Here is a 72,089-nt window from a genome sequence, read left to right on the forward strand (position 1 = left end):
ACCCACAAAGGGGTCTTCACCATGCATCCGTATATGACGACTTGGGAGTGAGAACGGGCTGGGCTGGTAGTATACAGCATTGTTGATATAAAATATTGATTGACACTGGCATGGATTCATGTTTTTCTGGTATATGATTGGTATCTTTAACAACCTTTCCTACGTTTTGGATGTAACTAATATCTGCATTACCACAAACATAAATAGGCTTTTCTAAAACCTAATTTATTATTAACAGCATCTTTCCCCGGAACCTTTATAAGTATGTACTGAAGCTTTTTTTTACACCAGGTTTCCACTAACTTCAAGTGCTGGCTACATTTACTAACACTGCACAACTTGGAGGTTTTATTTCTGGTGTTGGCCACTGTGCAGAAATGTACCTCTCATGGTAAGATGCTCCAAATAGTCAGTCGGAGGCATACATATAAATGTTCTGTCATTGAGAATTTGTATGCCTCCAAGCATGTAAAATGAAAAAAGCTCCACTGCCACAGGCCAGGTGAGGAGGTCTGTATGTCTAAAAAGATGAAGCTGTTGTCCTCACGCAAGGCAACTCTGCAACCGGAGGCAACGCTCTTTTTCACCTAAAAACAAGAGAGCTGTGGACTTGCTCATCCGGTTTTTCACACTGTTGGCTCTGTTGCGTGCATGCGAACAGCTTGTAAATGACAGAGGAAGCCAAGGTGTATAGAGACCAAGTGCCTCAGGGCAGGGGAGTTTACACAGAGTGTTGCCATTAATCCGCCCTCTCAGATATTTCTCTTCAATTCTGCCATAACAATGCCAATCAAGTGCGACTTTTCTGTGAAGCTAAGTGAAGCATTTGGCACCTCTTTGATATGCATTTTTGACAGATGTGATATTGTATCTATATAAAGTCCACCAAGAAGCACTATGCTGGAGAATCAAATCATGTGTGTCATTCACATGGTAAATAAATTAGACTTTTCTTACTCTGAGAAAATGTGGAAATCTAGTGCTTTTGCAGTCATGGCTATAGTAATGTTTACATTAAACCATTTTTTGTGTTTTAACCATTCATTTGTCACCTACACTGGGCTTATCTGAGCTTGCATGTGGGCCTCAGAGGGATCTGCACAGAAACATATTCTGAGACACACTAGAACCAATTACAGTGTGCACACAGCTTCCTCTGCAAGAATGTCAGATTCACTACTGTTGTAATGTCGGGTCTTGATTGAGGGATCAGTGCCTCTGAAATAGCCTCATGCAGTAGCTTCATAAACAAACACTTGAAGGACAACAGATAATACATACTGATCATGGGATAGGTAGCATGTTTTTCACATGGCTAATAGGTCCATTACTCATCAGACAAGCTTCAGTTCTCAGGCCTCTTAGCAGCTCCATTATGAACAGAATGACAGAAGTCGGCCTACAATCGGAAAAGGGTGTGCCCAGAGACAAGGACTGGAAGAGGAACAGGCTTCAGAGAGTAAACTAGGGTGCTTAGCACTCAGCCTCAGGCACGTAACTCAGATTTAAGAATGAGTTAGCGTGTCAAGATAGCGTGTCTTGCAGCAGACCACGCCTGCACCTGTCAGGTGTTCTGTGGCATGCCTGTGTTTCGTGCGGTAGATCATATGTGCGTGCATGGCTGCATGTTAGATAGTAAGACATGTCTATATGCGTGTGTGCTCCCTCTTCTTGTTGCACGCAGCTGCATACCCTAGCGATGATGGACACCTGTGATTTACCTTATGCCTGCAATGGCTACGGATCCCTGGAAACTAAATATTTTTCAAGAATTGCAGCGGTTCAGCTGTTGGACTACCTCGCCCTTTTGCTGACACATTAAATCTGGTTATATAAACGATAAGATTTCTATTCTCCAACTATTCCAATTACCTGTGCCTGTGGGTTTGACTCATGGACCTCTGACTGAGACCTGTGTTGTAATTGAGAAATGTTTTGGAGAAATTTCTTGAGGTCACAGTTTTCACATTACATACCGGTAATCCATGTTTAAAAACTCTCCTAGGACGTCTATCTCTTCGGGCCAACATTATTGCATTTCAGAGGCTGTAGCGGGCTCAAGGAAGATTGAAATATAGAGTGAAGATATGTGAAACTAGATAACCTAAGGAACCCAAAGCACGTCATGCTAGCTTGTCAGGAAGGGGGCTAAATAATGCTCCAAATTTAGGCAAATATTTGGCATGGGAAAAACTGGCATGGCCATTTTCAAAGGGGTCCCTTGATCTCTCACCTCAAGATATCTGAATGAAAATGTGTTCTATGTGTAGGCCTACCCATTTACATACATGCCCTTGTTATCCTAATCCAGTGCAGGTTTGGGCAAAACCATGTATTTTTTTGTATATGGTATAAATGTTTTTTCACCTATTTTAGAAATGTGTATTTGTATATTTCTGCATTCAGTGTTGGAACTGCGTACATTTGGTATGGCTGGAAAGCTGAGGCTCATGTGGATTCAATGAGCCCAACTATATTCATGTATGATGATGTCAGGCATTCACAATTTCTGTGGTGTTCTTTAAGGTCTTGGTGTCTTAATTTGGTATTTGGTAGGGATTTTGACCATTTCTATAAATTTTGTGAGTGGTCAAAATGGTAATATTTTGCACCAAATATGTACAACAAAAGTTCAACTTATGGGAAATCAACTTATGGGACACAACTGAGCATGGGAATGGCCATAATATACTTCCATCATAATGTTCCAACCCCTTTACATTCTAAACTGTCAAACTTTAAATCAGGACTTTGCCAAAACACAACATTTATTACAGCTATATGACTAGAGGGCTGCATCTCAAACCTATCTTAAGGTTCCTAGTTTTAAGATGATGCATACCACTTTTATGTGGCATATACTGTTGACCTGCTATCTCTCCCTAAATATCCCTTGCCCCCCCTCAAAAAATGTGTCTGTAGGGAGGGTTGGAAGGTAGTGCAGCTTTAAAGTTTTCATTCCATATCCCTTAATATACCAGAGGACTTTATGTTACATAGGTGACTCCAGCTTCCTCTCGTTGGAAGACTCGCTACTGTTTTTATTTCATTCTTTTAGGTTTTCGTGTCTTGCCAATGGATAAGATTTTCTGCCAGTCTCCAAAGCAAGCACCTGATTTTATCTTCGACATCTCTACATGCCTCTTTTTTTCCGTCACAAGGTAGATTGTTCATTGGTTACAAAGAAGAGATGAATGATAAACTTCAGCAGCTATGTTGACCTTGTACTGGAGCCCGTATTCATTCTGAAAACTATTTTTAGACCTTTGTGAAGGAAGCTTACTCCATTCAGGGAGAATGAGCTGTTTCTTGCCTTTATAACATGAAACTGTGGTGAAAAGTACAAAACAGCTTACTGGTTCCTTCTCATGTGGTGAATGCAGTTTCCATATGAAGAAACAAGAAGGGCAGGGAAGTTTCAGGAAACCCACACACAAATTCGCTAGAAGTCTCTGATGTCATTGTGAGAATTTAGATCAGGATCGAATACTTTCTGGGTAGAATAAAAAGATGGGGTCAGTTAGGGGCTGTTGATCGGAGGTGGTAAAGAACTAAACCTAATATTGAAGACTAATGTTTGTGACATGTGTTTGGATTTCCTGCAGGGGTTTTTCCCCAGAGGCTGATGGTTCTGGCTGTCCGTTGACCTCTGTTTTCCTTAGAGAACCTCATCCGACACTTAGCCTCCAAAAGCTGACGCGCTCTATGAATTCCCTGTTAACCATTGCATGCGTTGATGCCTGCTTGCTAAATCATGTCAGAAAAGATTCAGAAGCTTTATTAGCCATCAATACCATCATCATAAGTGTGGTTACAGTATCTGCTAACACATTATTTCATGTATAGTTTAGACATATCAGTGTTATGCATGTTTGAGCCCATTTACTACAAATGAAACACAGTTCACTTTACCATTAACATTTAACTTAGCACATTTTTAAGATTTATTTTTTAAATAACTCTTTTTGGGCATTTTGGTGCCTTTATTTCAGAACCGACAGAAGAGAGATGACAGGAAATGAGGGAAGATGGGGAATGACCTGCAACAAAGGTTCCTGGTTGGACAAAAACCGGGGATGTTGCAGTTCATGGTCGGCACCTCAGCCTCTAGTCCACAATGGCACCTCACACTTCCTACCTTCAAAGCTGAGAGTGAACAGTGAGAAAATCAACTTGCCGAGCACGTAGTCATTGCATTGGCCTGATTTGAAACGTCTGAAATAGATTGCCTTGCTATGACGGCGTAACTTTAAACGACATTCACTACAATGGTTTCTGTCTATAGACCTATTAAGCAAGTTTCTGCATGAGATTTTGTATTGACCGGAAGTCAGTGATTGCCTGGAATGTATGAAATCAATCTCAACATTTATGATATACACATATGATATGGTCCTTTAATAACAGTGGGGGCATAGTTAGTTGGAGACCTTTCTAACCTGTTGATTCATCCTTGAGCGAAAACAGTGACCTGCTCTGACGCTCTCCTGAAGTCACCCAAAAGAAAAGATGTCCGAACACAGATTAGAAGAGAACATAATAACTTAATTAACTGACCTGAATATACACTCAAATACACACGGGTCACTCTCATAAGCACCTTCGCACACGGAAACACACACACACATGCAGAGGCCCAGACTGTTTGAAGTGACAGCCCTGTCGTGCATGAGGTTTATTTATGAATGGCTACAGTGTGCCAGTACGGAAATTCCTCTCATACTAGGAAACATCTGGCCAAATTGTATCTGTTGTATCTTAATTCTCATCTAAAGATGCCAGCAAATGCTTACACAACTCTCTTCACAGTACAACATCGATGGAGTCTGGCATCCCAACATCCTGGATGAAAACACTTGAGAAATGTGTAATGTCAAAGATAGTCAGAGGGAAGATTTTATGGAGAGTTTTAAAAAGAGATGTGGTATTCTATTTTTTGAAAACCTGTTAAATGTTTTAAAGGGTTGTCATCCACGAGGTCAGAAAACAGAAAGTTTACTTTACTTAAGTATGTATATATATCAATTGTACATGCAGCCTAATATATTAAAAAGCAAGATAATTCAGTGTTGAGACCTACTTAACATAGGCAGTTTTTGCTTCAACTTCATTGTGCCCTGTGCTGTCCCCTACAGGCGGAGAGGAAAGCCTCCAATTGCATGACAAGTGGTGAAGAAAATTAGATAATCTCTTTCGCTCGCTCGCCTCTCTCTCACTGACATGGTTCTTAAATTGTTTCATGTTGTTTTTCCTGATCCTGGTTGCTCCAGCAACGGCTGTACTGTGAGCAGTGACCGCACGGCAGGGGGCGGAGCTGTTAGGTGAGAAGCCTGTCAAGTAACACACACACACACACACACACACATTGATATAGGTGTATGGATAACTACATAAATATATAAATTAGAGAATTAGATACAAACCAACATCACACACACAATCGATGTAATCTATCTTTCTACTTAGGCCTAGATTCATCAGTACAAAGATGCACACACAACAGTGATACACACATGCACACTTTCTCTCACACACAGAAGCAGAATTTAGTAGAATTTAGTGAGATCTGTTCATAAGGATCAAACGCAGCCAAAGGCCAGACAGTGTGAACTCCACCACAGCAGATCAAACATGCGGCGTGTCATGTTTCAACCATGTCTTGGTGGTGGGTAGGTACGAGCCCAGGCCTAGATTTATCAGTACAAAGATGCACACACAACAGTGATACACACATGCACACTTTCTCTCACACACAGAAGCAGAATTTAGTAGAATTTAGTGAGATCTGTTCATAAGGATCAAACGCAGCCAAAGGCCAGACAGTGTGAACTCCACCACAGCAGATCAAACATGCGGCGTGTCATGTTTCAACCATGTCTTGGTGGTGGGTAGGTACGAGCCCAGGCCTAGATTTATCAGTACAAAGATGCACACACAACAGTGATACACACATGCACACTTTCTCTCACACACAGAAGCAGAATTTAGTAGAATTTAGTGAGATCTGTTCATAAGGATCAAACGCAGCCAAAGGCCAGACAGTGTGAACTCCACCACAGCAGATCAAACATGCGGCGTGTCATGTTTCAACCATGTCTTGGTGGTGGGTAGGTACGAGCCCAGGCCTAGATTTATCAGTACAAAGATGCACACACAACAGTGATACACACATGCACACTTTCTCTCACACACAGAAGCAGAATTTAGTAGAATTTAGTGAGATCTGTTCATAAGGATCAAACGCAGCCAAAGGCCAGACAGTGTGAACTCCACCACAGCAGATCAAACATGCGGCGTGTCATGTTTCAACCATGTCTTGGTGGTGGGTAGGTACGAGCCCAGACAGGCCCCCTCTGACAGCCTTAGCTCTTTAATTATCCCTCCAGCTGTTTATACGCAGGCATTTGACCTCTGACCTCTGATAGTTACACCTTTCATAATGACACCCAGCCACGCTATAGTTCAACAGTGTGTGCTGAGGATAATGAGCGGAGGCATGTGCCTTGCACGTAAATGATATGATCATTTATTTATTTTCCACAAGTTGCATGTTTGGGAAATTAATATTTCTTGTTGATAATGATAGGAGCATGTACTGCTGTGAAAACTTTGGCACCCTCTGCTGGTGCAGAGGCTTCACTTCAGGTAGCAGGTGTAGATTTAGGTAATATTTAGTAGCAGGAAAAGGCCTCCAGGGTAGTCAGAAAAATGTGCTTCTGTAGACCTTACAACCCAATTGGCAGCAAACCTTAAATCCCTGCTCTTTCTGGGATTTCGATGGATGACCTTCGATCTCTGGGGATCTGTTGCCTGCTTATTGTATTCATGGTTTAAATTCTCTGAGTGCTTTAAAAAAATGACAGAGAAAGATAAGCACATGTCTCATGTCTCCCTTTTTTTGCCAAAATTCCCTTGATCAATACATTCGAGCCCCAACTAGTCTAACTGAGCTGTCCACCATATTAACAGGTACATTACACATGTTATCTGTGCTGTAGAACCAGAAACATCAGTGCCCTTACAGTGAGGATGCAGAATCCCAAAATAGTAACACATGCGTGCAGCTCTTTAATCACTTACAACAGCTCATTTAGGCCTAATGCAGGCCTAATGCAGCATTTAGATCATATTGTATAAACCATAATTATACGTAGTCACGTGGGAAAAATCAAATAAGCCCCTTAATTACGAGAAGATATGAAAAATGTTTGACGGCCATATGATTTCTCCAGCTTAGCTGAATGAACTGTATGGCTTTGCAGTCATTTTGGCATTAGTTTGTTGACACTTCGAAGTGACACTGCGCTTTTCAGTCAAGACTTAAATGAGAAGATTGATACCACTATAATATCTGTATGATAAAGATGAAGCTACCACCAGCAGCTGGTTCACTTAGCCTAACATTAGCATAAAGACTGAAAACAGTTAGCCTGTCTCTTTCCAAAGTCAACAAAATTCACTTATAAGCGCCTCCAAAGCTGACTACTTATCACAATATCTCATTTGTTAAATCTGTAAACTTTAGCTGTTTCCCTGTGTTTCCAGTCTTTATGCTAAGCTTGGCTGGTGGTAGCTTCATATTTAAGGGACAGACATGACAGTGGTATATTATCATCTTATCTTATTTCCCAAGATGTTGAAATATTCTTTTAATTGGTTAATTTATGACTCCATATTCATTATTTCATTGTTTTTTAACTAAACTAAACCTGAACTGCGTGACGCAAGGCATTAGGCCTACTGTATTTTTTTGATGGACTAATGTTGCCATGCTTTGTCAGAATATGTCTATATATATGTCTATTTCTTCGAAGTTTGATGATCCCTTAACAAAAAATAAACATGAAAAGATGGAAATCTAGATTTAGACAAATCTTTATTGAGCAACGAGTTAGCCCCTTGTTGGCAGCTGCTTCACTCTATGAAAATTTCAAGCAGCCTTACTTGTTCATGTCTCTTGTTTCTGGTCAACTCCCAAGTTAAAGTGTGTAGAATAAGTGTAACTCACTCCCATGAAGAAGTTCCCTTCACGCCATTTCTCTAATTAAGAATATGTTCACGGACATGTTTCCTGATCATAGGCTATATAGTTTATAAAAGTGATTGTATAAAGTAATTCTCTTCTTCCCAGTACAATTCATAAATCCATTTGCAGCTGATGCCATCAGATTTTACTTATTCAAATGTACAGTCAAAATATTTGATTATATTTAGATGAACATATTTCAGCATTGTTTCCATACTTGAACTTGTTGTTGTATGTACAATTTCAAAAATACATCAGGCATAATTGTCTTTGTTCCACAGTACAGGCCTGGGATTGTAATACTCAATATGTGAGTCTCAGGACTTTGTTTCTGAACATGCCTGAGAGTAGACTAGCTGCAGAGCTCAGACTTGAGGGCTGGTTGCTGCAAACAGGTGCAGAGGAGGCTCACAGAGGCGTCCTGGGTCTTTGTACCATCGCCCTGCAGGCAAACTGTCAGTGGCAGCATAGCTTCCATGGATGGTCTCAGGAACAGGAAGAGATTTGGACGATAAAGTTCATCGTTTGAAGTGGTTCAACTCAGAGGTACAGACATAAAGGCACATACTGCGTCTTTCTCACTCTCTGTGTGTCCTGCACACACATCCCTCACTCACACCACAGCTGAAATATTTCAGGCAGTGCTTGCAGTGGTTAAGAGAGTCTGTGGTCTAATTCCGTTGATATAAACCTTGTATCTCTCTATTTTACTGTCTGTGACAGTGTTGCGAAGATACCCAGATCGTCCCCGCTGTGAGGTTAGGAATTATTTACATGTTGGGACTTTGACCAGTAGCATCCTTTATCAAGAAAGAAACAAAGGGTTAAGTTTTTCTGTGTTTGAGAGACTGTTAGTGTGGGATGTCAAAGGTCAGGTATTGAGCATGAGATCTCCTTGTCCAGAGCCCCACTCAACAAATTCCACTTCCCCGCTGGAATGAGGAGGACTGTCCAAAGAGATGCCTCGCCGCTCCCCAAAAACCTTCTCCTGCAGTTCAATTATGTCGTTGCGAATGTCAGCCATCATTAGCAAAAGGAAGTCGAAGGAGCCGGGGGGTCCCTGGGAAGAGAGAACAAATTAAGGAATAAGAAGCCCTGCATCGTCATTTTCCATTTTCAGATTCATCATGTATATACAGAGCTGTTTTTGGCTTCAACAAAAAGGTGCCTTTAAATAGATTAAAAATGAAATTTGTAGATTGCAAAGTCAAAGTTCAATTTCACTTTTCAGTGAGAAAATACAAGGTACATTTCTGACTGTATATGTCTCTGTTTACAAAAAAGTACTTGTGCACATTTGTCATTTACATTTGTTTGTCAGAAAAGACTCAAAATAATACTAAAATAAATATAAGATAAATTAAGGAATTAGCATTTGGAAAAATGTGAATTTCTGTTTTGAGTAAATATCAACTTACAGGCGGACCTCTGGGACCTGCAGCTCCTCTATCACCCTGTAGACAAGAAACAGCCCAAATTAGACAGACACAGACAGACACCGCTTTCTAAAACAAACTGTATCGTGCCAGATTGAGTCAGAAAAAAAACCCCATTGTGTTCTATTTAGTAACAATTCGCCAAAGTGTCCTGAATACTATTCAGTTGAATGTCAAGCAGGTTAAAACTGTAATGATCATTAACACACTAATTTGTCGTGTGTAATATAATCATTGTCAACATACGTAATATAAGACACCAGAAATATAGCAAAGGTTATATATATAGTTTTTCAGAACTGCTTGTAGTTCGATTTTATAAATTGATAAAGCCTTTTTATTTTGCCACTGTATGTAACCCAGGCTTTAGTGGACATTCACTCGTTGACAGGTGTCTAAAGGCACTGTGGACACTAGATGGCAACAGTGCAGCTCCACTCATGCATACTGTACACACACGGGGCGGCTGTGGCTCAGGAGAGCGGGTTGGCCGTTAATCGGAAGGTCGGCGGTTCAATCCCTGGCTCCCCCTGGTTGTGTGTCGAAGTGTCCTTGGGCAAGATACTGAACCCCGAATTGCCCCTGGTGGCTATTCCGCCAGTGTATGAATGTGTGTGAATGTTAGTTTCCGTTTGAGCACTTGTGTGAATGTGTGTGACTGGTGAATGCAGATGTAGTGTAAAAGCGCTTTGAGTGGTCGAAAAGACTAGAAAGGCGCTATACAAGTACGGAGCATTTACATTTACACACACATAGAGACAAGAATTCAAAGCATATATGAGGAAAATACAGATATATAATAATGACCTTTTGTCCATCTCTTCCTGGTGCCCCAGTGGGTCCCTGAATGAATGAGAAGACACAGAGAAGCTTTATCAAGCTAATAAAATGAGGACAAAGGAATTAGTGATGCTGACCAATGGACACACTTCTTGTTCTGGTAAACACATTCATGTATGTTGTTACAGCTGCAGAGACGCAGGTTTCCTTTCAATCGTAGCAAGTGTCCTGCTTAAAGCTGATGATACACGGGGTGGAGTGGTGGGGTAAGGGGATTATGGTAGTAATCTTTACTCATTACTATTGACGGCAACGTTGCCCTGCACGATTGCTCTGGGTTTGTTTTATCAGAGATTAGCAAAACATAATTCCACCATGAACACTGGCCACCTGTTCTCCACCTTTAGTTCTTCCCTTCTTCATGGGAATTGAAAGTGGAGGTTGATGGCTGACTTCACAGTGGATACACACTTGCTCTCTTAAAACCAGTGGCACCAAGGACACGTATGACCTGCTCCAGGTTTGGAGAGGCTACAATAGGAACTACACTTTAAAACTTCTGAAGACACAACAGATGTGATAACCCCTACATTACGGAATAGTTGTTGTGTTTTGTTTTTTTTACCACTGGCCCCCTGCGGCCTCTTTTGATGTGCTTCAGGTCAGGCTCTGGACCCATGGGTCCCATGTCTCCCCGTGGACCCCGAGGGCCAGACGGACCCCTCTCCCCTGGGTCCCCTCTCTCTCCCGGTTCTCCTGGGTGTCCTGGTGAGGACAGATGAATACAGCGATAAAGAGAACTATTTAAAATTGGTTAGTCAGTAGCATCAGAGTGAGAAACTGCAACATTATAACAGAAATAGAGCAATGCTAAACTTCTCAGACAGGTCACCTTAAAGCATTGGTTTTGGAAATAATCAAACCAAAATTAAGCTTAAAGGTGACATAAACCCCACACTTTTCTCGTTTTTAAATTAGTGTAAAGCATCAAAAATAATCAAATAAAAGTGAAGTTCAGCACAGTTTACCTCTTTACGCTCTTCCTCTTTGTTATTCTACCAACTTTAAGCAACACTGTTGTTGCTGCAGATGCTGACTTCATTAACCGTAATTTACATCCATATTACCTGGGACCCCAGGTGCTCCTGGAGTGCCGGGTAGACCAGGAAGACAAGGGCTATCAGGACTTTTTCCTGCCCTCCCCAGAGATGGCTTGTCACTGCTGTTGGCCAAGCCTGGTACCTACAAACACAGAGAGGAACAAATTAGTAGGATGAACAGAGAAAATCAAGGTAAGGGGTGTAGATCCCCACATTTTGGTTTTTGCCAGACTGTTTTTTAAAGGAGTCAAATCTAAACATCTAATTTCCGGTCTGCTACATGCTGAAATGTTATAAACATTGGCTGTAGTAAGTTTAGAAACCAATGAATGAATGTTATCAATAATAAAATGTATATACAGTGGATAGAAAAAGTCTACACACCCCTGTTAAAAAGCCAGGTTCTTATGATGTAAAATAATGAGACAAAGATAAATCATGTCAGAACTTTTTTCCACCTTTAATGTGACCTATAATGTGAACAATTCAATAGAAAAACAAACTGAAATCTTCGAGGAGGAAAAATGAAACATAAAAACCTTACAATAACCTGGATGCATAAGTGTGCACATCCTCTTATAACTGGGGATGTGGCTGTGTTAAGAATTAACCAATCACATTCAAACTCAGGTAAACTAGAAGTCATTACACACCTGCCATCATTTAAAGTGACTCTGATTAATCACAAATAAAGTTCAGCTGTTCTAGGAGGATTTTGAAGGACATAAGTCAGGAGACGGGTACAAAAGAATTTTCAAAGCATTAGATATACCATGGAACACATTGAAGACAGTCATCATCAAGTGGAGAAAATATGGCACAACTGTGACTTTACCAAGAACCGGATGTCCCTCCAAAATTGATGAAAAGACGAAAAGAAAACTGGTCAGGGAGGCTTCCAAGAGGCCTACAGCAACATTAAAGGAACTGCAGGAATTTCTGGCAAGTACTGGCTGTGTGGTACATGTGACAACTATCTCCCGTATTCTTCAGGAAGACGGAAGCCTTTTCTTACAAAGAAAAACATCCAAGCACGGCAGAAGTTTGCAAAAACAAACATCAACTCCCCCAAAAGCATGTGGGAAAATGTGTTATGGTCTGATGAAACCAAGGTAGAACTTCTTGGCCATAATTCCAAAAGGTATGTTTGGAGCAAAAACAACACTGCACATCACCCAAGGAACAGCATACCCACAGTGAAGCATGGTGGTGGCAGCTTCAGCTGGAACCAGGGCCTTAGTCAGGGTGGAGGGAATTATGAACAGTTCCAAATACAAGGCAAAACCTTCAGGCGTTGAAGGCAGATGAAGAGGAAGTTCACCTTTCAGCACAACAACGACCCAAAGCACACATCCAAATCTACAAAAGCATGGCTTCACCAGAAGAAGATTAGTGTTATGGAATGGCCCAGCCAGAGCCCAGACCTGAATCCAATTGAACATCTGTAGGGTGATCTGAAGAGGGCTTTGCACAGGAGATCTCCTCGCAATCTGACAGATTTGGAGCGCTTTTGCAAAGAAGAGTGGACAAATATTGCCAAGTCAAGATGTGCCATGCTAAAAGACTCCTACCAAAAAGACTGACTGCTGTAATAAAATCAAAAGGTGTTTCAACAAAGTATTAGTCGGGGCTCAGGAGGTAGAGCGGGCTGGCCGTTATCGGAAGGTCAGCGGTTCAATCCCAGCTCCCCCAGGCTGCATGTTGAAGTGTCCTTGGGGTACTGAACTGAGATACTGACCCCCAAATTGGCCCTGGCGGCTGTTCCGCCAGTGTGTGAATGTTAGTTTCTGTTTGAGCACCTAGGCTCAATGAATGAATGTGTGTGAATGCAGATGTAGTGCAAAAGCGCTTTGAGTGGTCGAAAAGACTAGAAAGGCGCTATACAAATACGGAGCATTCACATTTAGTCTAAGGGTCTGTGCACACTTACACACAACCAGGCTATTTGAGGGTTTTTATTTTTCATTTTTCACCCACAAAGATTTCAATTTGTTTTTCAATTGAATAGTTCACATTATAGGTCACATTAAAGGTGGAAAAATTTCTGACATGATTTACCTTTGTCTCATTATTTTACATCAGAACCTGGCATTTTAACAGGGGTGTGTAGACCTTTTCTATCATGCATGTATGTATGTATGTATGTCCAACTTCTTCAGAACTGAAGAAGTCCTTTGGATGAGGGACGAAACGTCTTCCAGTATCTTCAACCAAGTCCAGTTGCCCTTGATTTTAACCTTCGTTGGATAACTATGACCTGGATGACTGAGAATCTTCATATATATATACACAAATAAAATTATAATTCCAAGTACATTGAAGTATTATGGGTACCAAAAGGTGGCAACCATTCCAGTTGGCATCTTGGTAAAAAAAAAAAAAGCTACTGGTAAATATTTTGTAGTTCAGTTTAAAGTGGACTTCGCTTTTCTAAAGTAGTTACCTGGTTGGTTGACGGTGTGTTGCCCAGCCTAAGTTTTAGCTGCAGCAGGTTGTTTTTCATGTTCATAAAATCCTGACAGGTGAACGAGCAGGTACCAGCACTCATCAAGGTGTCTGACTTCCCAGACGAACTCACTGCAAGACAAAACCTACATTTCAAATGTTTCTATCAGACATTCTCAGTGTGGGTGGCCACATTGGGAATCCAAGCCCTAACATTTACATTACTGGTGTCACGCTGCCGCAACACAGGCCAAATCAAACTGAATCACAACCATAATTCACTTCATTTACAGGGAGTAAAATATTAAAATAATTACTATACAAGCATTAAAACAACCATATTTCAGGCATCCTATCATGTACAGGAACCTGATGGGGCAATGAGCCCATGTACTGACGTACACAGAGTGTGACTTTGAAATTGAAAGAAATAAACTCACAGTTATGTACAGGGATGCAGGAGTGTTGGTCCGGTGCGAGTATGTAGCCGCTGCGACAGCGACACAGGAAACTGCCCACTGTGTTCACACAGTCATGGTCACACATGCTGCTGCCAGGGTGCTCACACTCATCAATGTCTGTGTGTGTGTGTGTGTGTGCGTGCGAAGGGGGCGAAAGAGACAAAAGAAAATGTACATGATCACAAACAAATAAAAAATCAAGTTTGATGGTTTGGAACTCTTTGTCCTAACTTCTCAGCATTGGATTGTTTTCAGCATTTTTGCATAATGTGACAGCTGTGAGACTGTGATTCGAACTATGTATCATAAACCTGTTGTGACTTCATTATAATATAATTGCATCCACATGGCATTTTACATTGTGTGCCACTGGTTTGCTTCATGGCAGAGGGAAACTGCTTTGCTATGCACAACAGGAAGAGGGCGCTGTTTTTCTAGTTTACAAAAATCCTGAAAAATCAGCAAAAGGATATTATTTGTTTGAAAACATGCATGTGGGTGACTGTAAGGAATAACAGACTGTGGTGTGATGAAATGAAATGGCAATCATAGACATGATAGTCAAAGTATTTAACAAGGGGATGAGAAGGTGGTGTACTGACCCAGACAGTAAGGAGATTTGTGGTTGCGGTGTCTTTCTCGGTCGAAGCGATAACCTGGATAACATGTGCAGACAACTTGTCCAAAGTTATCAGTGCACTGCTGCTCGCAGGGCGATGCTGCACACACATCCACGTCTGCAGATAGAGGGAGAGGAGGCAGAGAGTGTGCGTAGACTGAGCATATTCAGGATCACTGTCTGAATACCAACATCACTGTAATCACCCAGGAGCACTGTTCGTCTATATCACCACCTCCTTACACTCATAAAATTCTAAATCTACAACTAGGAACTGACCAGTACAATCACTAGCACTAAACACAGCACTATAGGCCCTTTCTCACAGAAGATATTTTAAGTTGTAACAGTAAGAGAAAACCAGAGGTGTGAATAATAAAATGAATAATGGCTGCTTCAATTTCAGGGTCCTGTCTCACTGTCACATTACTTACTTACTGGGACACTTGAAGAGAACAGAGCTGTTGCTACAGCTGGAGTAGGCAAATTATTTCAGAAGCATTTATTTTGTTATGTTTGTTTGTTTGTCAATTTCAAATGCTCTGAGACAAAAATGAAAAATAAAAGCCAGTAACGCCTGTGCTTCTCCTGCTATGACAAGTCAAAAGCTGTGTCCGAAATCTCTCCCCTGTTCACTCATTCATTATTCCCCAGTGAATAATCTGAGTAGTGTACTCTATAGTGAGCAGTAAATTAAGTTGTTGCACACTTATGAATCATCATTTGCATCATCACTGACCGATGTAGGGTCGTCATTTTGCATCAATAAAATACAACCCAATGGCAATGTGAGATTGTTAGCAGATAGCAATCTACACCCATGGACACTACTGTTTTTTCATTAGATGGGTCAACTACATTAGACTTGTAGTTCTTGTGTGTACTCAACCCATAAGAACTGTCACTAAGGTTATAGTGGTGCCTTTTCACCACTATTTAAATGAAATAATACTCTATATATTGTGCTCTGTGGGTTGACAGTGTTTATGTTGGGGCATGAAATCTAAGGCACACCTGCTGTAAATATCAAGTAAAAATGTCTAATTAAAAACAAGCATCAAATAATACATCGATCTGAAGACGTAGTGGAACATTAGATGGTGTAGGAAACTGGTCCACAATTGTGTAAATTTATGGAAGCCAGCTGGCAAATGGCCATTACATACATATAAATATATATATATATATATATACACATCATTTTTGCGCATATTTGCGCAATATATATATATATATATAATCCGAAAATATGATTTTCACAGACAGTTGCATCAGCTGAGTCTGCTTCTTGGACATCCATCCTTAAAAGGCTGTTATGATGATAGAGGAACAGTGTTCTCTAGTGGCCAGTGTGAATCACTGTTATTTTATGGAGTCTACACTACAGTCTTTGTTCCAAGTACTGACGCCATAGACACTTACCAGTGTTCCTGATCATGATTATGTCAAATTTTCACAATTATCGGATTTTTCATATGAAGGACCACAACAAAACGTGGCAGCTGTCTGTGCCAAAACTGCAGGCAGTTTCTTTTTTGGCTGTTATGTAGTTTGTTTCACCGCACTGCAAAGTGCTAGTTATCTGAAACGACTCCAAACCGACAAAAGTTGAGCATAATAGGTGCATTATCTTGACTTCTTTGGAGGTCTAAACAGACAAATGTGGTTTGCAGGCTGTGTTTGTGCAGCCTGTTTTAATATATAAACTGCTGTATTGGAGAAACTATGTCAGATTTGGAGCATGTGAGTCAGATCTGAGAGTTCATGAGCCAAGGAGAGTGTGTATGGTTTACCTACTTTCAGGTATGCACTGGCCCATCACAAACCTGAAGCCCTCACAGCATTTCCTCCTGAAAAAAAAGAGAAAAAAGTAATACCACCAGCCCTTCAGCCTATCATCATTGAAGGAATAATTTGACATTTTGGGAAAAATTGGCTGATTTGCTTTCTTGCCAAGAGTTAGATGGGAATATTGATACCTCTCTCATGTTTGTATGGTAAATATAAAGCTACAGCCAGTAACCAGTTTCTTAGCTTAGCATGAAATGGTTAGCTTGATGGACTGCCAAATAAAGACACCATCATATCCTGGATTAAAGACTTGTCTCTATCAACATGGCCTCATATACTGAAGCACTTCTGACAAACAGGATTTTGCACTACAGGTGGTGTTAAATTTTTTTGTTTTTTTGCCATTTCTGCATTGCAGCCAGTTTATATATTGTATAATTACTTGTAGTGTTGTCAAGACCGCCCAAACCGAGACCAAGTCAAGACCAAGACCAGAGTTTATCGAGACCAAGACAAGACCGAGACTTTTAGAGGCTGAGTGCAGTCGAGACCAAGACCGAGGGAGGGCAAGACTGAGTCATGACCAAGACCAGTTCCCTGCATTGCATGGCACGCAATAAAATGTGGAACGAGATCATAGGTACTTCTCAAAGTAATCTGAAAGATCCACATTCCCATTAAATCACCCACATACAAACACTAAGAGCTGAAATCAACGTAAGCATCGCGGGGAGGGGTGCAATAAGTTTTACTTCCAATCAAAGTCAGGATGTTAACAAGTCAGACAATGCAAAAGCAATTTATTGATATTCCCAAAGTTATGGTCTTGACTGGTCTTGAAATAAAATCCCAAGTCCTCAATGTCCGATACCGAGACAAGACCGAGTGGAAAGGCGGTTGAGTCCGAGACGAGACCAAGACCATCAAAAAGTGGTCTCAAGACCGGTCTCGAGTACTACAACACTAATTACTTGCAAACATTTCAGCAGCTCAGCATCACTCCAGCTGCCTGTGAACTTCTGGGCTGTTCTGTCATTTTCACGCCACAGTAAAAAAGTCCACTGATAAACACAAGTGAAAGAGTAGCAGCAGTTAATGCACGACTTATTCTGATTTGGCCTACTTCTCTTTTTGTTCCTGGGCCAGGACTTGAACTCTGACCAAATAAACAACTAAAATCTATTACTCAAACTCAGGTTTTTTAACTCCTTTACAGTCTCTGTATTTGTGATGTAAGCCCCTAACTGCTCACTGGATGCAGTGTTTCTGAAATGTGGCATTGTGCAATGAATATTGGGCAACTATTTCTCCCAAAATTGATTTATGGTGTTTGGCAGTGACACTTGTCCAGCCATCCCTCAACAATCCAACACATGTTACAGACATTACACTTTGAAAAACAGAGGAACTGGCTCAGAAACTGGAGCAGGGCAGCCACGCAACAAATATCACACTCACACACACACACACACACACACACACACACACATTTGAAGAAAATGGGGAAGAATGTCCGTCTCCTGTCCTAAAAACAGCATGCTGTTACCGGAGGGAATTTAGCATGCTGCCTCATTCACGTCCCCCTCAAGACAACAAGTTTCTTTTATTCTCCTCCAGCCTCCATGCAGTGTAACCCTAAATCACTCTGAGATTCCACCTCCTTCTCCTGAATGAAAAATAACCTATAAAACGGTGATGCCGGCATAAACTGATGAGATCCAGATGAGAACAGCTTTAAGCTGCAGCCTGTAGCTGGGAGTGTTGAGAGGGATGGATAAGGCTGGGTCTGGAGCTGAGGTGGAGAAGGAGACTGAATGCTGAGATGAACATTGTCACTCATTCTTTCAGTCAGTCAGTCAGTGATCTAAGTTGGGTTAATGCATCGCAGATGCGAGTCTGGGGAGGAACTCCAGAAGTTTATTCCTTTGCATAAAGGCCACTAAAAAGTTTATTTGACTTAAAAGATTCAAGTCAATCTGGTTCTGGTATGACAGTCACAATTTCTATTAAATGGAAGTCTTCTTTATTCAAGATGAGGACCCTCATTTCTCTTACCAACAATTCAGGATTACACAGAAAACTGATTCCTCCTGACCATCCTAAACTTTAGGATTGTTAACATGACAATATCAAAGTTCTTACTTTAAGGAGCACAGACTTTAGAAAGCCACACTGCTAAGATGATCACAACCAAGTAACTATGGTTCAGTTTAAGGTGGACTTAGCTTTTCTAAAGTAGACATCAGAAAACCAGGGATGCACCAATCAGATACTCAGGATCGGTATCATTGTCGACACGGACTAGCCATGATGTGACGGATCTGCATTAAAGTTTCTTTCATTTTGATTATTTTAGTGCCACAGCCATCTCTGGCCTCATGTTACCTTCATAGGCTGTATAGGTTACCTTACATGAAAAGGATTCCAATGAGATCACACTGTAACTGGATTAAGTGTTTCAAACAACTGAATATCTGTGTTTGACTGTTTTTGCTTCAGAACTCACCTCTTTAACTACACAGTCACTGCATTTGACAATTACACCAACGTCTTTCTCACAGTAGAAACATATACATAAACATATACACAGGAAAGATAAAGACACGAAAGCCAGAGACAGATCATCCAAGTAGAGAAACAAGATTAAGAGTCTACAGTTAGCAAAAAAACAACTCATATCAAAGATCCCCAGAGCAGCGAAAGCAAACTGATCTCACTACAACACTCTACGCATCCATGTACATCGACAAGCCGTCTGTCAGTCAGAAATGCAGCAACCTCAGCAGTCTCCCCTGTGTGTTTGTGATGGACAGAACAGGAAGGCTGGGGTGCAAGGACAAGCAGATGAGGGTGGAGGGAGAGGTGACCCGTGTGTTTTTGTTTTGGAATGTGAAAGTATGTTGGTCAGACTGGCAACAGGCCTGGTCAGCATGACACGACCTCTAAAACACAGACCATTACATTCAGTGGAATTGGAATCATATGTACATGTGTGTAAAAGTTTGTATGGTGGGAATACAAGAGTGTTTCTTTTATATATATATATATATATATATATGCTCTCAGCAGTCTTGATTAAAAATATCAGTAACCTACCTTTCAAAACCAAGAACAATCTGTGTGTGTGTTTATGTCTGCTAGAATACATCTGCACATACAACATGTATGTGTGTGTGTGTGTGTGTGTGTGTGAGTCTGTGTGAGGGCTGGGATACCATCCAGTAATTGGGTACGGCCTTTTAATGTCAGTCAGGGTATATTAGTGAGAGCGATCCGTGACGCTAGCAAGCTCTCTCTCACCCCCCTCTCCTTTTTCATGTTTTCATGTCCTCTCTGTGCATTTTACTTCAGTCGCCTTACATCCAGTCATTTGATTTGAAACATGTCGATTTATATTCCAGCCATTCTATCAGTCTCTTGTTTCTCAGTGCAATCCATTGGTTCACTAGTTGTTGACATCTCCATCTCTCTCTTTCTCTCTTCGAACTGACATGTTGTTGGCCTCATGCTGCCCCCTGTCCATGAAACCTGATGAGGTGTCTGTCTTTTCCATCTTTATTTCATTCAGATTAATATTTTTTGGTCCTTGCTGTGGACTTGCTGAGACCAGGAGGATTGCTCAAAGCCTTTAACAGCCACTACTGCATCAAACAGGACTATCTGTCTGCAGTTTTTTGTTGTTGTTTTTTTACTTCACGGCATCTGTCTCTACCGAGTTCCTTTTTCAGTTAATATCACATCGAAAATGAACAAATGTAACCAAAACACTTCATACACATCTCAGGAGCAATTCCTATACCATAAAGGCACTTTCAGATGGCGAGCGGTTGCCGTCTCCATTGTTTTCAATCTAAACAAGCCAGCAGCTGTGTTGCTGAGGTCGTCGCTGCATTCTGAGTTTATGATGGTTCAACTTTTTTTTAACTTGCCGCGGGGCTTGGCGTGTGACCAAGGCAACCACAGAAACCACTGTGAGGGAAACGATCAATGTAAGTATTCAGATACTTTACTTAAGTAAAAGTAGCAGTGCCTCAGTGTTAAAATACTCAAGAAAAAGTTTTGCATTCAAAATCTAACTTACATAAAAGTACAAAAGTATTAGCATCAAAATATACTTACAGAATAATGTATATTATAATACTGGATTATAATTAAGGTAGAAGGTTGCAATTTACAAAGTACAATCTCTAATTATTGATGCATTAACGTGTACATCATTTTAATGCTGCAGCTGGTAAATGTGGGGCAAATCTTTAAACTTAATATACTGCTGGGTAGCTTAACCTATAATAATATATCAGAATTCAGAAGTTGGTGTATATTTTGTATTAAAACAAAATCTGTGAAGTAACTAGTAACTAGTAAGTATAAAGCAGAATAAAATGGAAATACTCAAGTTAAATACAAGCACCTCAAAAATTGTACTTAAGTTGAGTTAAGTTTGAGTCCCCTGGATTATCCACCTCTTCACCAGCAGAGATAAGACAGATCAATGAAGAAAAGTGTTGGTATCATATAGGCTGTATCTCAATCTATGCATTTGTACTGTGAATGTGTACATGAATCTCTTTGTATTTAGATTTGTAAGTGTTCTTAGTGAGTGAATGTTTAAAAATGCAGCCATTTGAGAGTTGTATAACTCTGAAGTTTCTCTTTCACCTCTTAAAGCCTCAGTTTTTTGTACGTTTCATCCTAACAGCCAGACATGGTGGCATAAACAAGAAATCAACTAACAATTTGTATATGTTTCACAATTCATTATTTCTGCATTAAGAAGATGCATGGATATGATAGAAAGGTTTGGAGAGGATCTGTACAGCGTCTTTTGTCTTTTGTCGACACACTGTCAGTGTGGATCTCATTAACTGTGACCGCTGGCTGCTGTTTCTGACAACTTGTGTACACAGAGTGCAACAAAGAAATGGAAATGGACTGGACATTACATAGCTCTAATCAATCCATTAAAAAAAATGCCTTTATTTAGAGGGACAGACGTCTGACATGGCCCAGTGATGCTGTCTGAAGGCAACTTCCAGCATGTCATAACTATTCCATATTGAGTCTGCATGCCACACTGACCTGTTCCCATTCAAATCATCCTAAACTCCAACCCTATTCATCCTCCTCTCTGGACTTTGGGAATCTACTTTCTCCCACCAGTCCCCTGTGCTGGTGGAGGCTGACCCAGCAGCTACCTGCCCGGCGAGGAGCGCAGGCAGGTTCCTGTATGATCCCAGTCTGCTGCGGCAGCTGCTGCCAAAATCAGCACGGTGGCAAATGAAGAAACACCGAGACAGGATCCAGAGGCAGACCTAGGCCTGGATCACTTTACACTGAAGATAATGTACTTTAGCAAGGGGTCTCCTTCCAGGGGGGCAATGCTCACTGTTATGGTTTCCCCATCCAGCATTAGTATGATTTATTTGTGCATTCACAGACAGGAATTTGCTACAAAGACAGGATATTCATTATAGCACCCCAAGAAAACCCAACTACCTCCCCAAGTATCCAGCCTAGACTGTGCAGGGGTCCTGAGAGCAGGGCACAGTATGGATGATGCTTTCCATAGACGATGCTGTCACTGCGCATTATCCATTCACATTACAGAGTCTGTAAGTAGAGTTTTTACACGTGAGGTTATACGAGGCTTCAGTTTCCCTCTCTTCTGATGTCCTTTGAAATGAATTACATCTCCTGTGTATCGCCTCAGATTGCAAACTCATGGGATGATCTGAGGGGGATGATAAGATGATGGGGGTAGGAAATGCCACGAGTAAGAAATGACGGAGGAGGACATTGGTAGGAGGAGGAGGATGATGGTTAAAAGACAGCGATGAAGGTTGTTGTCAGATCAGAGTTTCCCTCTTGGGACTCTGGTGGGAGGAACAGAGGAAGTGGAGCTCAGTGGAGGTCAATGGCCTTTTGACACGTCAGGACAGGAGATTGGCCGTGTGTGTGTGTGTGTGCGTGTGTGTGTGTGTGAGTGTGACTGTGTGTATGTCTTGTCATTTTGATGGATGCTTCTTACTGATGTAGCCTATACGTGTCGCATGCTGTATTCATCAACTATGCTGTAACTGATTTATTTGCTCAGCAACCCTCACAGTCGCAAGCAGTTCAAAAAGTTGGCTGGTCGTGGTGTGGATGATGGTGTGGTGATGGATTACGCTGAAACACATTAGCATGATGAGGCCGACAATAAAACACATTTTTGGAGTGCTGCCATGTCCATTTCCTAAATAAATTATTGTGTGTTTTCAATCTGTTGCTAATTTTCTGCTGTTGGTGGGATTTTAAGAGATTTAAGAGCTAAGGTGTTCTCTCCAAAAGTCCTTTTTTAAAAAATCCCCAGTAAACGACAGTTTTATATACTTCATAAGAAGGCTAAAGTAAGTGATGCTTTTCCGCCCATTTGTTTCACAATACAACCAAGAAATAAAAAGAACTCCTACTTGCGATTACTTGTTTGAAGATTAAACTTAAACCCCAATTCCCCTCATGATATTTGAGGTTTCGTCTCCACAAATTAAACAAAACCAGCCTCTGCGTCAGGTGTGAAGGTGTTGCAGACAGCCGCATCTACAGTTTTTTTAGTGTTAGCGTGTAATTGTGTGAGTATACATATGTGAAGGTGTTAGTGTGGCGAGCGTGAGCACCTCCTCTCTGTTTATTTGCTCTGCCAGCCCACTTCCAGGACCCAGGCCTCAGGGGAAACATCAGAGCTCTGGCCTAACAGAGGAAGCTTTGACTGGGAGCACAGGCGGTCTGAACCACTTCCACCAGAATACAGGCTGACTCCTCCCTGTTATGCCTCACCTTTCCATCATTTCTCCTGCCATTCTCCCATCCTGACCGCCTCTTTAAAAACACCTTTTAACCTTGCTCTAATTTCCCCCACTGTCATCACTGCAGGATCATAAGAATATTTCAATACAACCATTGAACATCTAAACAGATACAGTCAGCTTTTATCAGATGAACATTTTTGTCTACCTGCTATTTTAAATGCCCATCCCCCGCTCTCTCTCTCTTCCATCCGTTGGTCCCCTGTTGCCTTTGTTCTCTTAGCTTATGAGTGCTGAGTTTTCAGTGTTTGTGAAAACATTCAGACATTTAAAATAAGTTGAAGGAGCTTGCTGAACATATTCTTCCTTCACCGTCCCTCCATCTCTCTTGCTAATTTAAGCTGTAGCTTAGCTTTGCATAAAAACTTGAAACAGTGGGAAACAGCTAGTTTAGCTCATGCCAAAGATAAATTATTCGCCTGCCAGATCTCTAAAGATCACTAATTAACACGTTACATCTACTTTGTTTAATCTGTATACAAACAGAAAGATTATTTATTTCACGAGAAGTTGGACATGCTGTGACTATTTCTTGGCTGGGTGCATTGACTTCCTGGAGTCTTGTCGTCACCGAGAGGTTGCCAGGAAATCAGAGACTCTCAACAGTTAAATTTTGCCAAGAAAGTGTATGTCAACCCTTTCCTTATGGCAGTAGCTCAGTCCATAAGGATTAGGCTGGGAACCGGAGGGTCGCCGGTTTGAATCTAGCTTGGACCAGAGTTGCGGAGCGTGGACTGGTAGCTGGAGAGGTTCCAGTACACCTCCTGGGCACTGCCGAAGGAGGCTATGAGCAAGCCCCAGAACCCCCAACTGCACTGAGTGGCAGCCCCCTCACTCTGACATCTCTCCGTGTTGCTATGGGTCCTTTTTGTGCATGTGTGTCTTTCGGACCTGTGTGTAAATACTAACATAATAATAACAGAGTGAAAACATAGAATTTCCCCTTGCAGGATTAATAAAGTATTTCTTCTTCAAGAAGTGATATTTCAAGGATGAAACACGTTTCTGTGGGCTTCTGGCTGTAGACCTTAATAGCATCTCACTCTTTCCTAAAAATAAATACATAAATAAATGCCTAAAGAATATTTTTTAAAGTAGCCTCATCATCCTGTTATATCTCAAAATGTTATATATTATCCCTATTGGCTTGGATTAAAAGCATTTTCTTGTCATCCTGTATATTATAATTTATTTTAAAGAATGTCACTTAAACAAATAGTTAAATATTTTGGGAAAAGCGTTTATCTTAGATGGAATTTCATGCTGTCACTCTTATTGGTTACAGGTGATCCAGCCGCCCAGCACTTCCGTGCTGCATCTCTGGCTATAGAGCAGGTTGCCAGGTACAGATTTGCTGTAGATTGTCACTGTTCATGAACGTTAGTCACAGCACATAATTCTCCCTACAAGCACAGTAGTTGTTTTTGCATTTCTGTTTATGCACTAATAAAACAAACATGATAAAGATGTGTTAATTAGTGAGCTTTAGGGGCACTGTTACCCTATGTTTCTGACCTTTATGCTAAGCTAAGCTAACCATCCGTGTCCCGATTACCCAAAAATAATGAACTTTGTCTTCAGAAGCCAGTCATATCCTTAAGATGTGATAAACATAAAAAAAAGAAAACAATTGCAATCATCTAATTGACTGGGCTAAAAGTGTTGGTGTGAGACCAGACCCCTTCCCTGCCTTTTTGTTTGTTGTTCCATTAAACACAAAACCTCAGACACCACAGACCAGACTTCCAACCAAACCTCATGATGGAGAATGATGCAGCATCTCGCCAGTTCATTATGACATTTTTTAAAGTACCCTACATTGTTTCTTCAACCATGATTTCCCAGAAACCACTGACCAGATTTGAATGAATTGCAGGCGAATGATCTTCACACTTCATGCCAGCCTTTCAAATTGGCTCAAAATGCAATGGTTTTAGGTCAAAATAAGATGGGTGTGTAAGTGCACTGCCATTAAGAGACGGGAACATTTATAGGGCAACATGTTTATTGTTGCCTGATTTTCACTTGTTTCAAGATTAAAGGAAGCATTTCATGATTGTGATGAAGTGCTTTCTGTGACACACACACGTGATCTACTCTGTCCACGTCTACAGGGATATAGAGGTCCGGTATCCTACTGTACCTGGCCGCAAAGAACACAGGTTTTTGTAATGATCAGTACTGATCTTAGATGTCACCATAACACGTTTTTCTGTCAAAGAGTTTACAGATGGCATTTTAATGTCTGTAACAGCTGTCATGTTTTAGGCCACAAAGACTCTGATTTACTCCCTGGCCCACTGATACCAGATGTTACTGTCTCCTGCCCACATTGTGAAAGTATCTGGGAAGCCACAAGAAAAATTGCAATATTGCTATTTACCAGACCAATGTTTCCATCATCATTATTCATTGTATTATTATAATTTTTTTGGCATTACATATTGGCATGAACATAAGTGTATGGAAACCCAGCTGTGGACTGGTAGAATGGCTTACATCAATGTGTATGTGTGACAAAGAGAGAAGCTGTCAAAAGTAACACCTGGCTTTATTTTATTTTTTTTAACATATATATATAATGCCAATTAAACACACTTTAGCTCACTGAATTGTGCAGGAGATAGTGGCTGATGTTCCAATACAGAGATAAGGGAACAGAGAGAAGGGGAAACAATGACCAAAGTGGAATGGGTTAGTGCAAGATTAGGGTAGGTGAGGGCAGCTAAAGTCAAGCTAACGACAGACCCTTCATAATGATGTGCCTGGTTGAGTTTTCATGCCAGACAGGAAAGCTGTTTTAAAGGAGGACCTTTTACTAAAAATCCCACTATAGAGACTGTAACTGAAGCTCACAGTAATGGGCTGATAAGACTTCTAAATGGCCTTGACTGCACTGATGTTGAAAAATCTTGGAGGTATTAAGAGATTTATAGCTCTTTTTAGTTGTTAATTCCCCAGCCGTTACATGACACACCTCCTCTATCCCCTGTTTTCAATTTTGTTACATGAGACAAAGCTTCATGCATGCAGGAACATGCACCCCGCTGGGCTTCAAACAATACTGCAACAACAATGTCGTTCCAGTCTATCAATTGGCCAGTGATTAGTTTTGTTGAGGTGACAGCACAGCCATAAAAGGGCTAAAAAGAGCTAATCTACAGCAGATTGTACTCAGAACAGAGAGAAAAAACAGCCATTGTGCTTGTCTAGAGGGCCATTCAGGTGCGCACTAATCAGAAAAAGATGGAAAATGGTGACTGGAGTTTTTCGGGAGGTCCGACTCTGGTCCACAGCTCTACGAAGACAATTATACCTCCATTAAACACAGGAAGCGTAACTCGAAGGCCTCGTAAAGGGTTTCACTGAGAAAATGAAGACAGAGGACAGCAATGAGTGCTTCTTAGTGTAATGAAATGGCAAAACTCAGAGCACTATAGCTTCGCTGAAAGAATCTTGTGTCAGCTCCAAGTGTGAGAAAAATGAACAGGTTACTGTTCCCACAGTTGGGGTTTGTTGATCACCATCCAAAGTACACAGAGAGGCAACGCCAAAGGGAGAAAAGAGAGTGATAGTTTGAATAGGATGCCCCTGTGGACTTCTGGATGCAGTGCAAACAATCTGTAGGCGGATCGTGTTCAGTCCAAATGTGTTGCCCTCATGTGTTTGTTTCCACATGGCGAGAGCAGAGATTTCACCAAGCACTTGAACATTTTGAGCTCACGAACTTAAGGCAAAAAAAAAACTTTATCCACTGTGTTAATGAGGAGGACCAAACTGAAGACAGAGCTGTCAGCACCTCACTAAAATGCTCTGCATGATATACAGTAGGCTGCTGATAGAGGGAATTAAATCACCAGAACACACACACACACACACACACACACACACACACACACACACATACACACAGGCAATATGTACATTCCATATATGCACACACATATGTTTACAGTTTATCAAAAGTTGTCCCACTCAATACCACCAGACATCTATAAAGTACGACTGCATACTGCACTGTTGTTGCACACATTTACAAGCATGGATGATCTCATTTATGTGCACCTGTGCACACACACACACACACACACACACACACACACACACACACACACACAAAAGTATCATATGTATTAATATTCAATCCAGACATCTAAAAAGTATAATAACACACACATGTACCCATGCACAAATATATTCATGTACTACTCATAAACACATGTCCAGACACACGACACACAAGCTGATGCAGGCATCTGGTCCTTGTTACCTGTTTCAGACCAAAATCAAATCACCTCCTTTCATTCTTCGGTCAGCAGTTTATTGCTGTTCAATTCTTTCCTAATTTCACTGTTTATTGTTTGTCCATTTTGTATTAATCCCATCATTGGAGGACAAGCCACTGGGGCTGCAGATGAAATGTGTGAATTATATTATTACTGAGCAATGATAAACTGCCAATTTTTCTTTAGAAAGGAAGAGGAAAATACAGATGCACATTTTTGATTCAAGTGAGAAAAACTTGGAGTAGGATGTTTTTCAGCGACAGCAGCAACATAATAGCTTGTTTTATGGCTTGTAAGAGGGGACCTCTGACTGCGGATCCCAGCAGGCCCTGAACGTTCAGCCCTGCAGTGTATAGTATGAGCCACCAACATACAGCACAGAAGAGAGAACATGTGGACACACACACCTGCTTCTCATCACCTGCTATAGAAAGCAGCCATCTGTCTTTACAACCAGATACAGATGAATAGCACTTGGATGATGTGATACATTCTGCCTGTTTCTCTCTGAATATCTGTCTCTTAGACGCAGTGAGAGAAAGAGACACTGCCAGTTTGCAGTCCATTTCATTGACATATATATTAGCTAACCAGTATGGTAAAGCACTTAAATAATACTGAACAAAAAAAAGTTATCAAAGCATTGTTCATCTTGAGTAATGTTATCAGTGCTAATGTTAGCTTGCACAGGTTGCTCTGCATTCAGAACTCATTTCCAGTGTGTACAGTGCCCTCAAGAATTCCCACAGTGAACGAAAAACTTTCTGCACAATCTACAATCCTACAATTTAAGGCTCCGCATATTGTAGATTTTAAAATTGTCAATTCCCTCTTGTGATGATAACCCTCTGCACAAAAAGCACAGGTGTAAATAATACTGCAAATAATGAATTCACTAATTCTTTGTTCAGAGTGCAGGGAAATCAGATGTCTTTCTCAAATCAGATCTTTAAGACGGACTGTCCGCCCTGTTATTTACTGTGATCAAAACAGATTTGTGTGTCCAGACATCATCAACCTATCTGCATGGGTTGCTATGGTAACTAAGTACACTGAGTATACAGTGAGGTGGCTTTCCAACGTGGATGCATGAGAAATGGAGATCCATCATACCGCCATCCATACAATCGCTTTGTCAAGCCATGGGGCAGAGTTCTGCGACACAACATCACAGATGGATTTTGCTCAGCTGCACTGATGCACTTCCATCACTCTGGATTTCATCTCGTTGTTGTGTGTGTCGCGTTGACTGACTTCAGGTGCTGTGGGACAGGAGCAATCCCGTTCCTGTGCACTGTATGTATACTTATCTCAGACTATACACAAGGCAGCTAGTTAGACTAAACAGCATTGTATTATGCAATCTGGGAGCAATTGACTGATGTTACTGATCCGAAGAGGAAAACATTGAGGAGGAGGGATGTGAGGAAAAGAAGAAAGAAGAGAAAAACACAAGGAAGAGTGAAGGTGAGTCAAAGAGCGAGTGATCGGGAGGAGAGAGAGAGAAAGTATAGACTCGACAAAGATGAATAAAAGAGAAAATGCAAAAAGACACAGCAGAAAGAAAGGTAGCAAAAGTAACTGACAAAAAAAGAAGATAGATGGGCAGGTTGATGAAGGTGTGATAGGATGGGGTGAGAGAGAGATAAAACAGAAAAAGTGAGAGAAATGGATGAAAATAGACAAGAGTGGGAGGGAATGCGAGAGAAAGCATAAAGTGAATGTAATGTTGATGTCTACAGAGCGGAGCTGCTGTTCTGCTGCTGAACGGCTGATTCACTGACTGTGCCTGTCAGCGAAGCTTCACTCTGCATCCCACCACATGTCCTCATCTAGGTGGGATGCCAATTACAGGAGAGAGAGAAAAACACTCAGCAGCCTCCTTCCCTGCTCTGATTTTCCCTTCTTGCTCTTTTTAAAGACCTTTACGTGGTTTTCCAGGCATGTCCCCCACAGAGGAGAGCCCTATAGGCCTGCCGTGGTACAGCTTTATTTCGTTTGGATCAAAAAAATTCCTCAGCTTCCAAAGTCCCCCTCTCCTTTACGATACTTTCTTTCCTTTTCTACATCTGCCACCTTCCTGTAGTTTTCCCTGCTGTGCACATTTTTTATGATCTCTTTGTATTATTAACGTCACTCCTCTGTTTGTTAGCGCCCCAGGAGCTGCCATGTGTTTCATAGAAACAACGTTTTAATTTTTAACTAAATATATGTAAATGGTCTGGCAACACAGAACAGTCCAAATGGTAAGGAGGGATCATTTTGCATAAAAATGTGCATCAAATGTAATTCTTTTCATTTCTCCACAGTCAGACACTTTAAATAAACTTGTTACCCTAACCCTGCTTTTCATTTTTGTGCTTTTGAGCAGATAAAATCTAAATGAAGAGAGGGAAAGGCAAGAAAACCCCCTGCTGGGGGATGATTGTATAATGCAGGACTGCACAAACATTCCAGGATCCCATTCTCAGGTCCCAAAAATGACCATTAAGGAGATGTCATGTAAAGTATCAGAATCAGAATCACTTTTATTGGCCAGGTTTGTGTACACATACGAGGAATATGACTCCGGTCTTACATAACTCTACGTGTACATACACAGAGCAAGCATAAACAAACAGGACAACAAGCTAAACAAGAACACACAAACTACAGTATACAGTACACACATCTACACAAACAAAACAACAACATTTGAGTATGAGGTACACAATGAGTAACTGTGTAATAATGTAATGAGTATGTAATGAGTTCTATCCACTAGACCCACCTGGCTAATGTGTTTAAACATTTAACAACTTATAAGTTGAGATTCAACAATTCATATGATTTACAAATAAAACTGATTAGGGCTAATATTACTGTAATCATTATAATTTCAGATAATAGTGTCCTATACCACTAGTATAATATTAATTCCAGTTACAGCAGTTTCATTATGGTACATTGTTCTCATAAATTAAATTATTGGGCAAGAAAAATGCTTGACAGTGGAAGTCTTTCTTTTAATGTCCTGCCCCATCCAGACTGTGGTCGGTTCACAAAAAGTGACACGTGCACACGCTTGGATAAAAAAAGTCCTATCCCTACTCCGTCTCCGCTGGTGGAGAAGAAAGAAAAGAGTACCTTACTGGCAGCTTGTGAGAAGTGCCCGTATGCAATTGACTACCGGCCCATTTCAAGCACTGCATTTGGGCATTTTTTAGGCGCCATGTGCCACTATGGACAAGCTGCTGCTCTGTCTCTGGGCTGTTGCTGTGTGCAGAGGGTACTGATTGAGATGCAGGTTGAGCAATGTTTGCGGGAAGAACGTGTAGGCCTACATGACAGACCAATGGTGGCGTGCAAGAAGGTGAGACCTAAACAGAGAGGTCAAAGTGATGCAAAAAAAAAAAATGCACACAATAATTGCCTGTATAAAAGCCGAATCCGGGACATTTTGCGCATATTTTAGGTCCCAAAAAGAGGACATGTCTGGGAAAAAGAGGAGGTAAGGTCACCCTAAAAGACAAAAGACATCTCGGTCTACATATCAAGTGACCGAGAAACTATTTTCAATGGATTTGTTTTGGTGACATTAAGCCAAAACTGGAATCGGGACTGTGTTAATAGAGTTCTGTCATCTAGCTCTCCTCCTTGTTCCCCAGTTTGTGGAGTTTACTGTGTCAGATTACTATCAAAGAAACATGCATCAGCTTTTTGATAGCATGGTATTGTTGAATAGCTGGAATAACTGCACATTTTTAGTAAACTAATTTAGTAAACTGATGAGTCAACATAACGTCAGAGAGTGAAGAACCCCTCACAGCAGCATACTATGTTATGCTTTTCCTCATTTACCGGAACGCTGCGGCTCTCATGTGGCTTTCGTATCTTTATCTGCCTTGTTAACTTGGTATGTGTCTTGTTAGTCTCAATGATTATCATGTCAGTGTTTGGTAAGCTGGATAACTCATTACCTCAGTTTATTTTATATCTAATCTGCTGTGCTGTCGCTGTTTTCTGAAGTGTTATGTTTATGTACTTTATTCTGACTGAAAGTCCTGCTTCAGTTGGCCGGGTTTGGAATGTTTTTTTTTTCACACTCTCTGGCACGTTTGCTACTTAGTGATGCATCATTACTACTTACACGGAGATTTCACAAGGATGTTTTTGTGTGAGAGTATGTGTTTATGGGGGGTGAAGGTTAGTAGCTTTGAAAGTATGTGCCAAGGATCCACAGTTGAGGTGCAAGAGGGAGGCAAAGGTGATGAGAGGGAGCTTAAGACTGAGATAACGCTGCTTTATCTCAAGTCCTGTGTTGGAAGTGTCATGAAGCAAAGTTCACATACACACTCGCACAAGGATCACAAAATTCAAAATACACCATACAAGCTTGGATCTTCAGCTGTCAGTATGTTAATCAATCACCCCAGGAAGTCAGCAAATTGGTCAGTCAGTTAGACGTTCAGTCATCAGGATATCATTCTGTCTGTAAGCAGACTCTGTGTCTCCCATCTCAATGTTATTTCAGAGGTTTAACTGCTGAAACTTTACACATCCTCATCTCTCAGAGGGACCATGACACCAGAGATGTTCCCCTGTGGCCTCATCCTTCCCCCATCCAAAGACACCACAGTCTACTCTCAAGAGGTGGAATAAACATGACACAAGTATCAGCTGCTGCTGGTCAGATTAAATCAAGACAGACTAAAGTGTTTTCTGTCATACTTATAAATATATTAAAAAATAAATAAATATATATATATTTATATATATATATATATATAAATAATCAGACATGATGATTTTTGATTGAACACCAACCTTGCTGACCTTCTCTGCTTAGCACAAAACAACTGTCAAAGTTCTGTAATAATGCGCACTTCAAAACAACACTTAGCATGTACGAAACTTGTTGTTTATTTCATTTGACCCGACCTCAACCCCAGGGTTAATACTAAGGCTACTAGATGGAGGCCTGGCTTCTGTCTCTCCAGAGCAAAACAGAGTCCAACATGAACAAGAGAAGCTGTAGAGTGGAGATGGAGTCCAGGCCATGAGTCGGGTTTCATTAATGAACACTTTAAATGTTTCTGGGTGACACACAGGGCAACTGTGAATGGTTTGTACTTGGACTTGGTGCTTGGGAATCTACAAGTCTTATAGACCCCTTTCAGAGTTTCCATACATGGTACATTGTACGTTCTGACCAAAAAACAAATGAAACATGCTGAACTTTAGTTTGGCAGAATGTTCAAATTATGCTGTAAACATGTGGCATGACCTTTGAAACCACTGGTATCCACTCTCCAGGTATTTTGTGACAGGCTTTCATGTCCGAGACTAAATATGATTGTGTGAGCTGGAGAGATCAGCAAACAAATAGCTAACCTTCAATAATCCCTTTCAGGAAGCCATACACAAAGCAAAGTCTAAATCACACGGTGGTTCACTTAGTGAAATAAGAAAATCCCAACGAAAGATTTGAACTCACTGAGTCAAGCCATCAACAATGTTCACAGACTGAAAGCAACCAAGTACAAATCTGAAGCTTACTTGGCAGTTCTGGGTCTGTCACATACAAAGCACGTTTTTTACTTTACAAGCTTCAGATGCCAATATTGTATCTTACAGTTTGTGAGTGATCAGACTGTTAATTAAAACCTTTAATTTATATATATATATAGATTGTTGATTATATCTTATATGGGTGGTTAGAGACACACTTGGCCAAACTGACAACAAAACGTTTTGAGTCAGTCTCTCTTTGGTTATAGAACCATAAATGCCATGTTAGTATATCTGTGAGACTGTACTTAGGCACAGCAGTGTTTTAAGCTAAATGCTAACACCGACATGCTAACAATGACAATGTTAACATACTTATATTTAGCAAGTACCATGTACCATGCTACCAGTTAGCATGCTAACATTACTTTATTAGCATTAAAGAAAAAGTACAGCTGAGACTGGTGGGAATGCCATAGTTACAATATTTGTGGTGATATTTCACTCAAAAACACAAACACGAACTTCATGGTGGCACAAGAGGAAAAGTCAGGGGATCACCAAAGGCAAGCCAGTAGGTTTTGTCTTCAGGGAGCCATGAATGTCTCTACAAAACTTAATGGCAATATAGGTTTTGTGTGTCTCAAATACCCACCAACAGACAGACATTGAAACCTTAAAATCGAACTTGTTTGGTGGAACTTATGAGGGGTGCTACACAGTCTGGGACTGATGGTTTGCCTGAGAATACTACTTTAGTTGCAGAGAAAGTTGGATTGTTCTGGTTGAATTGTGGTTTACTCTGCCTTGGCTTGTAACAGTGGTTCTTCACTTGATTGCTTCATGTGTGAAAAAATTGCCAGCATTCTTCCAATTTCACCATTTGTTGCATAAGTACTAAAGGTTTTGGGCACATTAAACCTCTTCATACACATTCAACCAGGAAAAACAGGGAAAAAACAACTTGGATAGAACAATACTTTAATATAATGGATTTTCAGGACACATGTGTATCAATTTAAAGGGAGGAAATTAGACAAACGCATCCAGACTGTATTTTGAACAGAAAGAAGAAACAGAATGCAGCATATCTGATGTGGACACTATCCACATATGAGACACATGTGAATGCCAGCTGTAAAGAGGCCTTCCTGCCTTCTGACCAACAGTCAGCACGCAATCGCATGTTCACAGAGGCAAACCCAGCATGAGTGGTGTGGTTGTGGTTCAAATCTGAGGTTGACTTAAACTAAACGTCTCATTATTAAAGCTGGCATTATGCCTTTGACCGGTCGGGCTCTTTTGTACAGTAGGCACACAAGATCAGAAACAGATCATGTCAACAACAAAGAGCCGTACTGTCTAGTGATGCTGGTAAAGATGTTGTCAGGTAAGCACAGCTGTATTTGTGTACTGTATGTGTGGAAAATGAGTACTTCATCTATAACAGATGGATAGCGAATTTGAAACAAAAATGTGTGGAATGGGCCAACAGTGTAATGATATCAGAGACCCCCACTAAGAAACTTATTCTATTCTATCTATGACAGATATTCTGCCAAAATGACCAAATCCTGTGTGACTCAGCCTTGAGATTTTCCTGGAGGCAAAGACACACTGACTGTAAGCAATGCTTTTTTTCTAAGCCTTATTTTTTGTACTGTTTTCATCAGACCACTCTTCTCTGCACTTCATTGTACTGCAGAAAGTCAAATAGGAGAAGTGTGAGGAATATGGACACATCATAATTCAATAACTTTCTTCACGTGGTAAGATCATTTCAGTTAAGGCACAAGAAAAAGACACGCTTTAAAAATTTGAAGAATCAAGGAAACAGATGCGATATTACTATATGTGTTATGAGATGTCCCCCCCCCCCCCCCCCCCCCCCCCCCCCCCCCCAGCTTCATCTGAATTGATGTCAGTTTCTGATGATCGCTGCACACCTGGATCACCATATTTTCTTTATGTATTTGCACATATAACATACTGTACTGTCCACACAGGCATCACATCTGTCAATTTAAGATTATTTTCATCATCGATTAATCTGCTGCTTAATTGATTAATCTTTGGTCTATAAATGTCAAAAAATATGAAAAGTGCCCATCACAATTCCCTAAAGCCCATGGTGTCATTTTCAAATTACTATTGTCTTGGACCGTCAGTCCAAAACCTGACTAGTATCATAAAAGACAAAGGAAGGCGGCAAATCCTCACAATTTAAAGGCAGGAACTACACAATATTTGGCTTTCTTGTTTAAAGATAGCCAATGTAACTTTTGCTGAACTGTTGCCACTTTGGTTTTAATGTATGTAGCAATTATAGAATAATGAAAATGCTCAAATGTAGCGTAACAGTAACACAAAAAGAGAAGGTTTACAAAGTACAAAGTGAATTTGTACCTTAATAGGTGTTAATTGTGTATGATGTCTTGCCATCAGCTCTTAGAAATTGCTGTAAATTGCTACTATGTTGTTTTGTAATCTAAATTTTATTATCTTTATATCAGACACAGGGTTTTCAGAGGATTTAGTTACGCTGCTCTACCTGTGCATTTCTCAATTTCTGTGTTTGACACTGCAGGACAAACATGTACATTCGGGAAGATTTTTCACCATAAAACGTCCACAGCGCATATTCCAGTTGATTTGTCAGTCTCCAGTCAATGATTTATGTTACTTTCAACTGAATCGTGTTATTTCTTCTTTCAAAAGTTGCATAGTCTCACAATTCATTTTAATAATCGAAATTTGATGTTGTTAAAGTTCCTCTCATTACATCCCACACATGCTCAAATGTAGCTGCCAGGATGACGTCTAGTCTCGATGTGTGACTGAAAATTCAAACTTGACTCAGCTTGACAGCAGTGAAATGCGGAACACTTGAACTACTGCTAATCTCAGAGAGCGCTGCTATTTGATGATTCATTCAGGTGCTGGAAGATGTCTGTTCTCTTCTTTTTTTTCCATTTCTGTTTCTGCAACAGTAGAGAACACACAAGTGTATTATGCGGAAATGGAAAAAGTGAAAGGTTAATTTACTCAAATCACTAGCAGAAATTATTAAGACACCCTGCCTGCTGTGAGATGATACTATAACAGAAGATGACACTGCTTATGAAATACTACTTATAGGATAGTATGGAATACAAAACTAAAATGATCCTACTGGGAGAGATGGATCATTGTAGCAACAAAAGTAGTAAGTATGGAAACAATAAAAAGCCTCTGTAATATCAATCATCATCCCTTACTTCTGAGTAAGAGACTTACTGTAGCGTAATATGATGGTGTTATCTACTGCAGTAATGAGCTCTGCAGGGTATTTAAACCAGAACAACATGGCAATCAAGTGAAAGGATGGTTTAGTGGAGCCCATCAGTTCTGTCAAATTTGGATGCCACAGCTGACAGTGTTTAGAGACAGAAAGCAGCAGAAATGAACTCTCATTATCATAAACTTGTTGTAACAGCCAGCACAGACAATACAGAAACAATAAATACAGACACATACATAAACATGCAACCTCACACATATTCACATCCCTCAGAATCTGGGTACGCACCATGTGGTTTGGCACGACTTAAATATGACCTCCAGCGAAGACAGAATAAGAACACGAAAAGGCCAGGACAATAGAAATGTAGAAATCTATCTGATTCACTCTCCTCGTGAAAACCGCAGTGGAGAAGGGGGATGAAACCTACAGCCAGTAAGGCCGTTGTTTAGATGGTGAGAGCAGTGAGGGTTTACTTCTACACAATACCACAAAACCCTCTGAGACAAAGACATCACATTACATTTTTTTTAAATTTAGCAAACAGTCTTGTCCACAGCAACACACGCTAAGCAGAAGAAGACAACGGCAAGACTGAGAAGATCAGGAACCAAAGGCAAGAAGTGGAAAGAGTCAGAGTCATAGTGCACTGAGAAGATAATTGGATTAAGGCAGTTTCTATTTGGGCAAATAAATCATCATAAGAAATTGTTCAGTATTTCTTAAATATGGCTGTTAGATTTTTCTTAAACATCAAAGCATCATTTTCATAAGATCTGTCTTGTGTTGAGTGCTACCATAATTTAAGTACCATAAGTACCATAATTTGCTTCACTGTTTTGATAGCAACTAAGACCACTTTCTTTCGAAAGGTGTGAATTTTTAACATATCATCTTCAATCAGAACTCTAGAAATCTTACTTTTTTTCCCAGAGTGTTTGAGAGAGTAGTGCCAGCTGAAGAAATAAGAGAAGAAAACCAGAAATTATTGGAAAATGTCCAGCCTGTCTGGACACGACAGAGCTGTGGGTAAAGAGACTCTTAGACTGACCAGGTCTGGGTCAAATACCATTTACAAAATAATTGTCCAATCATATCTTGGCAAAAGGAACTAGGCACAGTAGACCTGTCAAGGTTGGGATTTTACCACATGCATTGCAGTCATTACTGTCGTAAAACAATACTTGGGAACTTTAAATTTCCTCTTCAAAACAAACAACACAAAAGCAAACGTGTAAGAAATCTACTATAAAAAAGATGCTCCCAGCTAAATACTTTACTACCTATATAAGTAACCAGGCAGTAGCCTACTTCCAAGGCCAATGAGTACATCATTAACTAACTGCATTAATAATTCCCCATTATGTAAATGCAGACATGGATGAGTTCGGAGTTTGTGCTAACATTAGCAGCTCTGATCTGCTCTTTATTGGATTTGGGGAATTTTTCCGACACCCCACGGCAATTTTATCCAAGAATAACAAGCCAAACAGGGTTATTTTGCAACATAATAATGTTTTGATGTGATATTTTTCCTTGTCTGGTTATAATAACATGACTTACTAATACAAGAACAATGGTGTGTCTTGCATGTCTTATACATTGATCATCAACTGGTGAAGACTATGGGTTTTTTTCTCATGTAAGTAGCCATCCAGTGCATATTAAAGACCTCTTTCACAAGGTTCTTGTTTCAAAATGAGATAGCTGTAACATAAAACTCAGTGACTTTTAGCTGGCAAAATCGCTGGTTGCTGACTAGCAATGAGAAGAGAATGTCTTCCTCTGCCTGAAATCACGGACCAATTGTTTTAAAAAATACTCAAAAAATCACTGCAAACCTGCAGTGGAAAGCTTGACAGGCATAGCACATGCACTGAGGGGAGTAGGGTTTAGGCTACAGGTCAATTGTCAGCTGAGTCTGGAGTACTTTGCAGAGTAAAACCCAGAACCTCCTCAAATCTGGAACATGAACAGTAAAAAGAACAATTATCTAGATAACTCAGCAAACCTCCTTTGTGAAACTGACCTCAGACCTATAGTAAGAAGTAAACATCCATCCCGACAGACTAAAACATTCAGACTGTTCTATAACCAAACACTAAAAAGATAATAATATGTAAGGCCACTTCATCAGCCCTGTCCACACAACACACTCTCATGAATATGACTTTCATGAATTAAAAGTAAAACTGCTATGGATAAAGCTGATTGCCCCTAAAGCTATTTGCAAAATCAATTTGCTCCAGGTCTGTGCTGAACTGCCTTGAGAAACATGGCAAGGAAAACGGCAGCCTCATCTAATCCACCTACTCCAGCACTGCACATCTCTTTTACAGCCAGAAATTAAATGTGACGCAGAGCCTGTTAGAGTCTAACCTTGACAGTAAACAGATCAGATGGTCTGGACTCACACCAGACCTGGTGCCTCATTTATAAAAAGATCTTCTTACGCCTACAACCAAATCCATGCCAAAGTTTGGCTCCAGAACGAAGTTATCTAAACGTCAAAATGAGTGATTTACATTGATTTTCTCATGTTGTGTATGATGTATCATGAGCTAAAAGTCTTACAACCTTCCACAACGTCTGTATTGAATTAATTTATTTCCTTCGACCTATATTTCAAGATGCTCATATCAAAGGATATGTTAATAAATTAGACCCTGGAGACTATAAGTAATAGAGAAAGAAGAGTAAGAAAAGAAACAATTCCCGATATTCCCCTCCTCCCTGATTTATTATGTGTTTGCCCTTTTCTAAATTAAAAAAATACTTCTCTATTCACTGATGAGTCAACAGTTCAACCAAATTTGGTGTTGTTAATCACTTTATGGAGTCTGTAGCATGGTTTCCTCTAAATGGATAAGTGCAATAAAAATAACCCTGTCAGACTACTTCTACATTTTAGGTTATGATGCAGGCCTCACTCCCCGAGGGGGAAGCCTTCCCTAAATGTTTAAGCTTTGGACTCAAGCTGAGAGAGTGGGAGCTCAAGTTCAAATTCTCCTTTACTGTCACAGAGCCAGGCGGGTGGAATTCAGTTCAGTGCAGATGAAAATTGCAGGACAAGATAAGTGAACATTTCACAACAAGTGTAGCTGCTGTTGGTTGACAAATGACAACAAACTTCAGTTCTTCAGTGAAGATCATCATTGAGTCTCTGAGTGATGATCTTCAGGAAATTATTATTATTCTCTCCCAAGTGGATATATAGTTTCCAAAAGGGGGGTGTACTGCATGAAGTTCTGGAAATGACACAGCAGGGTGGTTTAGTGGTTACAGAAACTGCTCCAAAGCCCAAGAAAGTTTCAGGTTCAATCAGGCATCAGCAACCACTTGTCCCGTCAGTATCCTTGAACAAATCACTGTTCTGGGAAAGGCAGTCAGCTAAATAACAAAATATGTATAATGTGCAGTAACTCCTTGCTGTTTCACTCAGTGGGTCAGACTCATTAGACCCAAGGGCACCACTGTGGGTCACCACAAGGGAGAGTTGTGAGTCTTACCTGAAGCAAGTGCTGTTCTTCCCCCCAGCTCTGACACAGGGATACTCCACGGTCAAGATTTTATTATCTGGACACTCCGTTCTGACAAAAGAAAGACACAAATGTGACTGGCACTTTTTACACAGTTTTCCAGCAGGTCTACACATACTCATGGGGGGGGGGGGGGGACACAGGGAATTAGGGGACGTAGCGGTTCATGGTCGGCGCCTTAATCCCCAGGCCACCAGGGCTCCCCGATAGTTTCTGAACAGCTGTCCAAACCATCAGGGGGTTAAACCTCAATAGTACTTTGACACGAATGGCTAAATTGTCCCCATTTTCTCTGTACAGAATGCACTATTACACATACATAGCATCACACTAGAACCCGATTGATCCTGGAGATCTGAGGCCGATATTGATATAGATATTTAAGAGATTCAAAAACCAGATAACAATATATTTTTTTTAACAAAAACACATTTAAGCTGAAACGATTAATCGATGAATCGATAAGTCAATTGACTTAGTAACTGATTAACTGTTCAAGCAATTGTTTTGGGTGAAAAGACGCCAAACATTGAAATGCTCCAGCTTCTCCAATGTGATGATTTCTGGAAATTGAAAGCGTTAAATGAATGTGGGTTTTGGACTACTGCCTTTGACTTCACCTTGGCCTCAGCAAAATTATGACTGTTCACTATATTCTGATATTTTATGGGCCAAATGATTAATCAATCAATCAAAATGACTGGCAGATTAGTCGATAATGTTAGGTGCAGCCCAGAAAATAGCTGAAATTAGGCTTTTACATTTTATAGCTGAAAAACCTGTCATTGCTCTCTGCTGGACAAACTCTGCAATGTACACTGTTACTAAATGTCTCTCCTGCAGTTATACAGCAAGACATGCCATGAACATGACATTATACATTGTGAATATCAAGACCAAAATAACATATATAAAACCTACAAGTCTGATTTTATTTATTAACTTTACAGCCGGGGGAAAAATCACTAATACAGCTAGGCCTTACAGTCTTCAGCTCAACCATGTGAAGACTTTACGTGGTTTAGTTTACACTGAACCTTTGAAGCATGGATCTGAGGGTAACTTTGACATGGTGTAGAGAATGTATAGGTCTACCTAAAAACAACACTGTTGGCTTATTGTCGGGTTTAACTTGCTGCTCAGCAGTTTCCTCTTCTCCTCAGAATATCTTGTGCATGTGCTCCACTCACATCCTCTCCTCACCTCCTGACCTACCGTCTCCGGGCACCTTAATAGCATCTGTCATGTTATGTCTGAGCACAAGAAACATTTGGCTCTATGCACCGCGAACGATTCCAACCATTTGGAGTTTCCCTTTGCCTTTTGCATTTCCTTGAAAATCACATTAGATTAGACGCGCTACAGCGGTTCATCCAGGGGTCTCCTCTTTGACAGCCTGCTCTCAATAGCAGAAACCAGTAAAACATAGACTAAACTTTAGGTTTTTGGCACTGTGTGCTAATCTGACAGCGAGGTGCTTTGAGTTTAAATGAAATGCCAACACATATAGCCTAATGTAAGTGGAGCGGGTGTTGCCCAAAACTTTGGTCTCATATTCAGCTTAAAAACGGCTCTAGATCATCAGTAAACTGTTATTCAGACTTTGTGGTTGAAGTTAAAAAACTTACAAATTACTGTTGTTTGTGAGACGTTCTCTTTAGGCTTTTCGTTGAGTTTTGCATGATGAAATCCCCGAGATTTGTAAACCACTACATCCCCCAATAAACTCATTATGGATGAGGTTAACGTGCGTCATCAGCTGCCGTTCATTCTCAAAAGATCGAGATATTTTCAGGGATCCTCTAATCAAGTCCATGAGACTTACCTCGAGGTGTCCACTGCGAGCGTCGTCCTGATAGAGCTGGCACCAGATTCCCACAGGAAAACAACACAGATAGCGCCAAATGGTAAAAGAGTCGCACCATAAAGTTGACCCATGTCCCCTCTGCGCTCCGGGACAGATGATCTGTTCAAGTGAAAAAAACTTCACATCAGCAACACGCCGACGTTTTCATCTGTCAGTGACCCGCGCGGCTATTGGTATCAAAATATCAGGGATCCTTGTCAAGTATCCCGCAGAGGTGACGCACATGGAGCCTGTGGATAATAAGTGCTGCGCTGTGCGTCGGGAGCCCCGTCCTAACTTTACGCGCTGAAGCAGAGACCCCTTGGAGAGCTACTGAAGGGTTTACAGCCCAGTGTGTTGTCACTAATCCCTCTGGATTTACATTCCTGACTTAAAAGTAGAGACTTAAAGTAGATACAGCCGCACTGCCCAGCGGTGGTGATGACGTATTGCGTTATAATAATAGTAAAAAAAAAAACTTTAATGGCGCCCTTAATCTTATACTGCTGATATTTTCTAAGTCAACACATTTCATGGTTGCGTATAACAATATCACAGTGAGGTGGGAGGAAATTCTGACTGTGGGGGTGGGCGCTATTGGACCCTGAAACATGGGGTTAATGTCATTAAACAGAAAAGGCTGACTAATGACAAATGCACAGAATGCCAAAACACTCTATGGATAACAATACAATTTTACCTCAAATTTAATGTGTAGCACATTTAATACAAAGTGCTTACTGAAAACACTAAGACACTAAAACTAGACTAAATGACAAAAGAAAATCAAATTGCAAACTAAATGAAAAATAAAGCAAAAGTCAAGAAAATAATAAGAGTGAAATAAGAGCATACATATGAAATTGGCCCCGAATTTAATAAAAACCATGGTCAATCAGATTTAATTAAAAAACTATAAATTTTGAGGCAAGTCCCAGACTGGGCAACTCTTCTAAAAGTTCCAAATACATGCAGCTAAAAGCAGTTTCACCATGTTTGGATTTCATTTTGGGAACAACCAGACCAGAGCCAACCCCCAAGGTCCCAAACCACTTTGTGATTTTTAAAAGAGCAGTAACCTGACATGTGGTCTTTGACAGATGCAAAAATGTGATAATTGGATTTAGGATTTGAGCTGAATGGGATGCAACTTTCTGAGAGCAGACAAAAGTATAACAAGTATATCATATCATAACAAGTATTCTAGAAATACAGGCATGGATCAGCTTTTCTAAATCGAGTTTGAACATGAATTTTGGGTAGCTGTTCAGAACTTAATCCTTGATGATTTAGTGACAGAGAGCTTTAGTTTTTCTTCTTTTGGCACCAAAGATTTATCCATTTTATAGGAAATTGTGTACACCTACTGAGTTTGGTCAGTGCATGTTATCAGGCAATCTATAAGACAGTTTGTCAATTAACAGGTTACAGGCAGCCTCAGTGCAATACATTTCTGAAGACTCATCCAATTTTTGAGGAAGAATAGAGCAATTTGTCTCTGATCTTTGCAAAAGTTAGAAAAGAGCAGTAAGTATAGCAATAATTAATGTGCTGCATCCAGATGAAACAAAACTTGGTGTAAGGTCCACTTGTTGCCAAAATGCTATTGGAACCACACGCAAGCATCAGGACTAGGAAGAAGTGAAAGATGTGCTAATCCCAGTCTCACCCAGGAGGTGCTCAGTGCATGTTTTTTCAAACTCACAGCTAATCAAATAGCAGAGATTTTACTTCGTGTTGATGTCTGATCTCACAATCTGCTATGTATTTTGATAAAAATGAGATAAACCTTATCACAGTATCTGTCGAGTTTGGTTTGGAAATTAGTCTAAAGGTGGAGGGAGGAGGATTTTTAAAAACGCCTCCATGTAGAGGTCAGTTTTCTCCATCCATCCATCATCAACCACTTATCCTGCGTACAGAGTCACAGGATAAGCGGCTTACATCGCGCGAAAGGCGGGGTACACCCTGGACAGGTCGCAAGGCCACACATAGACAGACAGCCACTCAGACTCACACCTAAGGACAATTTTTTGGAGACACCAATTAACCTAGCCTGCATGTCTTTGGATGGTGGGAGGAAGCCGGAGCACCCGGAGACAACCCACGCGGACACGGGGAGAACATGCAAATTCCACACAGAAAGGCCGGGGCAACCAGGGTTTGAACCCACGACCTTCTTGCTGCACCACCGCGCCGCCAGGTCAGTTTTCTATGCATGATAATTATCTGCTCATTATTTATGTGTTTTTTTAAAATCATACTTGCAATCTCAGCCTGATTACTTTACTGATTAGTATGTCATAAGCTTTTAAATCTGGACTGCACATACTGCTCTGCATCTGATTAACCCCGCACAATGTGTACACAATTTGTATTTCCCCATTATTTTGATGAATTGCAATATAAAATTAACTATCTAGAATCAATGACATTTATGAACTCATGCGAGCACTGCTAACTGTACATTTTAGTTTCTTTTTATCAGTGCTGAAAAGAATATTTTTCATTCCTTTCACAGGTCTTTCATATTACTGTGAAATGGAAATTTCTGGTGGCCAGCTTAGAAGACGCTGTAACTTTATTTCTCTTCTTGACACATGGGTAATATAAAACAACATTAATACAAATTAGAGTCTGACCTAATAGTGAAATCCAAGATAAATTGTACAGTATTGCTTAACATCTTCTGTTTGCAGAACCTGAGAAGAAACATTTCAGTGACATTTTACAGATATACCCCTACAAAATTGTAAGTGCATTCATTCGTCCACTAATGATGTCATATGAGATTAATAATGGCATACATAAGGTCATTATAATTTCACACATAAGTCCCTACCTGCATAAAAACACTTTTAATGTCCCTGAATATGATACAAATGTTGCAGTGAGGTTTTATTCAGGGTGACTTGATTTCCAGTTACATTACTTGAGTTTCTGTGGGAAGTTTTATATGACCCCCTGAAAGAAATAAAGGGTTATTCTATTGTTGTGGGAGTAGATCTGACCAATAGTCACCTCAGTGGAAAACCCGGCGCAGTGGTCAGTGGACGGTCAGACGATGTTAGGTAACTCTGTACTCAGTGGTCTCCTACACCGTCTATTCCCCCTGGTGCATGGGGTTCTTGGCCACTGTTCAATAGAAACAGCTGGTTTTATTCACCACAAATGAATCATGTTAGAAATACACATGCACTCACTTACACATACTGTATACATGCATGCACACCGTAATGTGGTCTAGCACATCAAATTAAACTGCACAGTCTCCTTTGGCTCCATTCCCTCTAGAATCAAATAAATTCATAAAATATATAAAGCAACATTATTAAAGAACCACAGCAAAAGGCAGCTGTTGAAATGGCAGCCTCTGCTTCATTATTACGACCACACAGACCATGGTTTCTCTTGTTCCCATGAAGGAGAGTCTCCTTTCTCGGTTTACTTTGGTTGTGGTTTTTATTTGGTGTTTGTCTATCTGCATGTAAGCATGCTGGAAGAAATGTGTTTTTCATTGAGAGCTGGGGCCACATTCTGTATTGTTACCAACTTCTTGTCATTCATGGACAAAACTGCCCAATTGTGAAACACATGAAAGCAAAGACATTTATTCTTAACTTCCCGAAGGAGTTAGAGTGGACTTAAATTTGGGGCAACATCTCTGTTGCTCATCACCTTTAGCCGCTCTGAAGTAGAATGCATTTACCACTGAGTCCTTAGCATTGCTTGAAATGTAGCATTGAATGATTATGTTTACAGGCACACCAATCATCTAATTACTACTAATCAGCTAACTTAACAGCTACATTTCCCAGTACTTTAAGACATGCGCTGTTTATACTCATCTGATTACTGCATATGCCTGTTACTGAGACACTGAGCAGAAATGTGGATGTCTAAATGCACTTATTCCTCATGGGACTTTAATTAGGATATGACAGTTCAAATGAAGCCATTTTCTAGATCAGCCAAACGTGTACTTTCTTTATGCAAGCAGACCAACAGAGTACGGCACAAACTTCGGCTTTATTCATTTTCTATGGGACACGAGAGGTACGGGGTTAAAAGCTGAAAGATTTGATTAGGGTGACATTTGACTGGCGATGCTACAGGGATTTGCAGAAACACTGTAAAAGACTAAGTGATGCAGCTGTGGGTCAGGAAGTTTAGTGGAGTTTCTGGGATCCCTTGCCTCCAAATTTCCAGATACAAACAAAAAAAAAATGCTGTTTGGCATAAAGTCACATTGTTAGTGCAAGTCTTGGTTGCTTATTCACATGATGTTTGCTAACAAGCAAGCTCCTCCCTAACTTGCAAGAATTGTGCCATTTGTTCACAAAGACAAATTTGTAATGACTAGCATATGTGCTATTGTCATACCTAAAGGCAAAATCAACTAAAATCATTTCAGACAAGGTTTCCTGCCTGAATCACAACAAAACTCCTGGGAAAGTGTGCATTCAATAAAAATAAGATCATTTTAGCTGTTAACTATCAACTCGTCCACCACCATACATGCTCAACCACAACTGTCTTTAATAGAACCTACCAGTCCTGGGTAAACACACTAATAAGCAAGGCTTTTGACCACACTTCATTGTTGTTGATTTTTGTGAGATATTCTCCCACTTTCAAGTACCGTCACTGCAGGACCCAATCAGGCTTTAGCAGCAACACACCATCAACTCGACTCAAATGACAGAGAGAGTACTTGATGTGTGTAACTTTTTTGCCTACATTAGCTCAAGGAGCACAGCCCTTGAAGATACTATCTGTGCTGAGTATGTGGACGACATTAGCCTCACTAGAAACCTCATCTCTTCTTTCAGACAAGTCCATGCAGGTGGAAGTTCAGCATTTGAACATGACCCTGAATGGCAGGAGGGACATGTTGTTGCTATTGTTGTTGTTGTTGTTGTTGTTGTTGTTGTTACTGTATCTGGGTGGTGATGGAGAGTTTATGGCTCCAATGGCTAGTTATCCGTCTTGGCACTCCACTCTTAAGTCACATGGTGGAGAGGAATCAAAGCTCCTTCGTCAGTTAAGAGTACTGACCCACATAAGTATGCTAGTGGATGACCTACTGATGGTTCTGGTGCAAGTTTAGATAATCAAAGAGGGTACTGCCCCAAAGGAATGAAGCAGCAATCTCTCAGCTTAAGGACATGATGAATGCATCCCACCCTCTGGCTGACCTTCACTCAAACGAATTTGAGAACGTACTCCCCCCACCAGGACTAAGCATGTCCAGCAGTCTCTTTTACACACTGCAGTCTTTAACCTTTGACTCTGATGAACTTTAGGTATGAAGCGTTTCTCTTTTTAAAAAATTGGATGGTTTTGATATTTTGTTACCTTCATAAAGAAGATTATACGGTAGACTTGAATTTGCAATAATTGTCTTGAATATACTCTCAAACCATCTGTCAGTCTCAGAACACCATTGCTTCTTTCAGTGTTGTGCTGTCAGTCAATTTAAGAACCGGGGACCCTTGTTGTAAAGTAAGAAAAACATGGTCTTATACACTGCAGAGTTAAGAGATACAATACTGCACGCACTTTTGCAGTTTTTACCTATTAGTGATATTTAATCCATTGAAACAGCTGCATATTAGAACTGACATAAAGTAAACATCAGAGACATATTTGTAATCTTACACAGCAAGTTAAAAAAAAGAAAATAACTGTGACTAAGTCTATTTCCTCATAATGCTTTTTGTCCTTACAGTCCATCATGAAAAGACTGGACAAGTAACATTTTCCAGTCTCTGTGTTGGCAAAATATTCAGTTCTCCTTTGACTGATAAACTAACACAGTATCGTGACCTCATGTCACAGAGCTGCACAGAGATAACTTACATGTATACTCAGAAGACGAATAGATTTCTGTAACATCTCTTCATCTGTGTGATTTATTCATAACTGTAGTCTTCCACTGCCATTAGCAACACTCCCACTGAACGGTGCTTGTCAATAAAATACTGACAGGGAGTTGTATGAAACAAACCTGGCTAAAGTTTTCATGTCTTCCAGTTGGATACAATGCTGCAGTTCTGTTTTTATTGTAGTTTGTTGCTTGGAAACGGAGGAAATATGATCGCTGCATGCCTCTCTTATCATAGTAAACACCTGACTGTTCAAGCCAAATAACATAGAAGCGATCCATCAATGTCAGAACAGATCATGTGGAAGGAAAAACTCTTGTGATATGACTTAGATTGCACAACTCAAATGTTTTGGTGTTGGTTTATGTTTAGCAGAGACAAAAGTTAATAAATTGACATTTGGCTGACCTTTGGACAAATGCTTTGGCTTGCTTTTTTATTTTCTTTCCTTCATCACTTCTGACAATTTGTTGGTTTTATTTCAACAGACAGCAATTGATTTCGCAGAACGTGTTACAACCACAGGTCTCGTTGTTACTTTTCAGCAGGAGCTTCAGTGTGGTACATGCCTTATTTTCACACTGACATGGACAAGATCAGGTTGGACATGGACCTGGGACTCCACTGGGACAAGGTATGAACTTGTAAAAACACAGCAGCATCAGCTCTTATTGTTTCATGAAATTCATGAAACAGGAAAAAAGGGATTTCTTTCCTGCTCATAAAAGCTCTAGAGAAGCCAATGGAAAATTATTTTTTGGTTTTCTTTACAAAGTTATGTCCTCCCACCTTCCAACTGCTGTTCAACATCTGACTTTAAGCTTTAGAACAAAGCCTCTTTCGGAAAATGTTGTTTTTAATATTTCTTAACTGCAGGTTGCTAATTATACACATTTCCGGGGAACTGTCACTACTGCCACACCAATATCTCAGTTTCCCATTTGTCTGCAGTACATCAAGCACTAGCAATCCTAAAATCCAGTCTCCTGTCTTTCGTTTACATCACCCTAGCGGGTTTAAGTCGGGGTTATAAACACAGGTTTCCGAGGAAAATTTTTGTGAGGTGCATGCATCCAGTAGGTAGAAATGAAAACTGTTGAAAAGTTCATACATACTTATGTTAATATCCAGATTGAGGGGGCTTCTATCTTCTTAACATGGGCTGCAAGAAAACAAGAGGATTTCATACTAACGTTACTGTTTTTAATGCTAAAAACTAATGCTTTGGTGCTTTTCACCCTTGACCCCTGTTGATGATTTGGGACACATAGAAGTAATTTGTCACTGCCTGCTAGAGCTAAATTTGTGTTGTTTCTGTTTGCATTATTAGTGCTACTAGCTGGCATATGTGTATGCGTCATGATAGTTAGCTAGAACGGACAGTCTGTCAGCATATGCTGTGTATGTAGTGAAAAAGTTTTGGAAATGTAAATGACAGCTGTATACATATTCATCTATAAAGAGTAATTTTACTTTCCAGGTTTCCAGCAGGTTGCTTAATTTCTAAATACAGAAAAGTGCAATATACTGTAAGCTATCATGACATAGTGGCAACATGTTTTCTACTCTCCTGCTTAGCACGCTTCCTTAGTTGTATTCAGTGTGAAATACATTCCTAGCCAAAACAATTTATGAAATCCTCATTTATGGAGTAGCCTAATGTTGGAAAAAGTACACAAATTACGAAACTCTGCTGTTTTCCTAACCTCACCACATACATCTAATCTTTCAGAGAAAAATTGCCATAATCAAAAGCTGGTTTCCGGCTATAAGTTTTGATCACAGATCACACCATTCCTCCTGAGTGAACTTACGGTACCATTTTACCCCCTTTAAATTCTGTCACTATTGTACCCGCACAAGCTATGATTTATAGTTTGTACGAGGCTTTGAAAGGGAGAGCATTTTTGTTGTTTTTTTGCTCTCACAGGTGCACCCAAAAGTCAGCAGCTGAAAACACAGACTTTCACAAGCAAGTCCGGCTTTGACAGGACTCAGACCTCAACAAATGTTGCCCCACGTAGCACTGCAGCCATGTGCTGAAGCTGTGTCAACTGTGATGGATTTGGCTCGCCTCTGCGGATGATGACGTGATATATTAGCCTACATAAGAAGAAAGAACAACAATAGGACCAATGATTCTGGAGACAAATGAACAAAATAACTGTCTATTTCAAGCCTGACCATTGTGTTATCACAGGTGAGATGATACGAGACAATGGACTGTGATCTAATGATAGTGTAAGTGTAAAAATTACAAGTTGACAGATGTTATGTGCAGGACTATTTCTTGACCAGGCACAGAAACTTCCTGGAGACTTGATGTTACCGTGAGGCTGCCAGGAATGCCAGAGTGTTAGTTATTGAAATTAAGAATTAGTTGGAATAATTCTTTTAAGCAATAGAAGTATCTTGGCTGACAAATAAAAAGAGCACTACCTGCAGAAACCCAAATCCTTTAGTAATGCAACATTTGTCACACTGTTCTCCGAGAAGTGAAGTGCAGATTAGAAACACCAACGCAGGGAGATATCACTAAAGTCAGAAAGCAAGGAACTTAAAGGTTGCACTTTTAATTTACAGAGAGAAACGTGACAGAAAGTAACTAAAGAACTTCAAGTGGTAGATAAAACTTTGAGTTACTGAGGTAAACCACCTGCAGCAAATGTTGCAATAGCACAAATACTCCCTAATGACAACACCTACAGTATTAGCCCAGTTCTTCTTTTGAAATTGGGAGGGAATTTTACTTTTACTTTCTAAAAAACACCTGTCCCGTAAATGACCTACATAAGTCATGCCAGTGGTACTTTCTGTAAGAGTAAGGGTTTATACTGACTTAGTGGGAGGGTGTATTTTGATAAATGAGAAGCTGTGTATAATAACACTCAACTACATCCTACTCAGTCAAAGGAGGATTGCGTAGCACCGTGACCCAGCCAGGCGGAGAGGGCTGACACTTTGTGTGTGTTCAGTGATCAGTTTAATGGGGTAGAAACGGTGGCTATGCCTGGAATTCCTCTCAATACAGCCATGACCTCCTCGGACGGGAGGAATTACAAGATTGTTGGAGAAGACGGACCTTTTTTGACACACTGGGCAGATCCTGCGGTCAGACCTGCAGATCAGCAACATCACAAGCCCACAAAGTAAAATACTCTGTGACTTTTAGATGCTGCCCTCAACAAATTTTCTGCACATGCAGGCTTACAAAGTTTACAAAGACTCCCTGACTGACTCTAGTCCGACTGCCCCACAAAACAAATACTGTAGATTAGGGGGGAAGGAAAACACTTGCATTTAGTTCTTTGCATCAGGATGTCCATAATTTAGTCCTCTTTGCCAGGAATGGTTAAATACTTGACCCGAGAGCACAACAGTACTTCATAAACAAATATACTGCATGATTGCATTGAATTTCCAGCATGCATTGTCACAGTAGGAATCAGGAATACGCCTGGCATTAATCTACCACTTTAGCTAAATGGGACCACATGCAGACAAAAGTCAGATATGATATATGAAAAAGTGTGCGCTCCCTTCGCACAGCTGACTTTTAATTTACAGCCTACCATCATGAAGTAGGGGACTGAATGGGGAAACTGTGTAAATCTCCTCTGTGAAACTGTGAATAAACAGCTCTAAAAAGATAATGTGAAAGCCTTGTCATGAATCAGGCTGCACCATGCACAGCTGTGTGGCCCGGGACAAACATTCCTGCACGCAGTAAGTCACTTACAGAGATGGTGGTAGAACACACACAATGGAAAAGACAGCATTATTCATCATTCTATTCACACTCAAGGGAAATATTTTATGTTTTCACTGACTTTGGAGGTGACGTTGCCCCAAAGGGAAAATAGACAGGGCGACTAATGGGGCCAATTTGTTCTCTAATTAATGGCGCACTGAGCCAAAGCGAAGGTCTGCTCACTGTCCACTCAGCACCAGGCTTCCCAAGTTAATCGCTATGTTTTAATTAAATGGACAATGTGCTTCCTTGGAACCCAGAGCTAATCTGATCAACTGAATGAATAATGATGACAGGTAATTCTAATTAGAGCTGTACACTAAATCTTGATATATATGTGTGTGTGTGTGCATGTTCCATGTTTTTATATCCCAGTGGGGCTTAAACCTGAATGCTCACTAACCGATGGGGACTTGTGTCACTGTGGGGACAAATATTGAGGTCCCCATAACTCAAGAGTTCACCTCTCTGGAAAATGGTTACACTATCATTTTAAGCATTTGAACAAACTGGTGATGTCTTTTTGCAGTTGAGGACAGTCTACAGACAAGTGCACACAGAGCAGGACAGGAGTATAAGACAGGACACACAAACTGAATTCCCATCAGCAGAAACCTGGAGTCCTTACTAGCTATTGTAGTATAATCCTATTCAGTGAAGAGGCTGTATCACAGCCTTCAATAATGCAAAACTACTGGTGGTAAACGTCAGTTCGGGTTAACGTTTTTGTATCCCTAAACATAAAGGCATCAGTTGAAACTGCCTCTCTAATCACCACAGGGTGGCTGATCAAAATAGGGATTTACAACCGACATTAAAATCAACAAAGGTTTCCTGGTTACCACAAGAACTTAGCCTTACAACCACTTTCTTGTTTTTAAAGTAACATCAGCTTTGTTTATGAGGAATTGTAAGTATGGCTGGAACACGTCCTTGGCCAATCAAACTGTTTGGATGAAAATACCTGTTGTTTTACAGTTTCCTTTACCTCGCCTTGCTAAAAGAATATACATGCAGAAAATATAAGACAGACCGGGTGTGTTCCCTTGGTCACTGACCCAAATAAAAAGCCATCGTTCACAATTCTTTTATGAGAACGATTAGGCGGTGCAGACATACAGGTTAACCTTGAGACCTGACAGAGGCACTGAGGGCCCAATTAAGATATTTGAGATGCAATATAAACAAATACTGAACAAATTGGACTTCAGGCAACAAATAAATTCTGGAGTTTTTAACAAGGTGGGCTTTATTCTACAGAACAGGCTGTTTGGAAATGGGTGGGAAGTGGTGATTTTAAAACTGTAAAGGTACCAGTAAGCAGGAGCAGATGGGGACAGCAGGCAAGCTTCTTGTGGTAAAGCCCTCAATTGCTCTGTGTAAATGTCCAACACGTGCTTTTGTTATTCGGCTGTCTTTAGTGTTCCCTGTAAATTTGGAATTGTGAAGGTCGTCATCACGGTAAAATGCAGAATGCAAGTACCAAGGAGATGGTGTCATGAACAAACAATGATTTGAGCAAGCAGGGATGAATTAAAAGTATTCAATCTCATTACTTTAATCAAAACCATCTGATGACAAACAAGTCAGTCAACTGCAGAGAGGGCTGAAGAGTGAACTATCTGTTGTTGAAAGCCGACACTGGAGGTCTGTAACACAATGTAATTGTCTTTTTAACTCTCTACCTTTGAAGTGAGAAAGGCAAGAAAAAATATGAAAACTCCCCGGAGCACTTTTACACTGTAAGGCACCAATTAGTCAAATCAAGAGGTACACAACTTGTTACAGTCTATTCAGGCATTGGCCAATGGAAATATTCAGTAGGCAAATTACAGTACAAGCTTAGTCTCAATTAATTAGCATTAATCAATTAATTATTGTAGAATGCACTAATGATGTTATACATTTATTCAGTAACGTGATCGGTGCTGTAAAAATGCTAGTATGTGATGTATGATGTGGACACTGCCCATTAAATGTCTGTGCATGTCCCTGGTTTCGGTTTGTTAAATACTGAATTTGCCTCTAAGGTTTATTTATATCGTATTGAAAATTGGTTGCTATAGTAATCTGTTCTCTGTTGTTGGTAAAGATGTCCTGTGGGAGTAAAAATACAGTTCATTTGGTAAATAAGGACTTTTCGATGTCATTTTCCTTATCTACAAAATGAATGTAAAATATACTGTATGCCTATCTGCAACAATTATACTGTTGCCATAATTTCTTTATTTCTTGTCTTGTACTGTTAGGGCTCCCTGTCTCTTCAGTGGAAAAATCCAGAGGAGATTTAGAGAATTAATGCTCTGGGGCAATTCAGCAGCAGTTGTACCCATTTTTCTTGTAGCTTTAGCTAAAATTCATCAAAATTTGAGCCTGATAACCAGATACCTCAAATGCCCCTCCTCTCTAATCACCAGGCTGTGGTTGGCTCCTTATTTTATTAGCAACACACAATATTTGCTTTACAAGAATGAGGCAGATAGCAGAGAAATGGAGAAAATAAGGGATTTTCCAGTTCGGTCAAACAGAGATAGCATTCTCACATGAGCACTGATTGAAGTTAATAACATAAATTCACCGAAAGGGCTGTTTTTGAGAGTTTGGCACCTCTTATGAGAAACAGCCAGCTCTCTGTGTGTGTGTGTGTATGTGTGTGTGGGTTTCTGAATGAATAGGCACATCTGTGTGGTCTGTGTCCTTGTGCAACCTGACGTTAACCTCCCACCGTGAGATAGAGCATTGGCAGAAAAGGGGTTGATAAGGAACAAAGGGGTTAATAGGATCTGGGACAGGCTCTTTCTGGTCTATAGGAACATAGCCATGAAAACAGACACAAAGTATGTCACATTAAGTGCCTTATTTAGCCAATTTAAATTTAGCTTTTTATCTTTGGCCTCTCTGTGTAATGGATTATTGTGTGACAGAAACTTCATCCCTTGTCTGGGTGCCGTGACTGATCTGAGACTCCTGTTAAGAACCTACTGCAGATATCGAATAATGTGTAATTCTTTGTTTTCTCTTTCTTTTTACAAATCAATCTATATCACTTTGGAAACATGTTGAGCTTGAAATATTTCCCATAACATCATTGTCACATAATCATCTGACTTCCATTATTCTATTTATTTCCCCTGGCAGGCGAGTCTGCTGGCTGGGAGTGATGTGTAGCCCATGGAGCAAGCTGTAAAAGCAGAGGACAACAGCTTGGCAGAGTAAAAAGCATGTCTCATACTGCAGTGATTAAAAATATAGAGCTACAGTATACAGTGTATCAATACTGATCAATCTGTTGTCCAATGTTATCATTCTTCTGTGTCTTTTCTTTTCTTTCACTGTCAATAGAACAACAATCCAACAATCCAAGGAAAACCATTGACATTTGCTGATTTTGACATCAGACTGACTCGATAATGTTCAAATAATAAGAATAATCTGGATCGATTTGTGGTCACAGTCTCAGTTTTCTGTTCGTTTTTATTCCTTTTATGATAAAGAATCTAGAAAATAAGGCTCCAGCTCATAAAATGTGGTCATTGAATGGTCTGAAATTCTCCAGGGTTGAAACACCACTAATACCACCCTTTCACAGCATCCTTCAGAAGTTCAAAAATGCGTTTCATGCAGAAGAGCCTGTCAGCAAACACAACAACGGAGATAGTTTGAACAGAAACGAGTCTCATGTGTTTTTACTTAACGTTGCAGGGCCCATTGTTTACACGGAGAAGAGAGAGGCACACTGAGTCCAGCTGCTCTGGAATATTTGGGTCTTGCAGTCTTTAACACATCTTCATTGTAGCTCTCACCAGTCCTCCCCTGCAGCTGCAGTTGTGCACCATGCTGTCCTACTGAATGCACAGCAGGGACAGTTTGTTGTGATGAAGATATGTGTGTGAATATACAATGTAGAGTGTAACACCTGTTGCATTTGCATTCTGACTTTTTTTAGTTTCTTTCATCACCCTTAGTCTAAAGGTAACAGTGTTGGTTACAGTGCTAACTATTTATTTATTAGCGGTTGGTTAAAATAGAGTAGATGAAATGATATATAAAGAAGACAAACCAAGCAATTTGGTGGCTGTGGTTTAAAGTACACCATTTTAAATCACTTTTAGTTATTATTGGTTGAACAAATTGCATCAATTAAACATGCGTTTCAGCCCCCTCCCCACAGAAATACTTTTTGTAAAGTCCCTAATGCCTTTTTGATATTAATTTTGTCGACATTGTAAGGTTGAGTCGGCCTTTAAAAAATGTTTCTGGAAGAGAGTTAACATGTTTATATGTTTCACACTACCAGCAAGCTGAACAACATCCCTGTCTTCCTCGATCTAGCAGGCATTTGATCCAGTGCAGACTAACTCGAGACCTCTGACCGAGCTGTGATTTCAGGGCTCTGAGCAACCTGAGCCAGAGGGGGTTAAAGTTCTGAGCTGGCACCAGGGGTTGTGAAAGCTGGTCTTATCGTGACGGAGCGTTCATTAATCATGGTCACAGAAAGCACTAATAAAGACAAAGAGGCAGATGAAATCTCAGCTATAGTTCTCTGATCCTGCACCAGGTCTGTAGTGGGCCCCAGATGTGAGGGCTGACAGTGGAATCACGCACACACACACACACACACATGCAGGTCCATGCACACACGGTTTTGTGCGTAACATTCACATGCATTCATACACTCAAGGGATTGTAAAATCACATGCAGGATTTTGCCTTCAAAGAGCAGAGAGGCAGGGTGTGTTTGTTTTGACATAATGTACAGATGTGGCCTTCTCGTCATTGTGTGTGTGTCTGTGTGTGTCAACAGCAAAGTCATGTTTTCCAGGTTTACTGTTATTTTGTTCAGTTACAGTTTCAGTTACTTTATCACAGAGATCCACAAGAGGGCAACATTCAAGCAGTTTTATTCGGAATCATGGGACAGTTTCATAGTTGTCACTGTCTGGCCAGAAAATAAAGACATTGTAAAGCACTTAAATTACTGTTAATGTATGATCGTTGTTGCAGGCCTATGAAGGAGTCAGATTTGATTATTTAAGATACACACTTTAAATATAGAAAGGATGAACCTGTGTCCATAGACAGATCTGTGTGTTGTTCACATAAGTAGTATTATAAGTAGGAATCATATTTTTAATATTTAGTTTTACCCTGTGAGAGCGCACATTGTCAGATCATCATCTGGACTCCACAGCTGTTCCTAATTGCTCTTCATTGCTTTGCCTTGAAACATGTTCCAGTGACCGGCCAGGTTAAAATTGTTTAAATTGTTTTATTGTACTAAGGATAGTTTTATTGAACAACTGGGTATATCCAGTTGTTTAAGTGTTTTCCTTGGTAAACTACCAAGATGTGTGTCATTAACAAGTGAGGTCCAGTCCAGTGACTCAACAATCAGAATCACATTGTAGATTGAGTTCATTTGTGAAAGAAGAATCAAGAAACTGTACATTGTCAGATGTAATTTAAAGCACTGAACAAAGTAATAAGAAAATTGTTTCCTTCAAAAGTGTTGTTTTCCACGTCCATACTGTATGAATGGGCTCTGCTGGTCGGTGGGTAACAAATCAATTACGAATTTCAGGTAAGACCTACTATCCTTTCAAGCCCACACAAATATTAAATAATTGATAATACTTTAAAAGGACATGCTGATATGCGAAGTTTTTTTTGCTTCTGGCAAAGTTTAAGAAAACTTCCCTCTGCTTTATTTATATAGTATTCTGTTTGGGATTGTGAAGTGCGGGGTTTTGCAATCTTATAAATGGGGCCAAAGTGCATTTACCATTTGCGTAAACTACACTGGGATGACAGTAGAGGTTACTGACAGCCTGTGCACTCCTATTGATCTGGGTGCCCAGTGGAAGCAGAGCACAGTCAATACAGTATATGTGACCAAGATGGGGCGAGACACAGAGAGGTGAATCAGCCGGTAGGTAGACAACAGCACTGAGGTAATATTCACAACTATGTGAATTGAGAAAATGCTGATGTTAAGCAGGTATAGTCATCTTTGTAGTCTAGTGTGATACCATGCTAACATTTTGCTAATTAGCACTAAACACAAAGTACAGCTGAGGTTGATCTTTGTCCAAAGTATTTGACTAATTTACATTTTGATGTGATGATGAAGTCAAGGGATCACCAAAGTCATTACGAAAAACATCTTGTGGGAACCTGTACATTCATGACAAAGTTTATACTGCGCCAATTCATAACAGAAGTTATCTCATTGCACTTTTCGTATAGAGCAGGTCTAGACCGTACACTTTGTAATACTGTTCACAGAGACCCAACATTTCCCACCATGAGCAACCATGAATGGCCAGGAAAAAATCTCTTTTAACAGTCAGAAACCTCAAGCAGAACCATGACTAAGGATAATAATACAAATAGCAATAAAAATAATAGTAATAATGATACAATAATCATAATAATAATAATAATAGGACTTATGATAATAATTGTGGCAGCAGGTGTCATGGAGACATGGGGGCAGCAGGCGACCCACAACCACTGATCCAGACTCCACAGCTCCAGAGCCAGAAACACCTGCAGAAAGCAACAAAGGAGAGAGGAGAGGGTCGTGAAAGCACAAAACTAAGGGAGGGGGAAGAAGTTGAGTTAATAACATGCATTAATGGGATAAGAATGCATACAGATAGAGAAGGAGAAGAGGAGAGAGGAGCCCAGTGCATCATGAAAAGTCTCCCAGCAGTCCAGGTCTATAACAGCATAACTAAGGGATGGTTCAAGGCTCACCTGATCCAGCACTAACTATAAGCTTTATCAGAGAAAAGTCTTAAGCCTACTCTTAAACAGGAATGGGGGTTAATATCAAAGTTTGATTTCATAATTAGGAAACATTGTAATTGTATTGTCACAAAAGCCTCCCTCTTTCTGCTAGCTTCACTAAACAGTTTTGGACATCTCTTTATCATTAGACACCCATGTCAGTCTGAAGAAACTCAGTGAATACAAGTGATGAAGCAGTGTGTGGGAAGTAGTTTTTTTAGTCTAGAGGGACTTTTTCCTGTGTTCTCAGAGAAGCCTCTGAAAGTTTTTAATCTTTTTGTCATGGCATCACTGAAAAACAGTTGGTTAGAGCATGTAGGTGGCACGCCTGAGCATCCAATTTAGCATAGTGGAGGACATGTCCTCTCTACCCCAGAACAGAAAGGCCCCGCTGTCTCCTCAGATGAAAGCAGGTGCACAGTGACAGGCAGTAAATGTCAGACCGTGGGTCTAGTGAAGACAACCGAGACAGCGCATGACTAAAGGAGTGAGTCACGGATGCATCGTGCAGTGCAGTGTGGACGATGTTAGAACTCAGTAAGGCCGAAGATCTTTTGCTCCCAAATCATTAACCAGATTTAATGGTTAGCAATGACACTTTCGGTGCTGATGTTCCACGGTTTATAAACCACACATGATATTTTCCTCACACGCCATCAGTGATGCCTGTACCCCTACACAAATAAGAAGAGTCAGAGAGGTGAACAGAGAGGTAGACAAGCCTGCACGTGTGGATCAATAGTGCCAAAACACAGTCGACAGTCAGACCAATGGAGGGTTGTTAAGGGACTGAGAGTCAGGGAGTGCTGCTTACTGGAGTGGACCAGGTTTTATTTTTCTGTCTTTGTATGGCAGAGAACAAAGTGTCCAATCCATTCAGTGTCCAGGTAGCTTAATTTGACATGATTGATTTCTCACAGTAGAAACATTATGTTGTGGTTCACTGTGTAGCATTATGCAGAACAACAAAATGACTGCTTTGTATCCGTTTCCTCTGTAACTCTTTCAGTCTTAAAATGAAATAGCAAAGATTGGTACCACTTTCAATTAAGGCATTCATTATTATTTATGAATTGTAACTAATATCATTATTAATAATTTAATAATTTACCAATGCTATATGTTTAAATCAAGAGCAACTCTTGTGTTGCAGGTTGTGAAAAAACACTCTTACACGTGATTTAATAATCAGCCTATTAAAAATGCTACTAAACCATGAGTTCTGCAGTCACATATGTCACTTAAGTCATTAATAAAAGAGTTTATCACGTTATAATAAGCTACAGCAAAAGTTAGCAAGTCGTCTAAAACAAAATTATATTTATAATATTGAAACTTAATCAAAACTTCCACTTAATCAAATAATAAAGCACTATTTGTATTTGCACCCTACCTTCAAAAAAAGTTTATAATGAGTCTAAATAAAACTGTTAATGGGCCGGTTGGAAATGAATAGTGGAAGGTCCAATAAAAGTGGAATTTTACATTCACTTTTGAGACAGTTGCTAACTTTAGGCTTCCAGGCTTCAGCACTGGATCATGAGGGATAAATATTTCTGGAAATGTTCAGATGCTCTTCATATGTGTAACATATATATGAGCACATTATCTCTTCAAATCAGAATAATGTATTAGTAATTGTTTATACCCGCTGTAAATGTTAATAATTTTAATAAATGGATTGCTCTGCAGTACCTTTCCAGAAGGTCGGAAGCAAAATAGTCCATAAGAGGGATTTTCCTGATGATGATGATGATGAAAAGGCTAAAAAGACAAAGTAACCTGCTGAAGGAGGATAAACCCCAGCCAGAGGTATGTTTCAACCTGGTAATTCAAGTTCCATAAAACCAAAAAAATCAGTGGCACCAAATAAAATACTCCTTCAGTGTGCAGAAATGCAAATACACATTACACATGCAGTGCAATTGCATGTGGGTTGTGTTATTACTTTTATTGAGATCCTCTTTTTCTTATTTTCTTGTCTGTCTCACTCACACACTTTGATATTTTTGGGAACAGTGCATACTGTTCAGTGTCTCAGCATCTGATCCAGGGAATCCCATATTCTCTTCTAAGCTGCTTTGGTGCATCTTTGTAACAGTGGCAGAGGCACTGCAAGCCCACACAGAGAGATTACACTGTGGATAAATCAACAAAATCTCATTTTGCCTCCCTCAGGATAGGACGGCAGATCGGAGGACTGAAGAAAGAGAGGCATGTCTGTGTCAAATGCTTTACAGCCTCATGCCAGGAATTTTATTTTAAATCCTTTACACTAAACAGGATGTGGGGTATTTTGTGCTTTCATGTTTAAATGATTTATTCCCAAGTACCACAGAAGCATCTGGGGAAAATATTTGCTCACATTCACTTTAATTCAGTCAGGATTGTGAAGTTAAAGATAAATCCCTATATCCTATATAGAGGAATATATTTGTTTTACAGCCTGCATATAAGCTTATACATATTCATATGGTAGAAATCCACAGCTAGGTGAAGGGAAAAACAAACCTGATACATTCTTGTATTGCGTAATATAACTTACAAATAAATACAATTCAACAATACAACATTCAAATTAAATTATTTTTAACTCTGGACCCTCTAGAGTAACCTCAAGCAGATCTGGAGCTTTTCTGGACCTCACCTGGACAGGAGTGATGGTTCATGCCAGTACAAGGTGTATATTATGGAGTAAGGAAAGGAGCCATGAATTTGTAGTAAAGGGGATGTAAAGGGACGCATGGGAAGCATGACTTGATATGATGAGAGTAATTACGTGCAAGAATGGATTTTCCATCCAACTGGGCCCATGAGATACAATATCTGCATTTTACACATTGTGATGGTTTTCCAACTCACAAGGACATAACTTTTTGTGTGGGCGTGTGCATTAGCGTGTACTGTACTATGTATGTGTATGCGGTAGTAGTCACATTTGCGTGATGATCTGATATGACATAAGATTACCCTAGGAGATAGATTACATCACCTTTGGACTGCACATCCTATGGATATTTATAGCTATTCGGAGGGATGTCACCCTCTGTGAACAAGAAACAATGACTACAAGATTTTGTCATGAAGCATACATTTGCCACAGATTTTCAGTGTGAAAATCCACCAGGAAAGGCCGAGGGAAACGTTTGCATATGTCTTAGGAATATGAAATAATAATAAATAAATAATACATTTTTATTGTGCTGTACCAGTAATCAGAGCACTGAGTCGGAGCAGGTTTTTAGTTTAAATCATACATTTGGGTTTTATTGACTTTCATTTTACTAAGTGCAAGGCATTCAGCTGTGAAGCACAAAATGTCCCCATATTCCCATAAAATCACCATGATGGCTGTCATAACGTCTGAGGACTTTAGCAATTCACTGTCTCTGGAGCAGCGCCAACATTTGTCTCTCAGTGACACTATCATTACAGTCTGCTGTTCAGTTATTTAACAGATGATTCTGATGGTGCTCCATATTTTATTATTTTATGTATATTATTTAGTTATATACAAATAGCGCACGCTTTCCATTACTCCATTTAGAGTTTTTTTCTTTTAGCCATGCCAGCTGCATCGCTCTATGCATGGCAATGTCCAATGTCAGTTTGATGGCCTGTCAGACAGTCCACCATTTTGTTCCAGACAGAAATATCTCAACAACTATCAGGTGGGTTGCCATTAATGTTTGTACATACATTTATATTCACCAGAGGAATAATGCCGAATGACGTTAGTGATCTACTGACATTTTTGATTCTACAGTGTGTTTTATGGCCAAATACCTGCTAAACTATTTTCTTTACTTTGTGTTTAGTGCTAATTTGCAAATGTTAGCATACTAACGTGCGAAACTAACATAGTGAACATGGAGACATTCTACCTGCTAAATATCACCAGCATTGTCATTGTGAACATGTTAGCGTGATGATGCTAGTATTTAGCTCAAAGCACCATTGTGCCTCTGTAGTGGCCAGTCAGTATACAGTTACTAGCATGGCTGTTAGATGTGTTCAGACAGCAAGCAATTATCTGTTTTTTAATAGGCAGCAGCAGGGCGCAACGCCACTGCCACTGCTCCACGCTACGTCCTATGCAACTAACCAGTACCATACACCACAGGCTGTTGCTATCCACCTACCGTACCTTATCTTAATCTCATCACACAGCTAAACAGAGCAGGTATCTTAAATAGAGGAAATGGTTAACAATATGAAAAGATTTATCATTACTGTACATCACAACTTTGACACTGATCCTGCTCCAAGACAATTTTCATTAAGCTGTTTGTTCTCTTTTGGTAAAGAGGAGTCAGGGAAGATTTATTCCTGTATAGTTTCCCTTGCTGTGGATTCTCTTGTCATTGTCACACGGCAAGCTGCGAGTAATACAGTGGCAAATAGCCATTTCAGAATCAGAATCAGAATCAGCTTTATTTGCCAGGTATGTGTACGCATATGAGGAATTTGACTCAGGATAGCTCACAATGTGCTTACTTATACAATAATACAATAATAAAATAAAATCAGACACAGGCTACAGTATAGAGAACACACTATAAACAAAAACAATATAGACAGATTGAGACAATAATAGAATGAGCAGAGTAAAAAGGATGCAGGACTAAATTATTATCATCATCATCATCATTATTATTATTATTATGTACATGTCGGAGGTGGATGTGATATACAGGTACACAGTGCGATGGAGCATAGTGCAAAGGATGCTGGAATAAGTAAGTATTGTTTGCAGGTGTTATGTACTTGAGGTGGATTTGGTATACAGTATATACAATATGACAATATGAACAGTATGAAGACCCCTGAAATAGAGAACGAAAGAATGATGAATAAATAATAATAATAATAAGTGGTAGCAGATGGTAACAGTTGGCAGATTTACTGGGTTAATGCACTGGAATTGTTCCTGACACTGAGTCAGAGTCAGCTGTTCATCAGAGTGATGGCTTGTGGAAAGAAACTGATCCTGAGTCTGTTGGTTTTGGCGTACAGTACTCTGTAGCGTCTATCAGAGGGGACAGGTTGTGTCCGGGGTGAGATGGATCTGCGGTGATGTTTCCTGCCTGTTTCCTGACTCCTGGAAATGTAGAAGTCCTGAATGGAGGGCAGGTTGGCACCAATGATCTTTTCTGCAGTCCTGACTGTCCGTTGTAGTCTGCTCCTGTCCTTTTTGGTGGCAGATCCAAACCAGACAGTGATGGAGGTGCAGAGAACAGACTGGATGATGGCTGTGTAGAAGTGGATCAGCAGCTCCTTAGGCAGGTTGAGATTCCTGAGCTGGTGCAGGAAGTACATCCTCTGCTGTGCCTTCTTGATGATGGTGTCCGTGTTGGGCTGCCACTTCAGGTCCTGGGATATAGTGGATCCCAGAAACCTGAAGGATTCCACAGCAGACACAGGGCTTTTGAGTATGGTGATGGGGGGCAGAGTTGGGGGCTCCTCCTGAAGTCCACTGTCATCTCCACAGTTTTGAGCGTGTCAAGCTCCAGGTTGTTCAGACCACACCCGAGAGCCAGCTGATCAACCTCCGAACTTCAGGAGTTTGACATATGGGTCTCCTGACATGCAGTCGTTGGTGTAGGGGGATAAGAGCAGTGGGGAGAGCACACACCCCTGGGGGGCGCCAGTGCTAATAGTCCAGGTGCTGGATGTGATGTTCCCCAGTCTCACCTGCTGACTCCTGTCAGTCAGGAAGTTTGTGATCCACTGACAGGTGCAGGCTGGCACAGTGAGCTGGGTGAGTTTGGTGTTGAGGATGTCCGGGATGATGGTGTTGAACACCGAGCTGAATTCCACGAACAGGATCCTTGCATATGTCCCTGGAGAGTCGAGGTGTTGCAGGATGTAATGCAGTCCTAACCTGACTGCGTCATTTACTAACCTGTTAGCCCTGTAGGCAAACTGCAGGGGGTCCAGCAAGGGGCCTGTAATGTCCTTCAGGAGGGGCAACACCAGTTTTTCAAAGGACTTCATGACTACAGACATCAGGGCGACAGGTCTGTAGTCATTTAATCCGGAGATGGAGGTTTTTTTGGGGATAGGGATGATTGTAGAGCGTTTGAAGCAGAAGGGAACTTCCCACAGCTCCAGTGATCTGTTGAAGATTGTTGTGCATTCACGATTGCGGCAGCCACTCTACTTGCAGCTGCTGCTAGCGCCTGCCTCGGCAGCATGGTTGCATCATGTTTAAATTGAATTGAAAACTATGGAGGCAGCAGCAGCAACTGTTTGTTGTGTAAAAGCTGTCTTGTTAAGAATGTCTTTTCCATTGGACTATGAAAATCTCAATGCATTGGATTTAAATGTTGCTGAAAGACCAAACCTTTTTTATTTTTATTTTGTTTCACATTTATGTTATCATGATGTGGCAGTGTAGCTGTTAGCAGGGACTGATTGTGTCCTGGGTTTGATGTTACAGGAATATAAAGGGCCTATTTCAAAAGAAATTAATGAGTAAAACAGAAATAACATTATGATACATTGCAATTCAAAGCTGATATGAAACAGAAGACATTTTGACTTGTCAAATTAAAAGAAGCACTGTATTTACTGATAATATTAACATTAAAATTATTCCACTGTTTACTCTTCAAGCTTCAAGTTTGCTGACTTCATCACAGCCAGAGCCGGGGCATCACCTAAACTCAATAAAATACACATCTGTTTGGCAAAATCCATTTCTATAATATGTCAATTTGTTCTAAATAGTTTGAAACTGCTGAGACATGGCACCAACATGGCCAATATACTATAAATACAAACAATGATTCCTTCTAGGAGACAAACATTTTTACTTGCTACTATTGAAACACATAACAATTTCTGTCATTGTTAAATGTGTGAAGGGTGCCGAATAAATGTTAAAAATTGTTATGTTCAAACCTCCTCCTAGAGCAGGTGTTATTTTAAATATTGAAATGAAAGTGTTACAAAGAAATACTGACAAGATATTTTTTAAATCTTTAGTCTGGACAATGTGATGTTGACCTTTAAAATGTTTTTATTGCTGAAGAGACCAGAAAAAAGGCATATACTATATATATATATATATATATATATATATATATATATATATATATATATATATGTGTGTGTGTGTGTGTGTGTGTGTGTGTGTGTGTGTATGTATGTATGTATGTATATATATATACCTCTCTTGTATTAGCCTGTTTAATCAAACCACTTGAGACACTGCTGCAAATTTTGTCCAGTAATAAAGTCCAAGAGAGCCACAGTATATGAGTAGCACATTATAGACAGTCAATAATGTTATTTGGTAATGCTGCTGCTTGATCTCAATCATTTTGCAAAGTGGTTCTTCATTCTTGTATCCATCTGTTTTGCATTTTTGGTGAATAAAGTTGAAATCTTTTATTGTGCAATTACTACACATCAGCAGACAACTGAACATCATACAGTAAAACCAAACAGGCATGCCATACAAAGTGAGGCCACTGTAACAGCCTCATACATATTAGCAAGAAGAGGTGTTTACAGTATGTGGATGAATACTGGCACAGAAATACACCACTGCAAATCATGAGCAGAATGGCAACATATATGCTGGGTAACTGTCAAAGTTTTGATCTAACAAGTTCTAATCAGCTTTAACATTTGAAGCCTCTGGGCACAATACAAACAGTACCACAACATCAACACAAGTTGCATATAACCAGAATGATACATGATGTTATACAGACTACAGTTTTAAGTCACAGTGGAAATAATCACAAAGGCAATATCGGGAACATGTTGATATGGAAAAAGCTCTGTACTCATGGACCACCTGGATATTTGTCTCTCAGCAGTTACAAGTTTTTTTAATTCCTAAACATTATCGGTTGATATATGACATGGAAACCTATCAAAGTTGCTACAGTTACCGAAAATCCACAACAGACCTAAAAATAAAAAGACTGAAAATAAATACTTAGTAGTGAGGGGCGTGTGCATCACACTCGCATGTTATTCCCACCTGACTAAAACCTCTCTGTGTTTCACTCACTGGGCGGAGGAGGAACAGCAGCTCAGTCAATCACTCTGATTGGATGGTGTGCCAGCGGGCCGTCTCTGTTTGACCCCGACTGCACATTTCCTTCCAGTGTCCCTGTCCCGCCTCTGAAGCATCGCTGCCAATCAATACACGACCCAGAATACTGCTCTTAGTGTAGAGACGGCCCTGTAGATACATAGAGATGTCTTTTAAAAATCACACAAGTATGAACATATTCAGTTACCAACTAAGCATATTAACATAAAACTGCATTTCACTGTTTAATATGTAATGTTTATAAGGGACTTTTCCATATAATGTAGAATTTCCTACCTGCATGACAATAAACTCAAGGACCAATGGCAGCTGAGTGATATCACCAGAGGGCAGGTCAAACAGGAATGGAGCGTTCCAGACGGGGTTTGGACCGCTGGCCCCTTTGGTCTCCTTTGTACCAATTACTTTCCCATTCTGACGCAGGTTTATGACAACGTAGTGGTCTGTGGGGAAAGAAATGACATCCGCGGCCATGATTTTGTTCATTTATTTTTTCTATTTATGTCAACTTCAGGTTTCGTTCTCAAGGGTAAAGAAATGAAAAAGGATCAGCAAAGTCACAGACATTAACATTTTTGGTTGGTGTTGACGTTAATAAGTGCATGTACAGTCACTGCAGTCTTGTGTTTTATGTTTTCACCTTCACGTGAAACGGTCTACCCACGTTGATCTACATCCTCACAGCCCTCTCTGAACGTATGCCCACTGTCATTGTTCCAAATCTGAATCATCACTTGATTTCCCTTAAAAATCCATTCCTGCGTGCTAATTGGATTGACTACAATTAAAAGGCAATGTGTCATTGTCAGACAAGAATCAGAGCGTATATCCTGATAAATTCAGGAACTATTTGATTCTGAAACTCACAAGAGGACATAACTGACCACCGAGCCGCTGGCCACCTAACTGTCAGAACAGAATGACAGAAACTCCTGCTTCCTCCTCTCCTCACCAACATAAACAAAGCAAAGCTTTAAATCAGATGCAGTGAGATATGATACAGACAGGAGGGGAAATGACACCAGGCTGATCAGTTCCTAATCTGATTATGCTACAAGCCAATCAGGGATCCGGTCTGTCTGACTGTGGCTGAAGCAATAAAGGAGAATACAGACAGAGGCTGTAAACCTTATGAGCAGTTTACATGTCGGCCAGTGTGTTCATGTATGTTGCAGCTTACAGTATGAGAATAATACAATATTTAAGTGCAAAGTAATATCCTGCTCTTATCCCTCTACACCAAGCACAGGTTTGTGGATGTTGTTCAAAGTTCTACTGGTGCTTAGTAGATCATAAAGAATCCATATTTTTTAAAACATTTTAACCAGGAATTGTTGCACTGGCGGGCGGCACGGTGGTGCAGTGGTTAGCCTCACTGCAAGAAGGTCGTGGGTTCAAACCCCGGTTGCCCTGGCCTTTCTGTGTGGAGTTTGCATGTTCTCCCAGTGTCTGTGTGGGTTCGCTCTGGCTTCCTCCCACCGTCCAAAGACATGCGGACTAGGTTAATTGGTGACCCTAAAATTGGCCTTAGGTGTGAGCATGAGTGGTTGTTTGTCTATGTGTGGCCTTGCGATGGACTGGCAACCTGTCCAGGGTGTACCCCCGCCTTTCGCCCGATGTCAGCTGGGATTGGCTCGAGCCCCCTGTGACCCTGTATGCAGGATAAGCGGTTGATGATGGATGGATGTTGCTGTGGCACATGCTGAGTTGAATGTCTTTTGAGGCTTGTACACCTAAAGCTGGAAAAGCTTACATACACCACCCCTGGCTCAGGTAATACATTTCATTAACTATGAAACTCAGCACCACACATTTCAATATTCATAAAATGTTTTTTGTTTGCTTGTTTGTTTGTTTTTGACATGGTCTGGGAAGCTGGTCTATCATTCCCAGATTGTCATGTATTATATAGATTTATGGATGAGGTGGGGTGGGTGAGGTTTAGAAGCTCAATGCAAATGTTTGAAAAATTACCACAGAGAATAATCACTTGACTCTGCAGTATAGCATTTTAGCGTCTTTCCACTCATTGTTTTGGTTGTATGGCTGTATAGATGTGTGCTGAAGTGCGATTCGAAAGGAAGTAGGCTACCAACCACCTGTCTGCTCTTACCAGAAGCAAGAATCAAAGCTAACATTGTGAGGCTACCACGAAGAATTGAATCTGAGCAAAACAATTTTATTTGTAAAAGGTAAGACTATTGGCTCAGGAAATATTATTGTTGTTGACTAGTTAACTTAATAGCAGCCAGTGTAAACAGCTAATACTTTGATTGCATTAATGCTTGTTGTAAGCTTCGCAATAGTATTTGGAAGAAAATTTCTCTCTTCATGAATGGTTTGATATACCTACTCGGTGAGTGCTAGAGGGCAATTCATGCCAAGTCTGAGCAGCACCAAAAAACAATCATTACATGGAGGGACTATCATAGAGTTGTAACTACTACTGCAAACTCTAGCAAATGTCCTTAAAGACGAACATAACAAACAGGGTAGAGAAAATTGGGAATATATAAAAACAATAGGGGAAGTGCTGCTACTTACTGCCACACAAAACATTGCTCAAAGAGGACACGAAGACTCTGCAGTCTCAGATAATAAAGGGAATTTCATGGCAATTCTAGAGACAAAAGCTAACGATGATGAAGCTGTTAAAAAAAGGTTGACTTCTATTCATAATGCAAAGTAAACAAGCAAAATCACTGAAATGAGGTTCTGGATTGTTTGGTAGACATTGTCCGAACAGAAGAAGTGCAAAAAAGTCCTCAGCCTCACGGCAGATGAAACTGAGGATGAAAAAAGAGAACAGATTTCTCTAGCACTCAGGTGCTATTTCAATGGAATTATCAAGAAGAGTTTTCTCCATTTTCTAAGAGGCTAGATGCAGCAGGGCTTACTGAAAAAAGAATCCACATATTGGAACATTGTGAATACAAAAACAACCTTTTAGGCAAGTGTATGAAGGTGCAGCCATCATGAGTGGTAAGCTTTCCCAGGTCCAGGCTAGAATCAAAGAGCAAGAGAAATGTGGATTTTCCATCCATTGCAATAATCACTGTCTAAATTTAGTGTTAGTAGATACAGGAAAAGCTGTTGGGGAGGCAGATGAGTTCTTCTCCCCACTAGAAAAACTATATGCACCCACATCTGGGTCATACGGCTAACAATACGAGATGTACAAAGGTGCACCAAGAGAACTCTAGTGTTTAAGTGACACTCAATGGGCACGGCGATTTACAGCTCAACGTAACATTATGGATTGATTGCCTGCCCTTAAACATGTATCGCAAAAGATAGCCCAAGAATGAAATGATGAAAGATTTATTTTGGCTTGAGGTCTGCTGGCACAGATAGATCTTGAACTCACAGTGCATCTTGTTACACACTGTAAAGTGTTTGGAGAAACAAAATGATGTGCTCTGATATGCTACAATCCTCATCTAAACTTTTCAAATGCTGTTCATTTAGTTGAAGCTTTACTGCAGACATTGACTGACTTTAGGCAGGAGTCATTATTTAATAACTTGTGGGACCAAGTGTTGAACATTTCTCAACAATGTGATACTGCAATACAACAGCTGCAGAATTACAAAAGAGGCTAAGCTCTAAACTTGGTGAATACTGTGTTCTGACGACTGTTGGTCAAAGAGAATCAGAACCACATAAAGACAGCCTCTTTACAGCCTGTTTCTACATCATAATTGATCGGATACTCAATGAGCTTAACAGACGTTTTCAAAGAGAACCTGTGACATAATGAATAGCATCCATTATGAATAACATCCGAGCTCTAAATCCAAGAAGTGATGCATATGTGAAAGAGACAACTCTGTCTTCATTTGCCTGATTATATGATTCAAATATTGATGATTTGGGGCATGAACTACATCAGTTTAGCCGAATTTTAAGAAAATACAGCCTGGGATGCAGAGACCCTACAGTAGAGCTGGCACTTTTCATTGTGCAATATAAAGAAGTGTTTATTTTAGCTCTTCAGACTCTTCAAAATAAAAGCTACGACTTCAGTGTGTAGTGCTTCTTCTGAGCACAGGTTATCTCCACTGAAGCTGGTGAAAACTTACCTCAAGTCCACCATAACCAGTGAGAGATTGAGCAATCTGGGTGTTCTAAATTCTGGATCAAGGACGGCAAAGGCTTTTAATCTTGACTCATTTGCTGATTGGTTTGCCAAAAATGCAGAAAACGCAGAATACAGTTGCTTTAATGTGAAATTCTAGAAAGGAAAATGCAGACTGGGATGCAGAGACTCTTTAGTACTGTAGAGCTTGTAATGTTCACTGAGCCGTATAAAGAATTTTTGCATCTAAGAACACTATAGCAGAAGCTAACAGAAGTATGTTTTATTTTGTTTGCAATATTGTAATTTAATAACTAATCAAATTAACTAAGTAACTATAACTGTAAGCTACTAAAAGAAATACTAGTGAAACCAATGTTGTATTATTTGTGCACTATTTATTTTACATACTGAAATAAACATTTGGATATGTAAATAAGCAACTGTTTGCTGACAAGTTCATGATATCAACTTACTGTAAAAGGTGATGATGATGATGTTATATTGTCATATTGTGTTTAATCTTGTTTCTATTGCCTGCCTGTGTCCATACAATGAGTTATTGCAAGTTTCTGAAATGTTTTGGTCCTTACCTGGAGCTCCAGGGAGCCGTGTGAGCTTGGTCAGATTGTCTGCCTTTCGGACCATCACCTTGATGCGCTGGCCAAGCATCTGGTACTGCAGCAGGATGAACAGTTGGCCCAAAGCCCGCGGCACACACACCAAGCTCTTCCTGTGACCCAATGTTTCCTGAGAACTCACACTCTGAGGGGAAGAAAGAGGGAAAGACCAAGAGATAAAAGAGAAGGAAAGAAAAAGAGAAATTCAGCAAGAGGGGGAAACATTTCCTCTTTCACTCAGCAGATGTTCCCTTCTTCATTTGAGAAGCAGGGAATCAAATGAAACCAAGGAAAGAAGCCAAGAGAAGTTTAGTTTTGTCAGCGAATGAGACGACCAATGGATTGATACTGTCAGAATCAATGTTTCAATCCGAATACTTTTTTTTCATGTGAAGGATTTATCCAAAATCCAATCAGTTTTTATTCCTTAGGCATTTTAAATTGACCTGCCTGAGGAGCTCCGCTGGGTAAATCTGTATCATGTTTTCAATCAATTTAAGTATTTGCATGTATCCGTCAGAGTTGAGCGTTTCTTGCCAATTCGACCACCGATCCTAAAATAATACATACGTTCATGCACTAAAGCACTTTGGATAAAAGTAATATCTAATGTGCAAGTATAATTTTAATTTCCATCTGATTTCATGTCAGATCTCATTTGCTTGTATTGTTTGGGGTGTGGTGAGTCACACTGCTCTGTCAACTGGCTGACTGTTAGCCCGCCAGCAGCTTGCTGAAGCCGGGCAGCAGAGTGTAAAGGCGATTTCATCCAACAAGTGTGTTTCGGTTCAGTGCCTCTGTCACTAGCACGTCGCCAAACGTCACTCACACTTACACTGCCTTTTAAAAGCAGAGACGTTATTCTGCAAACAAACATTGCCAAAACAAACCTTAAAGCTATAGCAAGGGATTTGTTTTTTTCAACCTTTCATCAAACTTGAG

General features: G+C 40.2%; 2 protein-coding genes and 1 long non-coding RNA gene across 3 annotated transcripts in view; 1 reads left to right on the top strand and 2 right to left on the bottom strand.

Moving 5' to 3' along the window:
* Window positions 1–7,859: 7,859 nt before the first annotated feature.
* LOC123958959 (collagen and calcium-binding EGF domain-containing protein 1-like) lies at window positions 7,860–42,388 on the bottom strand. Its single transcript, XM_046032749.1, has 11 exons — window positions 41,924–42,388; window positions 40,069–40,149; window positions 16,665–16,717; window positions 14,851–14,985; window positions 14,228–14,365; window positions 13,786–13,919; window positions 11,370–11,484; window positions 10,868–11,007; window positions 10,270–10,305; window positions 9,445–9,480; window positions 7,860–9,086 (listed from the first exon to the last, which is right to left on the bottom strand). Exons 1-11 carry the CDS (start codon window positions 42,034–42,036, stop codon window positions 8,898–8,900), a joined length of 1,170 nt encoding a protein of 389 aa, XP_045888705.1. The 5' UTR covers window positions 42,037–42,388; the 3' UTR covers window positions 7,860–8,897.
* A 1,722-nt stretch (window positions 42,389–44,110) lies between these two features.
* Window positions 44,111–51,463, top strand: LOC123959051. The gene is made up of 3 exons (XR_006822204.1): window positions 44,111–44,147; window positions 48,381–48,466; window positions 49,763–51,463. It is a non-coding gene; the product is annotated as an uncharacterized LOC123959051 (long non-coding RNA).
* A 14,292-nt stretch (window positions 51,464–65,755) lies between these two features.
* Window positions 65,756–72,089, bottom strand: part of LOC123959201 (synaptotagmin-4) — a 36,660-nt gene continuing 30,326 nt past the window's right edge. The window contains exons 3-5 of the mRNA XM_046033140.1: window positions 71,121–71,292; window positions 66,726–66,892; window positions 65,756–66,578 (exon numbers count right to left, since the gene is read on the bottom strand). Of these exons, the coding sequence (XP_045889096.1) occupies window positions 66,435–66,578; window positions 66,726–66,892; window positions 71,121–71,292 (483 nt within the window). The 3' untranslated portion in view covers window positions 65,756–66,434. The remainder of the gene's footprint in view (window positions 66,579–66,725; window positions 66,893–71,120; window positions 71,293–72,089) is intronic.

The sequence above is a fragment of the Micropterus dolomieu genome, linkage group LG20, assembly GCF_021292245.1.
Source record: "Micropterus dolomieu isolate WLL.071019.BEF.003 ecotype Adirondacks linkage group LG20, ASM2129224v1, whole genome shotgun sequence".
Lineage (NCBI taxonomy): Eukaryota > Metazoa > Chordata > Actinopteri > Centrarchiformes > Centrarchidae > Micropterus > Micropterus dolomieu.

Excerpts from the sequence above, each read along its gene's own strand:
- LOC123958959 (XM_046032749.1), bottom strand. The coding sequence starts at position 42,036 with ATGGGTCAACTTTATGGTGCGACTCTTTTACCATTTGGCGCTATCTGT. Across the intron at positions 16,718-40,068 it reads AAGAACAGCACTTGCTTCAG|GAGGAAATGCTGTGAGGGCT; the intron begins GTAAGACTCACA and ends CTTTTTTTTCAG. Across the intron at positions 14,986-16,664 it reads GGGCCAGTGCATACCTGAAA|ACGTGGATGTGTGTGCAGCA; the intron begins GTAGGTAAACCA and ends CTCTATCTGCAG.